The sequence below is a fragment of the Gopherus flavomarginatus genome, chromosome 15, assembly GCF_025201925.1.
Source record: "Gopherus flavomarginatus isolate rGopFla2 chromosome 15, rGopFla2.mat.asm, whole genome shotgun sequence".
Taxonomy (NCBI): domain Eukaryota; kingdom Metazoa; phylum Chordata; order Testudines; family Testudinidae; genus Gopherus; species Gopherus flavomarginatus.
In genome coordinates, this window is record NC_066631.1 from 7,803,619 (window position 1) to 7,875,707 (window position 72,089).

General features: G+C 45.5%; 1 long non-coding RNA gene across 1 annotated transcript; it reads right to left on the reverse strand.

Annotated features, from left to right (window-relative positions):
• Nucleotides 1–1,627: 1,627 nt before the first annotated feature.
• On the reverse strand, nucleotides 1,628–37,166 carry LOC127034912 (uncharacterized). Its single transcript, XR_007769520.1, has 3 exons — nucleotides 36,982–37,166; nucleotides 2,182–2,358; nucleotides 1,628–1,818 (listed from the first exon to the last, which is right to left on the reverse strand). It is a non-coding gene; the product is annotated as an uncharacterized LOC127034912 (long non-coding RNA).
• Between the last annotated feature and the right edge of the window lie 34,923 nt (nucleotides 37,167–72,089).

Genomic DNA, 72,089 nt, shown 5'->3' on the forward strand with positions numbered 1-72,089 from the left:
GAACAGGAAATAATGGAGCATCCGAAGAAATGTTTTCAATGTATTATTTATTCATATATTTGTAATAATCTTTGTTTGGAAAGCTAGCCTGATATCTGAAGTTTAAGACTCTTAACAGTGCTTGGTCCTGATGGGATCCTGAAGTAGAAAATGGGGGATGCAAAAAAAATTTGTGAATCTTGCCATGGATTGGGCAGGGGGAAAGAGACAAGGGGCAGGATAAATCACTGACAGCCTATCAGAGTTAAGGATGCCATAGACAGTGCAATGAAAAGACCTACATTAGCACAGCTTCAGGACCCAACTATAACCTCCATTCCTTCTCCCCGTCCCACAAGGGACCTACCCTTGTCCCGGCATTGAAAACCTGTTAAAACCTTTTTGATGTAGCCACAAGCGGAGTGTGAAAAACCTGCCACTGTGTCGGCTCTCCCCATCGTCTCAGAGCCCAGCTCCGCAGCCAGCCAATATCATGTGCATCTAGGTGCGATGGCAACATGGATCTGATTTGGGCATGAAGTGTTCGTGAATCCTCAAACTGTGTACAGACCGAGCGTCTGACTGTCATCTAATATGCTCCACTTATTGCTGCCTGGCTGGCCACAACTGCACACCAGAGGAAACCCAAAGGGAGGGACCTGAATATGCTCTTAGATATAGCTCTTACTAAGTTTTCTATTCTGCTACACCCACCAATCACAGCCGGAATGTAAGCTCCATTGGAGTGATGTGGGAAGGGGTGTAGGAAACTCTGGGATCACATGATCTGATAGGAGTCTACTTTATTTCTCTTCTAATTTCAGTGAAATGAACAGTTTAGATGATGGACGTGCACTCTGTGCGACTCTCTGGCAGGACGACGATTTCATAGGAAGACACAAAGGAGATTTTATGTTGAGGCTGCCGGATACAGAGATACCACTTGGTTTTTCTCTGGTGCTTTACATTTCAGGCTGACTAACGTGGCCTGTGCCTCTTTAAATCCTGGCCTGGAATCAGGGAGGGATGGCTGACTGCACTCTAAGGATATCTTCCAGTGTTGTAGTAGCCATGTCGGTCCCAGGATATTAGAGAGACAAGCTTTTGAGCTTACACACAGCCACTGGCTCAGCTGGTAGGGTACTCATGTGGGATATTGTAGATCCAGGTTCAAGTCTCTGCTCTGCCTTACCTAACCACCAGGCTAGAGAGTGAATCTCTCCTGTTGGAGCTCTCTCACTTTGTATAAACATACACTGGACCAGAGAGGCTGGGGACTTGTGTCTATGCTCTTTCCTTAGAGAAGTCATAGCTCTTTCACATATGGCAATGAACTCTGGGGGTGAGAGAGGTCTTGTCTGAAAGGTTATGGATGCTATATATGGAAAGCACGCCTGTGTCTGAGATTCCACACACTTGCAAAACACCTTTTAAGCTAAGATTTTATAGACATGGCTCCACCAAGACTACATGCGGCTACTGAGGTGTACGAATGTAAGAGTAGAACAAAGCTGTTAGTTTCGGCCAGTCCCTCATTTCACAGCTTCTGGCCATGGTGACAGGACAGAAGTGGAAGGGGTAAGAAAATCTTTCTTGACAAGCAGACAAGCTGATATTCAGCTGAGTTTACTTCACATAAGGTGGCTGTAGGAAGGAGGTACAACCACAAGGAAATCGATTGAGACTCACCCACACATTTCACACTAGGGCTCCAAGCAGGGATCTAATGCACCAGGAAAAGGCTGATGCCCCGAAGAATGCATTTCAAGTATGTCTTCCAGGGACGAATTTAATCCACATCCCAATAGTGATGGTCCAGTGCACTGATTGCTTCTTCACCTGTCAAAGGGATAGATTATGTTCAGAAAATAATCCAGATTGATAAACCAAACTCCATTTTTTATGTGCAGGGAATGTCCTAGTCCTGGACTCCTAACTCAGACAAAATTCCCAGTGAGTTCAGTGGAAGTTATGCCTGCATAAGAAGCCAAGCATCTGGCCCACTGATTTTAATGGATGCTCCATATACTAATCTGTACTGAGAACTCTATAGATCTAGAGTGCAGAACAGCAGAAAATTGGTGTGCCTCATGAATTTATGCAGCAGTGACTTTCAGTGTACGTGCCCATTGATGAGGGCAGGTCTCTCAGCCTTCCAAGAGCCCCCCAAAGTAGAGCACTTGCTTTATAAAAAACACTTACATTTACACAGGACCATGGACAGCAGTTCCTTGTTCCAAGACTGTGTGGAGTAGCCTAGGCCAAAGAAGTGGGTTCCCTCACATTCTGCCCATCTCAGTCCCTGGCTTTCAGAGTTCTCCACTGGAAAGCAGTATTGAAAGGTGTGAGTCTAGTGGGTCCCACCTTCTGTTTCTTGGGCTGAAACAAAATATCCAGAAGATTCTGACAAAGGATGTCCCATGCAGCTGGATTTTCTACATCGACATACCAACAAGATGGAAAGGAGAACTTTATTCCCATCAGGAGATCACTACACCCCTTTTTGTAGGAGGAAGAAAGACCACTTACTATGTTCAGTCCCAGCCAGGGTTCTGCAGCAAACTGTGATAAGTAGCTTTTGTTCATTTATCAAGGGTTGATACTATTGTTTTTCTCTACATGTCCATCTCTGGGCAACTTTTATTATACTGCTCCCACTTACACCATTCAAACAGCCCATCAGCCAACCTTCACTGGCCTCCAGGAGATGCTTTCACTGAAGAGGGTAGGAGCAGGACTTCGTGGGTGGAACTGTGGGAGTGTCCTATAAGACTTTTCTTTCTCTCAACACCTAAAGGTCAACAGGAAGGTCAAAGAAACAAGAGTGAAATGGCTATCGACACTTGGCATGGAAGAGTCACGGTTTTCAGGGCAGCTTCTGCACACAAGTGGCTGAAAACCTTAACCATAAATTGAAGGATGGAGGAAAGAAATGGGGGCAGGAGGAGAGAAAGAAAAGAAGGGAAGGTTGATGGACAGTCGGACTTGTTGAGGGTGAAATCAATTAAAGTGCATCAAATCCAGAATTCATGCTTTTTCAAAGTGACAAATCTGTGCTGGAAATTGAGAAAGACAAAGAGAGAATAATGTCTTTGACCTCCCGGAGACCGGCTGTTCCTTCCGTCAGAGGAGCCAGGACTGAAGTGAGATGCATTCATGATAAATTATAACAGCCAGTCAGCCACCTTAAAAAAGAACGAGGTGAAAAGGTTACAGAAGGGACCCAAAATGCATGGAATTCAACCAAACATCAAGATAAATCAACTCAGGCCCTGGTGTATGCGTGCCAGGCCTGCATGGCTAATCTCAATTTGTCAGTCTTGTTATCTAAAATGTAATAGACACACACACATCTTTACAAAGACATCAGAAAATGTTGTCACTGGGGAATGAGTCACTCCAGCCTTATAAGACTAATAGAGCTAGTGACAAAGAGCCTTGCCATCCTATTGGTGGATACTGCTGGAGGGTAAGAATACTTCTCTGGTGCACAGATATCCTTCCCCATCTTGTGTTTGTTTCATCTTATATATATGTATTTTAGGTTAAGATTTTCAAAGATCTGGACGCCCACTTCCCATGAAAACGAATGGGAAATGGATGTCCAACTCTCCTAGGTAGCTGTGAAAATCTTGACCTGGATGTCTGTTGTTTTCCTTTTATACTTATACAACGTCTTCCATCTGAGAGCATCAAAGCACAACACAAACATTTGTTAATTAGGATGGAATTCATGTTTCCCTACAGATGGGTAAACTGAGGCACAAGGCAGTTAACTGACTTGCCCAAGGACACAGAGTGAAATAGTGGCAGAGCCAGGGAGGAAACCCAGTCACCCTGACTATCAGTACTCAGCTGAAGGTGCTCACAGACTCTTCTTTTCCAAATATATTTTGGTTTTCATACTGAGACTTACCAGGAAATATTAACTGATCATCCCTCAACCCCTGATAATCTTTCATATAGATTCTGCTCTCAGGAATAACATGTGGTCAACCTGGCTGGGGAAGGCACAGAGAAGAGGTGCTAAGATCAGAGTACTAGAACAGTCTGGAAACTAGACTTTTCCTTTCCACATTTATTATTTGAATATATTCTGTACAATCTTTTGAGAAAACAAAATGAAAGGCAGATTTTAGAAGCCATGGATACAATCCCAGTTCTTTCTGAGACTGTAATATGCCAGGAGCCTCAGCTTCAGGAGCAAATGGGAAGCATCAAGGTCAGCATGTAGGTAAAAAGGAATTGTGCTGTATTTTTAGAGAAACTTCTCCCCTCAACACTAAGGAGGCACTATCCCCCTTAGCTTTGTGATGGGCAAGGAAGAAAATGCCCTGGGCATATTCTGGGAATCCCTTGGCCAATCTGAATTTGGTTTGCAGATATACCATCCTCAACCAATGAGTTTTTCATGGTTCTCCCCAAAACCATATGCTGGCCAATGTTCCTCCAAAACCCTGCTCAGACTCACCTCAAAACTGAATCAGGTTTGGCCCAGATTTGTCTGAAATTTAGCCCATGTTCATCCAAAATCTGGCTTCAGTTTGGCTTAAATTTACCCCAGCTTCATCCCAGCCTGGACACTTTTGTCCAATTTGGGAGTGGAGATTGTTATGCAGCCTGAAAAAACAAGAGAAACCTGATTTGAGGATGCACCACTCAAGCGTCTCATGCTTTAACTCTAATTTCAATGTTTGGAACAATTTTACAATTTGTGTGTTTATGTAGAGCCTACCTGAACTTCTTTGGACGCCAAATTTGAAATTTCACAAGGACAGGCTTTTCGCTGCACTTGGATCATATTGGGAATACTGGGAAAAAAGCATTTTTAATGGTGTTTTTTCATTTCCACAACAAACCAGGAATTGCGGCCACACTTGACCTTATTTTGAAATTAAACATTTTTGAACTTTAGAAACATTTTCACCCTTGCCAATCCTTTGACACAGCAACACCCCAAACAAAATGAAACCAAACTAAATTCAGAAAACGATACGTTCCTCCCAACAGTGGGTTCTATCATGAAAGGGCACATTTTATAGCCAGAGGAGTACTGTCCAGGGAAGATCTCCTCCTGGTTCCATATCCATAGTTTGGAAAAAATACCGTGACAGCCTTCCAAATAATCCATACCACATTTTACATGAAACCCAATGCAAGTCAGGACAGGACACTTATGCATCATCTAATTAGTTCTGCATATGCACCAGGCAAGATACACGCAAATACAACCATCAATTCTTTTACCTTAATACAGAGTCTGTCTTGAGAAAGGACTGAGTATGTGCTTCAGGTTTGAGTCTATATTTATTTATTTCACCCATCTATCCATAATGTTATGATGATTGTTTCTTTCATGAATCCCTTCACAGTTAGTTAGTGATGGACATTACCTTGAGGTCGAGGCCAAAACAGGGCATTGACAAAGGTTCAGTTGCGCAATGATCAACTGCACTTACATCACATGCTGCTCCCAGCTGGCACAGACCAGGGCACCCCTGCATGGAAGCTCACCCCATTAGCACCCCATCTAGTGTTGTGACCGGACTGGTTGCAAAAATTTTCATCCAACCTTTTTGCTGTCAAAACCAAAAAGTTTCATCGAAATGTGTCGCTCTCAATGAATTTTTTTGCTGGGAAGGTTTATCTAATCCAGGATGGTATTTCTAGACAAAACTAGAGAGAGAGAGAGGGACACCTCTCTCCACTCCCCAAGATATCTAGCCTGGCACTCACCTGGGAGACCACGTTTAAGTCCCTGCTTTGCCTAATTCAGGCAAGAGCTTGCACCGAGGTCTTCCCCATCCCAAGCAAATGCCCCAAGTCCCAGTCTAGCATGAGTCTCACACACTCTTGGGCCCAATGAATATTGAATTAGTTCTATAAAGTGGAACGTTTCCTATAGAGAGAAAATAATCTATATGCCCAGGTTTAAATCCCTGCTCCGAATTTTCTGGCCTGAGCTAGGAAACTACAAGCACTGCTGTGTGGAATCTCCCAGAACTGGAGTTCCAACTAGCGTTAATGTAGCTCTGCTTTGCAGATGCTGACACCAATGGGGCAAAGCTGACTTGGACATCACTGCTGGAGTCCCCTTTGGGATCCTCCCCAGCTCAGCCCTTGGAAAGCAGTGGCAGTCGACTGACCGACACCCCCAAAGCCAACACTGCTGTGTTCTCCTTCACGGCAACCTTTTCTGGACGGTCCCTTCCCCAAAACGGCATGCATCTCTCCTGGAGATGCGAGCTCACGTCAACAAATTGTTCCCGACACTGCCCTGCAGCACTTTCACTATGATAGGCTATTCAGAGTGATGGGACACACTAGTTAGATCTCTCTGTGTGTTTATCAATCCCTTCGCAACCATTTTCTTGTGTAAATCCATCAAAACTCTTTCTTCAAGCTCTGCGGGAGCAGTTAGGAGCCCTCTCCTCAGAGGATCCTGACATGCCAGTTGAATTTCTCCCTCCTCCTTGTAGAAGTTACTGTTATCAGCAAGCAAGAGAACTGGCCTGCGCAGCACAGAAACAGCAGCAGCCATGATACAGTAAGTGCTCTTGAAATATATGGGCCTTAAAAGACGGCTGCTGAGAGATCTCCTAAACCTGGGAAGGGGAGAGGAACGAGAGCCCTCCTAACCCTGGACAGCACAGGAGAGGATGGAATGAGTCCAGTGACGAAACAGTAAGAGGGTTGAAGTCAAAAGGAGTGGCAGGTGCTCTGTCATGCCTGATTAGAGAAACACCCAAAATGTGAATCCTTCTCTCCTGAGTGTACAGAACTGAACCAGGAAGCTCCCGAGAACAGCCTTTCCTGGCGTATTTTGCCATATTTGCTTTGTGCCAGCGTAGAGACAAACATGAACTATCCACATATCTATTCAGTTGTGATTACATGGGAATCACCTATCTTTAACCAAATGGAACATTTCAAAATCCAGAAGAGTGTCTCTGTCCCTACGATTGAATAACTTGTGCTCTAGCATCTGATGTCGCACGTCATAAGGCCAGATTAAAAAGGACTAAATGGTAAAATCAAAACAGCTTCAGTGGGAACAGTCTGGTAACTAACTCTTAACCCTAGAGCTCCACATCATAGACATCAGTGGGGGATAGGGGTGGGGGAGAAATTCTTAAGGGCCAGGCAGACATTCGTAAGGTTTAGGATTGAAATGTGCCCATTTGTACAAAAGACTTGCAGCCTCTTTGTTTTTCTTTCTGAATTGCGCCAAATTGTTTTCATTCACTGCATGAAATCCCCCATCTTCACCTTTGCAAAATGTCGAGGTCCCCCCCCGCATCTCTCTTCATTCCTTTTTCATTTCTGTGGGTTCCCAAATAACTAGAGGTGACAGAATTTTTTATTATTATTTAAGCCGGGAGATGAAATTTGTAAATTGGAAAAAAAATCAAAATCATTCTCATAACTCCATCATCCTGCCCATTTTTCTCGTCATTGGTTCTAATGACGACCATGGTCTTTTGATTGTTAGAAAAAAAAAAACCATCAAGGAGTGAGTGGAAACATCTCCTCTTCTGATCTCAGATACTGGGCTCCTCAGGGCTGGTGCCACGTATGGGGCTAGGGCATCATGTTGAGATCTATCCCATAGCAAGGGGCAGTGCAATGTTGGGCTGACCCTGGAGCAGTCTGGCAGGAAGACTGTTGACTCAGGGAGTCATAGTCACCCCCACAGTCTCCTCAGTTCAGGGAGGGAAATAAACGGTGACAGGTCTTGTTGCAGTATAATCTTCCCAATGAGTTGGCATAACTATGACAATGGGCAACCATGAGTGGGTGGAGGTAGTGACTCTGCCTGAGTGCAGAAAGCTGCATGCGAGAGAGCAAAGTGGCTTCCTTATGCTCCTTGTACTCCCTTGTGCCCATACACAGACCAAATCATGCTCTGGCCTATCAGGACTAAGAGTCTAGTCTTGCTCCCACTGGATGCCCAAGAAGAGAAGTTGGCCATTGCTTCCAGTGGGAGCACGGCCTTGGCTTATGAGCAAAATGGCCCCTGCAAGGCAGCGGCTTCCAAGATGCTGATTTGATTGAGGAATTTTATTTTCCATCAGGAAGTGCTTTGTCATGTGAATCATTGCAATCCACCACTAAGTCAAATGGGAGCTGCCATCTCTGATGCTCAGATCCCACATTAGCTGGGAAATTGAGGAGGAAGGATCCCGCTCGGAGCTGCACTTAGAATTCAGCTTGTGTAATTCACCATTTTCCAACTCCCAGAAGCCTTGACTTGTACAGATCTTGTAAAACTCCTGTAGCTCTAAGCAGCCTCCCTCTTCCTCCCCCATCACCTCCCCAGTCCAGCTTCCTATCCCACCCCTGTGGGATACTAAATCTTTCACTTGCCATTTTCCTCCAGTCCAAGAGGATATGAAATCTGTAGTTCCTCAGCCGAGCTGCCATCGAGAGCCATGAAATACAACAGGAAAAGGATGGAAAGGACCTGCATTCACTCCACACACAGTCACATAAGGGCAGGGATGGACAACCTATTAAACAGAGAAAGCAGCAGCTGCCAAGGACACCATGGTGTGAGGGAGGTGGGGGAAGGGGGACATGAGGAACTGCATCCTAGCACACAGTGAAATCAGAAGGAGAATTATCCACCTCAGGAAGCAGGATAGGGCCCTTGTCTCAGAGCTCTGTGTGGGAAACTGACGCTAGCTGGGAATATATTCTTCTCTTAAATTTCTTATACAGTTTAATGCTGGTGAAAAGTACCAGGCTGATAGCTTTGGGAAATGAAGATTTATTTATCGACACAGCAGTTTGAAGAGGAGGGTGGGGAAAGTTTCCCAATTCTGCCATGCAATGTGCCTCAGACATAATCAAGGAGGGAGGTGATGCTCCTTGGCAAACAAATATACACTCAACAGCCCTTAGCTGGTTACATTTTGGCTTCCCTCTTGAAAACTACACTGAAAGCACTGGGCTGCATTCTGTGGTGATTCCGGAACTGCAATAGCAAACCCCTTCTTGGTTGAGGGAAGAGGAGCTAGAAAAAGGGAAGGTTTGGCTAATTTGTTTGATTAACATCTGCAGACAGAATATCACTATATGATAATAATAATTCTATTGTTATTCGGCCTTTTTCATCAGCTTACTATGTGCAAATATAAAATAGAAAATTGTATTTCATACATACATATATAAAGACATGCATATTCATATAGATAAGTGCTCTGTAGGTCAGTTATAATATGAATGTAAAAGGAGATCACAACTATAAAACAGGTCATCACTTTGAGTTTAATGAAATTACTCAAGATTTACAATGATGTCAATGAGAGCAGCTTTTGGCCTATGGTGTTCATCTTCAAAGGTCCAACAAGAGCTAGCTTGCAACTGACTACAGTGGGGACATAACCAGCCTTTAGCTGTGCATATCCTGGCTTAGTAAAACCACACTGAGTGTGCTCAGTACAACAAAGTTTTCTAACTTTGGTAAATCAGAAGTATTTCCCACCCTCCCACCCCCTCCCCCAAAGCAACCCTACAAGTACAAGATGGTGCATCTAGAAACAAAGACCGTAAACTGCATTTACAGGATGGAGGTCTTTGAAAAGGACTGATGGGTCGTTGCTGATACACTGAACTTGAGTTTTATCTCTGTTTATGGCACTGTTGAGACCACTACTAGAGGACCATGCTGGAGAGGGTTACAGAAGAGGTGAAAGACCGATCTGAGTTTTGGAAAACATGCCGTACTATAGCAGATTTAAGGGTGTCAATCTATTCATCTTATTGAAGAGGAGGGAAAGGGGAGACAATCATGGTGCCTAAGTTCATGCATATGGAGAAGAGCTCTGATTTTAGACAGCTCTCCAGTTTAGCAGACAAAAGCATAACAAGATCCAAAGACTGAAAGTTGAAGCCAATCTCAATGTGAAAATAAGGGTGTATCTTTTTTAAAAGTGAGGGTACTTATCACTGGAACAACTCACCGAGGGATGTGGTGACTGGCCATCACTTAAAGACTTCAGTCAAGGTTGGATATCTTCCTAAAAGATCTGCTGCCATTCAACCACAGTTATTGAGCTTGATGTAAGAATCATTGGATGAAAATGTTGTGGCCTCTGCTATTCAGGAGGCCAGACTAGGTGATTGTAGTGACTCTCTCAGCCTGAATGTCTATGAATAATCTATGAACCTGTAGACCTTCCTCCTTCACACCAGCCAAAGGAGCAGTGCAGAGAGCAGATCGCACTGCACTCTCTCACTTTGTGTGGTAGTGGCCATTTTCCCCAATGTGGGCCTGTGTCTAACAGACACAATTGACCTTAACTGGGTCCTTAATGACAGCTTCAGAAGAGATACTTGAATATGTGCTGGCACAATTTGCATAGTGTGTGTCGGAGAGGTGGGGGCACGTACTGAAAGCCATTGAACAAAACCCTGTATATGATGGAAACCAGGATGTGGTTACATCCCCAACACCTATGGACACTTGTGAAATGGGGTGATCGTCATGTTGGTCCCACAGTCAGTGAAACACACTCACAGACATAGGACAAGAGAGACAAAAAGCGACTCCTTGCTAAGGAATACATTGGGATGCAGAGCAGTTAGCATCCCTTCCAGTCACCTACTGAAGGAACGAGATGAGCTCACTAGTAACCGGTAGTGTTCTGTGGGCTTCCATTCTGTTTCTTCCTTGAACATGACAATAGGCCATTTCATGGTGCTGAGAGCCCCCAATCCCCACTGCAATCACATGGCAGGGGTGATATCTGCTTGCTCTGGCTGTAGCAGGACATTCCCCTCCGTTCTCTCTCTCTCTTCACCTGCTGTTTGCATTTGCTTTTATTTCTTAGTCCCCAGCATTCTTGATTCCCAAGCACTTAAAGATACGAGTTAAGCTCTAAACTCCCTTGGGCACCAGGAATGGCCGTTCACATTATTCTCTTCCTCCACTGTGTCCCTGTCACAGGGTGCTCTACTACCGCTGGAGCGCCTCCTTCTGGCCACATTGGGGGTTTAGTTCTGCCACACAGATGCCCCTTCCTGCAGTGGCAAGCTGTCACTTTCTCTGCATCTTGCTCTCTCGGGATGCAATTGCTCTCGCTTCGTGGCTTGGCCATCTGGCCAGGTCACCATAGTCCACCCTTTCTGGGGTAGCAAAGTCTCCCACTGTCCCAGGCAGTCTTCCCACTCATTGCCCCTTAACGGTTCCACTTCCCCGGTGGCTGGAAGGGGAACTCAGGCCTGCCCTCTACATGGGTTCCAGCCCAGGGACCCTACAAGAAGCAGTACAGTCCCGAACATTACAGCTGTATCCCTGGGCTACTTCCTTCCTTGCCTTCACTCACCCTGAGAGTGACTGCAGCCTTTCTCTGCAGCCCTGAGCTTCTGGGCTTTATACAGACCTCTCCTGTTCCTGTCCAGCGGAGCCTCATCTCTAATTAGTCCTTGCTCCCTGGCTCCTCCAAGGCCACCTTAACCCCTCCAGGCCTTGTGTGTGGTGGATACCCTGTCACAGTCCCCCTTTCCTCTGTCCTTTCCTTCCGCTCACTCCTTATTGCCACCAGCTGCCTGCTGCCTCAGTCAGCCCTCATCCCCATCCTCCATTCCAAAGGGACGGTAGCACACCCCTCCCCTTCCTCAATTGTCTCCGCTGTGGATGTTTATCCACCCAGAGGGTGATAAATACATCGAGCCTGTCAGTGTCCTCCTGTAGCTTTGGCTGGACAGAGGTGCCCCCCTGCTGGGTGACATCACTTCCCAACCAAGATGGATGGCTTTCCCCTGACAGAGCAATCGGTGTCCAGCCGAGACAAGTGGATGGTGGATGTTAAATGGCACTTAGGCCTGCTGGGGGGCAGATGGGGGCGGGGGGAGGGAAGAAGGGGTTTAGTCCTGTTCAAATGTTGCTGCTCTCATTTGCTCTCATGTTGACAAAGGGACTGACTGGCTCTTCTCAGTCTTCTTGCCATAGATTTTCTAGGCAGAAGGCAGTGCAGAGAAACCAGAAATGTAATGTCCCCATGCTCGGCTCAGGATAAGCATCGTTATAGCTCCTATGCGAGAATGGTACCACAAAGTGCAGCTTTTGGGGCTTAAATGTATCGGTTGACATGAAGCCAAGAAAAGTGAGGGATGGGGAAGGGGAAGGGAAACGTTCCTGTCAACGTTCTTGAGGGTGAACACTTGAGTTCCCACTGGAGACCAATTTGCACAGAGTAGCTCTGCGCTGCCCTGCTTGATATGAACGAGTCTATGGAACTACACCTGGTCAGGGGATTGGTTCCATGTCCCATGCACATTTTTGAAGAAATTAATTTTTTTTGTCATGGATTTTTGGGGAGTTTTGTCAATATCTGAGACGTTGAAGTAAAGCATGATGTGATGTGTCTGATCTCGAGAACTTAGGCTTGTACCATCGCTCTGTTATCCTAGGACTGAAGCTACTGCCCTAGGGAATGTCTGCACTGGAGACATGGTGTAATTTCCATGCTAGCACCGATCGAGCTAGTGTGTTAAAAATAGTCATGTACCCATGGCTGCATGCGGAGCAGCACTGGCTAGGGGCTCTGAGAACATATCTAGGGTCTCTGGTGGGATTGTACTTGGGATGGATTGCCTGGCCCATCACCCATGCTACTATTTTTATCACACTAGCCTGATCAGAGCTAGCCCTTGTATGTCATTCTGATACTTTCACTAAAGAATAAATTAGTGAACTTACCACTGAGGTAGACCAAGCAATAAGGTAGATCATTTGAGGCTTCTCAATCTTTACTCTGGGATTTTCAAAGGAACTGTTGAAATCATTTTCATATACAGTACACACAGCATTGTTAAAACCCCCTGAAGTCTCTTTGGTCCATTGTTCTTGAGGCTGATCTGTGAACAATGCATTCATTTTCCATGCTGTCTAATAAAGATGTTTCTGTCCCTGAATATTATAGCTGCAGTGTATTTAATGGGGAAAAATAGCTATTATCATCATCAGTGGTCCAGATGAGTTTCTTGGCAATGAGAATGGTAGTTATTTGAGCATTCAAACAAGGCCATTATTACTTCCAATGTATTTTTGAGGAAATTATTGCTGTTTTAACTCTAATCAGCACTCAATCTCAGCAACACCTCATTTAAAAGCACAAAAGCTTTCACTCAACAGACCATCTCGCCTTTCCCCCCTTTTAAATAGCTGGACAATTAAATATATCTCATGACACTTCGCCACCAGTTTCCCCACCAGCCAGAAAATGCATTCTGGGTCTTTGCATTAGCGAGATTATGATATTAAAGAAAAAGTTGGAGGGAACATAAGCAAGTGAAAGGAGATCTATTAAGATTATATACTTGCCCCATGTTAAAATACTGTACCATTTTAGGGGTAGATTTTTCTACCCTAAGGCCACGTCCAGACTAGGAATTAAAATCGATTTTAGATACGCAACTTCAGCTACGGGAATAACGTAGCTGAAGTCGAATTTCTAAAATCGAGATACTCACCAGTCTGGACGGGGCGCCATCGATGTCCGCGGCTCTCCGCGTCGATTCCGGAACTCCGTTCGGATTGATGGAGTTCCGGAATCGATGTAAGCGCGCTCGGGGATCGATACACCGCGTCCAGACTAGACGCGATATATCGATCCCCGAGCAATCGATTTTAACCCGCCGATGCCGCGGGTTAGTCTGGACGAGGGCTTAGTCTCATCTACCTATATGGCCCCCAACATGTTAGCCCTTCATGATCCTCAGAACACTCCTAAGAGGAAGGGAATTATTATCCCCATTTTACAGAAGAGAAACTGAGGCACAGAGTAGAGTAAATGACTTGCCCAAAGCCATAGATTCATAGATTATAAAACCAGAAGGGACCATTGTGATAATCTAGTCTGCCCTCCTGTATAACAGGCCATAGGACCTTCCTGAATTGCTTTCTGCTTGAAACAGAAGATATCTTTTAGTAAAACCTCCAACTTTGATTTAAAAATTGCTAGTGATGGAGAATCCACCGCAGCCCCTGGGAAGCTGTTCCAGTGGCTAATCACTTTTGAATTTGACTTCTGGAGACTTAGTATTCAAGCCTGATTTAGGACAAAGCAAGTGCAAAGTTTGACAGTCTCATTCTAGAACCTGATCTTATTGCTTACACCACAAGAAAGATGGTGGCATCTTGTAAGACAGCACTGGAGCAAACGTGTTAAGGAACAATCCTGCATTAGCATGGTCATCATGTGTTCGCAGGCTAAAACCACCCAAAACACTTCCGGTCAACTCCCATGGGATGGACAGACAAGTTCTTCCATGACCCACTAAGAAAAAAGCCCCAGAGCAGCTGCAGCTGGCAAGGGGGCTAGGAACCCTGGGATATGACAGCATGCAGTTCACAGAAGCTGAAGTTCTGACTTGGGTAGGTGTAGAGCAGTATGGTTATGAAGCCAGGGTTTCCAATGCAGCGTGGACACTCAAAGGCAGGCTCAGAAGCTCAAAAAGTCTGCAGACAAGGCTCACAGAGACCTAGGCTTAGTGTGCTGTGTAGAAACACCCAGGAGTGGCAACAGGGTTTTTGGCGCCCTAGGCACAGGGCCGGCTCGCTGGTCCCGCGGCTCCGGTGGACCTCCCACAGGCGTCCCTTGGACCTGCCGCAGGCATGCCTGCAGATGCTACACCGGAGCTGCAGGACCAGCGGACCCTCCGCAGGCATGCCTGCGGGAGGTCCACCAGAGCAGTCTGCCACCCTCCCAAATCCTGGTGCCCTAGGCAACCGCCTAGGTTGCCTAAATGGAAGCGCCGGCTCTGGAAATGCCCCATCAGTTAATAGACTATAGATCTCTAATTCCAATGGTTCTATTCATCTGTTGGACTTCTGCATATGAGGCTCTGCTGTCTCTTGAACAGTGAGTAGTCTTCAAACACCATTATTCAGAGGCTACTATTAAATTAGCTGCTAAGCCCATGAGGTGCTGAGTACCTCCTGCAAGATGCCAAGGGCCCTCAACTAACATGGGCCGTCATGGGCATTTGAAAGATGGAGTCCTCAGACCTCACAGATAACAACAGTCTTAGTTGGTGAGGATGAAGCAAGACTGCAGGGCCCTAAACAGGTCTTTGAGTGTGACATATATGTACACACAAACACACACACACACACACACACACACACACACACACACACACAGCCTCCTTTCTACTATAATGTCCAGAAGATAGAGATGCCAGAAAATTTTTCAGAAATTATTCCTGAGCATCTACATCCCAAAAGATGAAGGGGTCCAAAAGAGGTTCCTTCCAGATCCCCATATCTTTAATTTTTCTAGAGGACCCCAGACATACTCAACAGAAAGGGAACTCCATTTTTATCTCCCTTCAGCCACACTCTCCCATGTCTAGCAGAAGAATTGCAATGACCGGCAATGATATTTGTGATGGGTTGTAAAGAGTTAAAATCCTGCTCTCCCCCTGCTCCTTATTGTTTTAATTGACTGGTCTGATGATCTGACCGCTTCTCTGATACACATCAAACGCCTGCCTGTGAAATACAGAGCATGTCAGCCCCTCGAACAAGGGTCAACCTGATTGTCAATAAGACCATCAATCAGCTTTGCCAGAGCGATGGGACCCATTCCAGGCTAAACGCATCAGATGCAAATGAAACAGCCCAACTGATAAAAGCCCAGTATGGGTGCAAGGGCCGGTGGCTCGTGGAAGGGTCATTGGCGCTGCAGCCAAGGAACGGCAAACTTCAAACTGGGAAGAGACTACAGTGAGCAAACAGGAAAAAAAAAAAGTAACTGTCACTCCAGAACAAACAAGCTAAGCAAAGGTGAGAGAGGTACGCACTGCAGGGAGTCAACAAGTGAGACTATGGGGAGGTGTCCTTAATGGGATAAACAACTAAGCCTACTGATCTAGCATGCATCCGTGTACAAAATTATTATCCCCATACCTAAGGAGGAACCTAAGGAGGAAATAACCTAAGGAGGAAACCTAAGGAGGAAATAACCACTAGAACACAAGGGCTTTCCAGAAGCAGCAGGAAAGAGAGACATAATGAACTCAGTCCTCTTATACCATGGAGGAAAGTCAAAGCCTCCAATGACAAACCACTGGGGTAAGCCTAGCAGGGAGCCCTTACCCTACTCATTCTGAAACGCCATAGGATTTGGGTTCCCCTAGCTCCATCATGGCATAGCCTACGGGAGGGGCTAGGTCTGTTCCAGGATCCTGATGTCGAGAATTCAGGGGGGAATGTCTAAGATGCACACACAATCCCATAGACTGCACATACACCATCATACAGACGTGCCGATGCTCATCACATATATACACAATCACACAGGGGTACACCCACACATAAATGTACACAAAACATACATACTAAATTGAAGATGGTGCTAGAGCATAGTATGGTGTTTGGACTGGGGGACCATCCTTGGGGATGGTTAGAAGTTTCTGGTATTTTGCTGTTTGGGGCTGTTCCTCTGCAAAAACAAACAAACAAAAACCCAACAACGTTGATCACACATGCACACAGAAACAGGCATGCATACATAATCACACAAGCACATATGTTGACCCTGACGTACATCTTATAGGTGCATAATCACACAAATACATATGCATAAGCTTGCCAACACATAATCACACCTGTACACATACACCTTCATGCACCTCTCCCACATTCCCCTGCTCAGTATTGAGAATTCCCATTTCTTCCCATGCCCCACAATCCCTTCAGCGAAGCTGTCTCTTGTTATGACTGTCAAGCCAATTGCAGTAATGGCTGTGTGCTAACTTCACACCCTCTGCTTCTCCAGCCCACCCTCACCTGCACCTCCTTGTGGTGCTGCTCACGTCCAGTGAGACAGAGGTTGGTGAGGCACAAATATTTGAACAATCGCTGGGGGTAACACATGGTGCACTGGCCTTCAGGGACATGCAGCCAGCCTGAAAGTTTACCCTGGAATAACAAACAGCATGGAGAGCAAAGAAAAGGAGAAAAAGGCAGATAAGATAAAAAGAGAGTCACCATGCCAAATGGAATAAAATCAACACAGGCAACAGAGAAAAGAAATCCCGAAAGATCATTGAATCCAGGGGCAGCCTAGTCCATCAGAAGAGCTCTTTTAAAAGGAGGGTTGGGGGGACTGGTCATCTCAGGAGACTGATAATGGTACACAGAGCTCTTCACCTCTTTATCTCCCCCGTGTCATGTCCATAGTGAAAAAAAATTAATGTCATCTGGTGACCTATCTAAAATGATGAGTTTGTGGCCTCAGCCAGGTTTCCTGCGAGTGGAAAGTTGCCCATATCATGAACCCACAGTCACAAATGGAACTTGCATCAGACAGTCCAGGACTGAATGGGCTGAAAGCCTGATTTTCCCATTCACTCCACATTGTGGGCCTTCCAGAGCGAGGCAGAGGCCCATGGGCATGGTTGAACAGGCTGTCCCATGAACATCGGAAGGGTTTCAAACGCTGCTGCTGGGAATTCACCTTGTGTTGTGGATTTGGAGATTGCTTCCTCAAGGGCAGAGACGGCCCAATTGTAAGGGTTTCTTCTGCCATTTGAGACATATCCCTCAAGCATATTCCACACTTGTCGAGCTTTTAATCCATTCATCTGACTGATTTATAAAGCATCCGTCCCGTGTATCAAGGCGCCCTGCTGAATGCAATGCACACAATGATGAATCCAAAAGGAGGAAAGGAAAGGAAGTCTGACCTTGAAAGTGCTAAGAGAACCACAGGTGTGAAGAGCGTATGGAAAGGTGTCTCACCAGCTTGGGACCAGATGGGAGAAAGCCCTGTCCCTGGATGTTGCCCAGAACACTGCTGATATAGCAAGTGATAAATCATATACCAAGTGTAAAGCATAAGAGAGAACATACCGCATTATATAGGGATGAAGGGCTTGCAGGGTGGAGAACTTTAAATTAAAAGTTCATATTGAAAGTTCAGATGTTCTCCTTATGTCAGTCTATTCTCATCTGTTATGGGAAGGGAGAGCCAGAGCAACTCCCTAAGCTAAGGAGTAAGAGGAGAGTCTGCATGCGTTAAAAAAATCCAGGGTGCAGTTCAGTTTGGAATAAGCTGTATTTGAACAGGGAGATGCCATGGACCAGAAGAAGTGGTGAACAATCGTGGGGCACCTCCGACTCTCTGTAAATGGGAAAAGGAGTCACAAAAAGTGAAGCGAAAAAAGAGGAAGGGTGGTCTAATGATTCAGGCACTGGCCCAATATTAAGGAGACATGGGCTTCGTCCCCAGCCATGCCACAGAGTTTTTGCACAAGTCATTTAGGGCCTGATCCAAAGCCTACTGAAGTCAATGGGAGTCTTTTCACTGACTGCAAAGGGCTTTGCATCAGGCCATTCATCTGTCTAGGCCTCGGTTTCCCCACCTGCAAAATGAGCATGATAATCCTTCCTCTCTCCTACTTTCTGTCTTGTCTATTCACATGGTAGGTTCTTTGTGGTAGGGCTGTCCCTTACCATGTGTCTGCACAATGCCTAGCACAATCTGGCCCCACTCTGACTGCAGTGCCTGTAAAACAAACGAACAGGAGACGAACAAGTGAACAAAACAGGCAGTTCCTGGGGCTAATGTTCAATACACTTTCTGCATCCAAAGGACACAGACACCTGCAATGTGGCGTCTTCCTCAAGCTGTATGGACCATTACGTTACCCCTCCATGAGAAGTGTAGGTTTTATGCTGATTGCTAGTTAAAGCTTTATATCTATGTGGACTTTCAAATCCAGTTTATGACCTGAAAGGTTATCCATGACCTTGACTCCTCTTATATTGTCCATCTTCTCATTTCTTACCTCTCCAGGAGTATCTCCCATCATGGGAGAAGGGAAATGAGACCACTGGAGAATTACGCTGTCGATAGCGTTCAGGTGCCCCATTCTGCGTGTAATCACCAAATTACTGCCCTGACAAATCTATTTGATCCACAGCAGAATTTGTATGTCTTCCTGTGCTGTGAATCTATGTAACAGAACCAAGAGAATGAGGAATTCTTACGAAAGGAGAGTGACACACAGACCAGAGTACAAGCATACGGGACCACCAAAGATGGCCTTAAAATTACACCATCCAGCTCCTTATTTGGCCCTGTTCTGAGGAACCAGAACCTCAAGGAGCATAAGCCTTTGCCTTCACCCGGGAATCTTGGCCTCTGTTTTATAATGTCCCATATCTCCACTGACTTCCTGCAAGTGACCTCTTCCAGTAAATCATGCTGGTCAGCCTCCCTCCCTCCTGGCAACATCCTGTTCTTCCCTTAAAGTAAACTCCCACTCACAATCCCAAGGTTTGATATTCATCTCAAACAACTTCCTCTGTGAACTCAGCTCCCTTCTCTGAGCCACCTTAGCTCCCATCTCTCCAGAATGGCTGCAGTTCAAGAAACACATGCAGAGGCCTCTGACTCCTTTCCCATATTAAGCCTGTCCTCTTGCTTCCCCCATTTTTCTTACAGGAAGAGATGCCCATCTTCAGAGAAACACATGCAGCTACTCACATGGGACTCAGGTGTGATTTCACAAAGGAAAACTACTAAAGCTACGTAAGAACATAAGAATTGCCATACTGGGTCAGACCAAAGGTCCATCTAGCTCAGGATCCTGTCTTCCGACAGTGGCCAATGCCAGGTGCCTTAGAGGGAATGAACAGGTAATCATCAAGTGATCAATTCCCTGTCACTCATTCCCAGCTTCTGGCAAACAGAGGCTAGGGACACCATTCCTGCCCATCCTGGCTAATAGCCATAGAAAGAAGGACAGAAAGACAGAACCACAGACAGAACAGACAGACAGACAGACAGAAAGATGCAATTTTATCTAACAACCACACTCTGAAGAGAAGTCCACACTAAACTTTTTTAACTCCCTTAAAAAGATTTCAAGTGATGGAGAATCCACAGGGGATGTTGTTTTCCATACCCCAAACCTTCAGTCCTCCCTCCCTTCCACACAGGGTGGGACGGGTGGTTCCATCAACACACTAAACCGTCAAAACTCCCTGGATCCCAAACAAGGGGGAGAGGAATCTATTATCACCATTTAACTTTCAGAAACACCCTCTATCACACATAGGAAGTGTTTTCTGTATGCCACTAAAATAGTGCTTGATCCAAGTCTCACAGAAGTCAAAGGAGAGATTCACAGTCTAGAGGGACCAAACTGGCCCCTGGTGTTACTCTACTGGCATCTCTCTATCTATTTCTTTGTGTATCTATTTAATTTTTTGTGCTACATGCTTCCCTGTGACAATAGGTTTGCAATAAACTTCCATGGGCTTAGACTAGGGATACATTTCCCCCCATATATTTTGTGATTTCCCTATCCATCTCTGAACTGCTACTAGGTAAGAGTGCTCCACCCTAGGGCGACAATGTGCCTAGAACTACACAAGTTAGAATCTCTCCAATCTCACCTGAGATCACCGACACTTGCATGCTTAACTTTCCAGTGTGCTTTGAATGTGTAGTACATCATCCCCCTTTCCTGCTCACCTGCTCTACGGTACATCTTCCTCCTGCTCTGTCTTCATCATCATCACCACCTCATTCCACCCTCAACCCAGCCCACCTGCAGCCCACTCATCATCTAATTGACTTGTCTAAATCTCTTTCAAGGACTGGTAACAGATGGTTCCTCATCTGTTCCTGACCCAAGAGGAACCTTGTGGATTGTCCTATGTTCACAGCTCCTTCTTTTCTAAATACACAGGTTACTGACTAATTCATTATTAGTTAATTAGATTGTGAGCCACTGATTATCCTTAAGAAAAGCAGCAGCAAACAAGCATATTTCCAAGTCAGGAAGGGAATCAGCAAATACAGATTTTAGTCACAAAAACAAAGTGGGTAAGTGAGAAGGCATAGCAGTCTCCTAAAATGCCCTCAGAGTTTACAAACTCATCTTATTCCATAATCCCCGCCTTCACCCCAGCTCCCTGCCCTTGTCCTCTATTTCCTTATCAGCCATGTCACTGACATATGTACTTAGCCACAGTTATCATCAGCGGCACATAAACAAATGGCAGGTATCAAAGAAACAAGGCCGTGGACTCATCAGAGACAAGTGACATGAGCAGCCCGAGCAGCCCAGTGTCTCCAATTTCTAACAGAAGGGAGGAAAAATACAAACCATCCTCACACAGGAGATTTGTTAGTTTGGCCATCACATGCATGTAGTTCATTTCAAGGCGAGCCCACATATGTTGCGAGACAATCTGTCACTTTTTCAAAATATATTAATATATATCATACAGCTCCTCCGTATAATGTGCAAACACTAAGCAGCTGGCAAGAGGGCAGTGGTGATTTAATGCAAGAAAACTGTGCTTTGCTGAAGGGGTTAGGGGACTGGATAACTAGGGCTGGAACAAGAAGCCTCTTTGACAAAGGTGCAGAGTGGCATCTTTTCACACAATTATATGTGGGTCACATTAACCTCTGCGTGGCAGGATTCCCCTGAGCTGCTTCGGTCTGCATGTCGCTGCAAAGAAATCAAAGCAGCAATCCTCCTTTTTAGCTTTTCCTTTTCTTTTTGCCAAAGCATAAGGGAAGATGACAAGAGTGGGGAAAAAGAGGAGGGTCTCCGCTCATCAAACAAAGACGCCGGCTGTTGGCAGGAATGCAGCCCAGATCGAGCCACAGCCCAGATCTGATTTTGTTGGTGAACTCAATGGCTAAGTCCATACTTCAGTATCCAAGTTATTTTCATTAATTAGACAGGTCAATAGAAGGGCTCATCTAAGTTTTCAAGCAGTTTTAATGGAATCTGCTGGTATTATTCAGACACATATTTACATCCCAGCAGACTTACTTAAGATTCACAACTTCAAAGCCTATTTGCAAAATATTTGCATTTATTTCTACAGCTAGCTAGCTAGTTTTCATAGGCTTTTCGATACAGTAATTTTTCTTTTTTTTAGGTACAGTGGAAATTCACAAATACAAATCTCATAGAAACCACCATACTCCATTAAACAAAAACAAATGCCTCCTTTACTAGCTCTTCCTTCAGGAGGGCCCAGTTGTTCTTAGAAACGTGCATTGCAAATGTATTAATCTGACAGCTCCATTATTTTTTTGAACAGCTTAACTTTCCATGACATTTTTTTCTCCCTGTGGTGCTCTGGAAGATTGTTCTTTTAATTGATTTATTCTCTCACCAGGCAGTGTATCATATTCCTCTCGGACACTTACAATGGATTCCTCTGGTGTACAGCTAGTGCATAGCCTTTTGTACTTCACAGCAAATAGGATTTAAATTCTGCGGCAAGATTTCCTAGATTGTGTGGCACTCGGGTGAGGCAGACTGGAAATTCGGTGTGGCTTCATTTACATTAAAATGTGGAAGTTCACAATGAATTAACTAGGGAAGTTAATAATATACTCAGAGTAGTAACCTCTGTGTTACTTCAAGTGACATTAAATTCCACTTATTGTAAGCCACTCCCACATTTTCACTTTTCAATCTGCTGCAGGTTTTTACATTGGCAATGCATGACTTCCTGGCACAAACTGGAGAGAGGTGGTTTGAAGTTTGGGATAAGCACGTTAGTTGGGCATTTCTGCTAAAACGATCAGAAGTGAGAATTAATGCCTAAATCTAAATGGCCATCTTTAGGTTTCAGAGTTAACATCCCCATTATGATGAACAGGGCAATTCTCACCTCTCAGTGTTATCGTTTAAGCAGACTAAGATGATAACATTGTACTGGTTTATACAGACGATAGATACTTTTTAAAAAGCTTAGATTCTGTAGCAAATTCTGCAGCCATAAAACTACAGACTACACAGGGACTAGAGCTGTATTTACTTATTTACTTATTTGCATTAACGTAGTGTCTAGAGGCCCCAGCCTAGAACTGGGGCCACATTGTGACAGGCATTGTACAGCATAAAATGAGAGACTCTCATGGTATGAAGAATGTACTGCGCATATCCTATAATGCAGCGAGGATCATGCAACCTGAATATGAGCATGAACTCCCTAAATTAATCCCTCCGGAAAATCCTTTAAGTTTTTCCTTTGTTCATCTTTTTGAGAGATTTGGGCATAGTGCTGACCCATACAGGGGGTGAGGATTCCTGCAATCCATTTCTGGATAAAGCTACTGACTTTCTACAGAGCGACAACTAATCGCTGGCAACACCCGAGGAATAATTATAAATAAACCAAGACATAGCGATCAGCTCACAGGGAATTCACACAAAAAGTGAAAGCGAAATGCACTGAATAAAGCGTTTGTGATGAATTATTTGCCCATGTCTATTTATAACCTTTGCTTGATCACCATTATCCATGGGAGAATTCTCATGTCAACCTAGCTGCCATCTCTCAGGGAGGTGGAGTACCCATGTGGACGGGAGAACCCTTCCCACTGGCACAGGTGGTGGCTTCACTGAAGCACTACAGCTGCATTGCAGTGTTTTAAGTATGGGCAAGCCCCAAGGCCCAGATTCAGCTAAATATGTGCTGAAGTTCTTTGCTAAAATAGGGATTTAGGGGCTGACTGTCTTCTCCTGTGCACTGGTGTAAAATAGGAGTAACTCAGGTGAAGACTTTGGGACATATCATCTGGCATAAATTGGCTTCGATGCAACTGTGTCATTTTACACCACCCGAGGATCTGGCCCACTGGAATGAAACATACATAAAATTAATATAGATGAGGGTAAGTCTTGTCTTGTGCTAGTGAATAACTGACCCTCAGAGGCCTATATTGTTTTCTTTTGCACCAAAAGCAAAAAGCCTTCTGATCTGGAGGGCTAAGTCAATCAAACTCAGTGCAAGAATGTTGCTTATTGGATCAGAACCAGAACATCCCCCCCCCCCCCGTTTTGCCACGTGCAGGCAGGAGCTGCCTGTCACTGAGACCAGCAGTGCACGGTAGGTTTTTCCACGTAAAGTGATCTGAAACCCACGGACTCACATGAACCCATCCAGATGTCTCAATGGGTCTGTGCTGACATAAGGAGCGAACACGCTCAGCAGAGATAATGAGGTGGGGGAGTGGGGTCAGCCTTGGGTTTTTCTCTGACTCCTAGTCAGTTTGGAAAATGCATTTTTCAGTTCATGTTCCGCTTTGTATTTTTCAGCGGGAAGTGCTCCTTTGGGTTTGGGAGGCATTAGCAAAAGCCAGTGATGCTGTCTGAACAAGCCTACGGCAAGCCTGCAAAAGCAGGCCTGCAACGTGTGCAAACATACTTCACCAATGCCACATGCGTGTAGGAAGACTGTACATCCAGAATCACACCTGCCATATGCACATGTCAGCCACATGCTGTCCCCATGTCTTATGCTTGCCAGCATGCTGCGCACACATGGAGACACATACACGTCACATTCCGACAAGTCACAGACATGCTGTACATGTCACATGCATGGAGACATCTTGTACAAACATATAGAACCCCCACCATGTGCGCATGTGTGCACATATACACGCAAAATTGACAAAATCCAGCGTGACCTTCCACATTCTACCTCTCCTCCTTGATCCCCAGCCCTGTCCTCTCCTCCTCCCTAGTGACTGATCCTGAAAGCATGTTGTCTTCTGTCTTTCTAGCCTCTCCTCCTGTGCTCCTGACCCTTTGTCCTCCCAACTATGTACCTTTCTTGCATGCTACAGGCATCCATCCATGGTTCCCTCCACTTAGACACATACAACGTCCCAAACGAAAGCTGTTTTCTAGGGCAGCATTATGAGTCTACCATAATCCAAAAGCCCCTCCGTGAAAGGGGAGATCTTCCCAAACTGATTAAATTAATTAGCTTGGCATAGCAATAAATGACACCTGTACAAAAAGCTCTAGTATTTAGACTTATAGTCACAACTGGTGATCACCTAGCAGCAAGACATGCTATCTACAAATCAGCCAACGAAATCAAGGCTGGAAAAGAGCCATTTTAGCCATCCCAGGAACACGAAAGGGTTCGGGGGGAAGACAAGTCAATGACTTTTTCAGCAGATGATCGTGTTTGGCCTATTTTGAACTGAGATTCTAGAGTCCCAAAACCTTCCCTGTGAATGTCCTGTTGGCAGCCCACCTCTCTCTTATAATGAGGGGTTCCCCCCAGCTCAAGTGCCTCCATTGCCTGCAGCTGGGGCAATATGGCATGAGGAGAGGTGGTCTCTAAGGTAGGCAGATCTGTCGCCATTGAAGGCTTTACAGCATATGACCTGTAACATGAGTATAACATAGTCAAAGAGCCTTGGAAATCAAGAGCTGAATTTGTTTCTGGTAAGACAAACTGACCCATGATGAGACAGCCCCCTCACCAGATGACGTAACCCAGATGAGGCTGACATTAACTGTCCAGCACACTAGAAAAGAGGAACAACACCCTCTTGATCATGCAACACCCAGGACTTCCCCTGCATCATGCAACACTCAAGACAACCCCATCACCCCAGTTGTCTCCCTTGGGGAAAACAAGATGTTGTCTCTGGGGCGTCATTCATCAAAGCAATGTCTTATAATTAATAGCGCTATTTGTTTGGGGATTCCAATGTGTCGTGAAATTCCAGGCATGAAAGCATGGTTATTGTCTCATCCCAGCCTGGAATAGATATAAATATGCCAAGAAGCCATGTGACTCAGGATTTGCTGAACACCTCAAAGAGGTTTTTATGGGGTGTCCAGATATCACCAGACAAGCTGAGGAATGCACAGTGGAGGGGTGGAGCATCAGGGGTTCTAAGGATCATCTTTGTGCTCCTCTGATCCCGGCCTGGCTGTGTGCTGGGCCAGTGCCCCAGCAGAAGTGAAAGCAGTTTAAGTTATACCAGTTACCAAAGACTCCAGGGGACTGGTAGACAGCAAGGCACAAGGAAGCTGTGAACATGCACCCTTTCTCCTGGTCGCATCTCCTTGAACAGCAGTGGGGAGGGTGGTTGGTGGAGGAAGGTTGCTGTCCCACCACCTCTGTGAGATGACACTCCCAGGTGATCTTCCTGTGCCAGACCCCAGGCTTGAGACCCCTTTTAGCTAGCGGCTCAGCACAGAGCAGCTGCCCACAACACAGGATCTAGCCCTGCTGCTGCTGCTTTGCGACTGGTGGGTGGCCATAATGCCAACAAGGAGGAATTTTAAAATTGTTCCTTAGTGTATTTGCTCCTCCAGTACTGCTGGGAAGGTTTTTACTTCTGATGAAGTCTCCCAGGCTTATTTTCTGAAAGACCTGAGGTCAGCTCCCATAGTCGCAAATGTGAGAATGATGTGAGTCACCTCTAAGGAGAAAGAACAAGGAATACTTGTGGCACCTTAGAGACTAACAAATTTATTTGGGCATAAACTTTCATGGGCTAAAGCCCACTTCATCAGATGCATGGAGTGGAAAATACAGTAGGAAGATATACACAGAGAACATGAAAAAATGGGTGTTGCCATACCAACTCTAACAAGACTAATTAATTAAGGTGGGCTATTATCAGCAGGAAGAAAAAAAACTTTTGTAGTGATAATCAGGATGGCCCATTTCAAGCAGCTGACAAGAAAGTGTGAACAGTAGGTGGAAAATTAGCATGGGGAAACAGTTTTTAGTTTGTGTAATGAGGCAACCACTCCCAGTCCTTATTCAAGCCTAATTTAATGGTGTCCAGTTTGCAAATTAGTTCCAGTTCTGCAGTTTCTTGTTGGAGTCTGTTTTTGAAGTTTTGTTGTTGAAGAATTGTCACTTTTAGGTCTGTAATTGAGTGTCCAGGGAGGTTGAAGTGTTCTCCGACTGGTTTTTGAACGTTATGATTCTTGACGTCCGATTTGTGTCCATCTATTCTTTGTCCAGTATGGCAGAGGGGCATTGCTCTAAGTAGCTGATAGATGGACTACGTCACAAGGCTAGGACAGAGTAGTGTCAGAGGTATTGTTCCCCATGCTTAACAGCCCCTAGCTGAGGGTAGAAAAACATATGCCTAGTGGCAGAGAGGAAGGATAGTCTTGGGACACCATGCTCCCCAGGGCTTTGGGTTCAATGTGCTGCTGCAGACTCTGTGTGTGACTTTGGACAAGTTGTTTAATCTCTGTGCCTCAGTTTTCCACCTATTGTCTGTTTAGATTGGAAGATCTTTGGGGCAGGGACTGCCTCTCGCTCTCTGTTCATACAGCACCTACCACAGTGGGACCCCATCTCAGTTCGATTTTCCTAATCGCTACGGTAACAGAAGCAGTAACAACATATAACTTTGTACGCTATAAGGGATTTTCCATTACTTCCTTTGAAATGTCCATAGGTCGGAAACTAGATGGACCACTGGTTTGTTGTAGTTTGGCAATTCCGATGTAGCTATGACAAATCTCCTTACAGTTAAGCTCCCGGACACGGCAAGACAGGAATTAAAGCATATTCATTAATTCCTGGTTTGTTAGGTATTAACACAAGTAGACACGAATGATTTGCACCAGCATAAATGCGGGCAGCCCGGCTGCCAGCTAACCTCAGAACACAGTGTCAGGGAGAAAAGCTCAAGCCCCCCACCTCCTAAAGCACAGACTTCTGTGCAGTGAGAGCAGGAGCACCTCCCTTTTGCTAATGATTTGATCCTGCAAAAGGGCTCTCGAGAAGTACTGAGTACCTAGAACTCTCAGTGAAGTCAGCGAGAGCTGAGGACCCTCTGCCCCTTCCAGGAGGCACTCAGTACTTCATGGGAACAAACCCTAATTGTAAGGTAAAGGGATGGATCACCCACCAGGATCCATATGTAGAGGGGACCCTTCCTCCAGGCATTGATCTCCCCACCCCACTGATAAAGAGTGATGGGGTTCAGTAGCCTCCGAATTCCCATCCCTGGACCTGCAGAGAGTGTCCTGTGGGCCCAGGGTGCCGTGCGGGCAAGTCAAGACTCGACAGCAGAGATGTGTGCTCTCCTAGCAAACAGTGAGGGATCCATCTGGTAATGAACCCAGAGGGTGCATTAACTCACCTGCAATCTCTCATCTCTACCACAGAACCCCCTTGAATGGGCTACTTACGGCAGGGTGATGCTGATGTCACTGCAGGATAACCCATATCCAGTGTGGAGTTGTAGGGGAGCTGTGTATTTGGGGTCAGTCCCCTCTGCTTCCCCACCCTGCCTGCACCCAACGGATGGAAGAACTTGGAGGGAATTCCATGAGGTTTCCCACCAACCTTGATTCCTTCCTGTGGGTTCTCCCCTGAGAATTCTTCATTTCCTCCCATCCCTTTGCTATGGATTTTCCCATGGAAAAATCCAAGACACTCCACTGAAAAAGCAACAATCAGCCTTGTAAATTCATAGCAAGGCAGGAGCCTGATTCTTGCAGGAAAGGGGGCGCATTCATCTACCCCATCTATTGCTACTACCGCCCACTAGAGAAAGGAGTGGCCTGAGGGGAACACTCAGCCTGTTTTGCCTTTCCCATTGCGCTACCGCTAGTCCTGAGTTCACCTAGGGGAAAAGGGTAGCTCGGCGCTGAACCTATCCCAGTTTGTGTTGGGTGAGAGGCACAAGGCAGAGCAGGGGAAAAGCAAAGAATTTCAGTGGGCAAACTGAGGCACAGAGCAGTCCAGGGCCTGATTTTCATACAGCGGTCTCCGTATGGGCATTGCAAATTTTGCCTGCAGAAGCTGCCCCCCTCATTTTTGTAACCACAATTAATTGCAGGGGCAAATCTTGCCATTTGGGAGCTCTGCACTTTGCTTTCACCTCCAGTTAAGTATTTAGCCATCTAAATACCAAGCTTGGTGCCAGCATTGAATCTGGGTTATAAAAATGCAAGGGCACAATATGCACCAATTGCAAAAGGGGGCTTTGAAATTCTGCCTCCCCCCTTGAGACTTGCCCAGTGTCACAGCAAATCAGTGGCAGATCTGGGCATGAAACCCAGGAGTCCTGCCTCCCAGTCCTGTGCTCTAACCACTAGACCATGATGCTTCCAATCAGAGTAATGTCAACGTGAGCTTTTTATTCGGCTGAGGAAACAAGCGTGACTGCAGCCCTTTGTCTCGACTGGCCCCAGATATTTCCCTAAAGAGCTATCTGCACTTGAGACAGTTCATCCTAAAGCATGTTTATAAAGTTAATTCAAGGATAGACCTCAGAATCAGTGAATTAATGCTGCAGACCCTTGAAGAGAAGCCCTGCTCATCAGCCAGCCAGCTCACTTGATTTGACCTGCTTGTTTTATGGCACGAGATTATTGAATTACTTATCTTGCAGTCATGCTTAGCGGGCCTAGCAGAGAGGGATCTCATTGTGTTCGGAGCTGTACAAACATGAAAAGAGGCAGTGCCCGCCCCCAGACGCTTGCAATCTAAACTGACAAGGCAAACGATGGGTGAGAGAAAATAAAGCAACGTCCCCTTTCTGTAGCTAGGGAAATGAACCACAGCGAGCTAGCTGATTTCCTGACGTCACTCAGGCACTCTGCAGCACAGATAGGATCTGAAACACACATCTTCAGCTACCCTCAACCACGAGATCGCTCTTCCTCTCCAAGCAGTGCATCACCTGGCTTGCGATGGCATGGTATTCTTCTAGCCTTGCAAACACTCTGCAGCGAATCTACTGCAGTGTTAACACAGCCAGAGAGGTCTCTCCACCCCAAGGCCATTCCAGCCCCTATCCTTTGGCAAAGGATCCTCCTATCCTAAGATAAACACCCAAATCTGGTGCCGTTTCCAATGCTCCCTTCACTGGCTCAGCGCTAACCTCCAAGTCCTTGCCTCCCTTTCGAGCCGGAATCCAATTTAAGAAGCCTTTAATTTTAAACTCTCTCATCATGGACTTAATAAAGCCAAATGACAGGTAATGGTCCCAGAAGCCAGGAACAATTGGTTCTCTCCCGACACTAATAAGGCCTGATCACATGCCCGCACGCTCCTTTTCCAGCTCACAAAAGCACAGCTCCCCAAGGACACCGCGGCAAGGGGGAGAAACGGGAAATAAACCCTGGTACAGGCAAGGGGAGGAAAAAAGACATCTATAGAAACATTTAAAACCAAAAATGGGTAGCGCAGGATCATGCTGGCTGCTGCCTGCTCTCTCCCGGAATTCATCCCGGGCCCACGTGCTCGCTCCATTTCCCCAACAGGGCACTGGGGGCTCTCGTTGGCGCTACAGGCGCCGTGGCTGCACATAGGCATGTAGCAAACCGGCTCTGATTTCTGCCCAACGGCATCAGTGTCATACTGGTCGGGATGTCAGCTCGGGAGAACATCAAGGCAGCAGTCAGGGTGCGCTGTCACAAAGAGAAATAGATATCATTTCAAACACACAGCTCCGGAGTAAGGGCGGGGGAGGAAGACAAGAGAATCCCACAATGCACTTTGGGGGGGCTTAACTCTGCTTTGGCTGCATTGGAGAAGGATCCGTGGTTTGCACGGCACACCGCAGGCCTGGGGAGTGTGGGAGGGAAATTGCAGGGGGCCTGATTCTCAGTTACACTGAGGCTGTTTGATGCTGCTCTGACAGCGTAAAGAGGCAGAAAATGCTTCTCCTCCAAATGCCCCCTGCACAAAGGACCTCATTAGCTGGCAGAAGCTGGTGTAAGGACAATATGCTAATTTTCCCAATGCCCTAGCATAGAAGGCAGATCGGGGGCGTACTTCTCTCCATCTCTTTTCTGCTTCCCGGGGCCCATGGAGGGGGCATGGTAAGCAGAGTATAAGTTAGAGCAGCCTTAAAACTGCTCTACCTTACACCATGCACTGAGCAGGTAGGGATTTTGCACCAGAGGCTGGGCAAACCTCCACCCCGCCAGAATAAGGTGATAAAAGGCATCTTAAAACCATTTTTCTTTCCTCCCCACCCCACTGACTTCCCAGCCCTAGCAGAGAAACTGAGTAACTGAGAATCAGGCCCAGGCTGTTTACATTGTTTTACTGGCTCATGTAATAATACGCTGGACCTTCCATCCAAGGGGAGCCAAGCACTGGAGTCAAAGATAGTCAAAGCCACCTTATGAGGAGAGACCGCACAAGCCCTATGTGCCAAATAAGCCCTATTTTGAGGGTGTCGGTGCTTCCCAGGAATCGGGTTGGCCCTTAGAATGGGGATGGATTTCACCCATTAAGGAATGAAGCCTCATGGTCCCCCTGTCAGGGAAGACACTGGTATTTCCCCCATTTTCAGAGAGGGAAACTGAGGCAAACAAAGGTGGAGTGATTTATCCCAGGTCATAGAAGGAATCTGTGGCAGTGCCAAGGCTAGAATGCTGTGCTCCAGATGCCCAGCCTCAGCTATGAGACCATCCCTAGGCAGCACCTTTTTTTTTCTGGTTGTAGTCTTTGGTTTCTCTTTTACTTCACTCCCATTCAGCACTGAGACAGCTCCGTCGCTGCCCCTCCTTCCGAGGGCGCTCTCTTACAAAGCTGGCGAGTCGCCTTCCCTGGCGGCACGTGCATTTGCCAGGCAGCAGGCAGATGGTTAAACCATTTTTACTCTTTGAGGGAGCAGTCAAAATGGGAAGCACTTAACTCCAGTCACCTTCCCGCTGAGAGCGGCTGTTAGTGAGCTGCCGACTGGAAAGGCAAAAGCGAAACACATGGGGCATTACAGCAGCTCCTGGAGAAGTGACAGGTCAGCATCACCCTGCTACAGTGACACCACTCAACAGGGGTATAAAATAAAGAGCACTAGACTGACGGTCTGCCAGAGCAGACAGCCCTGCAGTTACTGCCTGGAAAGAGCTTTCCCACTTGGCCCAGTGGTTAGATCCTGTCTAGAGACAAGTTTAGGCAGCAAGGTTCAGATCTGGGTCTAGATTAGGTTTAGGTTAGAGTTTGGGGCTTGATGCTAATCCAGGACTAAGGTTTGAGTCTGAGGTATGTTGAAATCTTGCACAACGGTCTCATGGATTTTAGCCCCAGATGGCAGGAATCTTGTGATGCCAGCTGCTGTCCAAGACATCTGCCAGCTTCATCTACTAAAATCTCACAAAATAACCCAACAGCATGAGATTTCTGCCATTCTGAATGTGGAAATCCCATGAGGACTTCTGATAGCACGAGATTTCTGTTATCTTTAATTGTGGAAAACTCATGAGGTCATCTGATGCCACAAGATTTCTGCCATCTCGGGTACAGTCACTGTATTCTCAAACCAAAAACTGGGATGCTTTTGGGCCAACATTTTTAGGGTCACAAAAGAGCCACCCAAACCACACTTTATTTTAACAGCAGCGTGCTAGAGTTGCAACTGCCAGCGTTTGATAGTCCAACAACCCGAGTGCATTTCTCAGACAGGATGATATTTTCCTCAGTATATCAGCTGTTCTAAACAAGTTCATCCCGAAACACTGAGCACTTGTCATTAATATGGACTCTAAGCAAATGTATAGATTCTGTTGGGGTCAGCACTCATTTGATTGTTCTCCTGACTCCAAACACACCTCATCCCACTGAATGCTTGTGCTACTGCCCTGTTTGTCCCTGGAAAACACCAAGCAAGACCATTACAAGATAATAAATGTTTTGACAGATGTAATGAGAAATTAGAACAATTCAGGTGTTCTGAAAGAAGTTCCTAGGATTTGGGGACATCAAATAAAAAAACTGGAACCATGACAGCAAAACCAGGACAGACGGTCACTTTAATCTTGGGCTGTATCTAAACCACTTCTGGAAAACAGGCTTGTTTGGACTGTGGATCTGACGCAGACCCAAAGCCATAGGGCTATGATTGGATTTGTCCATCTCTTAGGCAAAGCACCTTGAACCTTTCACCCAAAGCTTGAGTACTATGTAAAACAGATTGGAGGTTTCAAATAAACCACTTGACAATATTGTTAAGGCGCAAGGGCATTCTCGTCATATCTCTAGTATTGTTAGAAACAGTAGGCAGCAGAAATCCTGTAGGAAAGCCCTTTCTCATAAGATGTCTAGCAACATGCTCCGGTCACATATCTTCCTCTCAGGAATGCTCCCCATGACCCAAAGCCATCTGCTAGCCAAGCCCTATTAGAGTATAGCACAGCTCCAACCCTCAGGAATGCCCTTGGTGTGCCCTCTACCCCAGAGGCTGCAGGAGTGGGGTGGGATTGAAGCCAGCTATGCCAGCGGTACACTATCGGGGGGCTACCCCACACCAGAGGACAGTGTGCCAATCCTCAACAAAGCAAATCCGTCTGCTTTCTGTCCATTTGCACATGGGAGCAGCACATAGGCACAAGAGCAGGGCTCTCAGGGCCATCAAAACAGCTGTGTGGCATCAGCAGGTCTTGTGGACAACCTGTAAAGCTCACTCTGCCTTCTTACGTTTGCCATTTATTTTTGGGTAGCATCTTTGATCCATGAAGTACATCTCACAGAAAGCCTCGGCACCTGTTGCAATATAATCCATCTGATAGGAAATCTTGCACTGGAGAGAGGCCAGAATTTCCATCACACTCAACCTCTTTCGGTAACCACTGAACTCTCCCTTCCTCCTTTCATCGTCCACATTATTTGTCTCTTTTCTTTTTTCCAGATTCCTACGAAGAGCCTCTGAAAACCTATTGACACAATTGCTACCTTCGGTAACTTGTTACGCATATGACCGACAGGCTGTCTGGTGCAATCGTGCCTAAATTCCTTGCATGCTGTCTCCTCCCTTGCCTATATCAGGGATCTCTTATTCTTGCACATGACACTAACTCAAATAGCTGTATGGCCTCTCACTTCTCTAGTCCCTTCAAATAGTGTTATACTTTAAAATAGTTCCTTTTCTCCGCCTCCCATTTTGCTTTGCACATGTCATTCTTTCAGCCTTTTTTGAATAACTTGAAATTCCAGAAGACCCTGCCTCATTCTGTTCACCCTCTGCTTTGCCCTGGGCTCTGCATCTTTCTCCTATAATACAGCAACCAGAGCCGCACACTATATACAATACATAGGACCCTTTGCTTTCAGTTTTTATTTTATTTTATTTTTCCCAGGCATGTATCTGTGTTTATTACCACAACCACAAAAACAGGTGATAATCAGTGCAAAAACTATTAATAATTTTTCTGGATAAATATTGGGGTTTATTTTGGTGGACGGAAAGATGGTGCAAAAAAGTATTCCGTGGGTTAATGCTTTGAATTCCGTTCATCAGTGTGGTTTGCTGCAGAACTAAGAGAGAAAACTCAACACACGATGCCACCTCTGAGATTAAGAAAACAACACATCTCTAACCTCCAAATAAAACTTTGCATTTGAACAAACAATTTACTGTTGTTGACTTGGAACTATGACCCCATATTTACGTTTAATACTGGGCCACACCATTTGCAGCACATACAAACATGTTAATCCTTTTCTCCTGCTTTTGTTTTTGTTTTTTTAAACTTTCAAATACTTCCTTGAGTTCTGAAACATATTCTGGTACAATTGTTTGGTTTTTTCCCCATTTTAGTGCGTCAAATCTTTAAACGGTTCTCTGCTAACTGCTTGAAATGTCTACACGGTGGGTGTGAGATTAATCAGTATGTTCAGATGCACACGCACTTCAGAACCTGCGCGCAGGCCTCTTTGTTTATGATGTGTAACTTCTAGACTAATATTTAGCCTTACTTCAACAGGCAGCTTTGCATATACACACAGACTAATGTATTATTACAATACATATGGCTCTTTCAACATATTGTACTTTCCTAATAAAACAAGTTATTATATATATATTATATATATAAAAAGGACACAAAAGTAGGTTGAACATCAGACACAAAAAAATGAATAATCCTTTTTGTAAAACTGGGGAAATTTTCAGTAAAAATTGGTTTAAACTGAAAATGAAGGGGTTTAATAATATAGCAGCAGAAAGAAGGGCGATTTATGCAAGTGATCTCTTATAGGAGCAATATACCAATTTGGATCCTTTCCCAACATCTGCTCTGGGTCCGGACGAAAGGAAAGAAAGATGCCACGATTTCTGTAGCTTGTATGTGAAATAAAAAGCCATCTCACTGAGTAAATGGAGATTTACGGTAGAATACTTCTAACCCATGGGACATGGGTGTGGATAGCCTCCTAGAAAGATGTATGGCAGTGGTAAGATTGCCAAGACTTGCATCACTGGCTCTTTTATACAACCTTCTAAAAGTAAATAGCACTTATATAGCTCTTTACAGCACCAAAGTGCTGTACAGATATTAACTAATTCAGCCCTGTAAGAATAGATCGTATTAATATCACCATGCTACTGGCAGGGGAATTGGGGCTTAGTAAAGTGAAGTAGTGCTGAAGGTCAAAGAATGGAACGAGGAAGAGAACCCAGGTGTCCTGGTGCATAGTCTTGTGATCTAGCCACTTGGACACATTCCAACTTTGGGAAGAGGGCATTTTCTCCTGTTTCCATCTTCTAGTCAGTTCCCTGCTACACCCAATTGCCGAACCAAATCTAGGGTGACCAGACAGGAAGTGTGAAAAATCATGACAAAGGGTGTGGGCGGAGTAATAGGCGCCTATATAAGACACAGCCCCAAATATCAGGACTGTCCCTATAAAATCGGGAGATCTGGTCACCCTAACCAAATCAGAGCAGCAGGGGATCTAGTCAAATATTCTGTCTCTTCAGATGCTTCATTTCCTTGTGAAGCAATCCCTAGTGGACAATCATGGAATAATCACAACATAAAGCAAGTTTTTTCCTATTCCTCATCACACCCTGGATCATAAGGATTTATAACCCTTATAAAGAAACAAACGTGAGCATACAAGGGAAAGAGATGGGTAGGGTTCTAAAAAGAATTAGACTCTGCTCCCACTGAAGTCAATGGGCATTTTACCATTGATTTTACTGAGAGCAGAGTTAGGCCAAGACAGAATGCTTTGGAAGCTCCCACCTCTCAGAGCCTGAAATGCTGCCAATTTTGCACATCAGTAAACGGCTGCGCAAGTGACATGGCAATGGAGAAGTGGGGCTGCAGACCAACATTTTCGCTAAGCGGATAGTTAGCTAAGCTGGGCACCCATTTGCACTAAGCTGGGCTCCCAAACAGTGAGTCCTCCAGAGCCCATGAAAACATTGGCCTAAATGTCTACACTTCTCTTTGAACTCTACTGCATTCTGACACACAGCATTACATCGTGTGGCAGCAAGTTGCACAGACAGCAGAAAACAGTTCTTTTACAACTAGGGCTGATCCTTAGGAGGATCTCTTTCCAGCTCACATGCAGTCCAGCAGTTGAATTTCTCACAATGGACCTACAGGCCCACACGAGGAAGAGGACTCTTATGCTTAAAGCAGAAGATCTATGTTCAGTTCCCGGCCACAAGCTCCTTGCTGTACTGTGGGCAAATCGTTCTGTCTTCGTGCCTCAGTTCCGCATCTGTAAAAGGGGATAATAATACTCCCTTTCTCCTCCTCTTTGTCTACCCTATCTATTGAAATGGCAAGCTCTTCACAGAAAGGGACTGTCTCTTGCCATGTGTCCATACAGTGCCTATAGAGGGCCTCTGATCTCAGCTGGGATTCTCTAGGAGCTACAAAGAGTAAATTATAATGTGGAATCTGTTTGCCCCAAGGCTATAAAAATTAAGGGCCACATGCTGCAACTCTTACACCATTGTTCCTTTGATTTTAACGAGATGGCACAATGTCAGCACTGTTCAACACCATTCAGGGTTGCAAAATCTGGCCCTTGAGAAATAGAGACATAGAAACTATGAACAACAGAATCTCAGTTGTTGTTTCAAGCTGTGGCTTCTTCTTAAGCAATTAATGTATTAAGGGAAAGTACATCTCTTCAAAATCTTCCTCTCCTCCCCCCTCTGGAGAGTTTTCCTCTTGAGTTTTCTGGTACATTTAATAAGGTGCAGCTTTCAAATGAGCCAAGTCTGACCATATGGTCCAGCAAAACAGAGTTTGCAAAATACAACTCCTTTTTAGATGGGGAAGTTGGGGTGTACATGTGTCATTTTTTTTGGTTATTAAATGTAGATGTTAGACTGCTGCACCTAGAGAACAGCTGAGACCTGAGGTTTCTTTTCTGTTAATACCCACCCTGCTCCAGTTCAGTCTGTGATAGACACTTGTCCTGCTCACTGCCTGTTGTCTTTTCAGATCGCACAAACATACCATTGTTCAGACGGCAACATCACAGAGAGAGGTTCTCATCACACTCCTCTGTCAGAGTTGGACACCGTTCAGATTTCAAAGCCCAGAGGAAGGGTTTCAACTGAAGTTTTTCTGCTGGGAGCATGTTGACAAGCTGAGTGACTTGATCTCAGATGTGCCAGGCCATAATAAAATGACCAGTCACCCAGGATCCTCCATAGAGCCAGACAAAGGTACTGCAAGGGCAGAGAAAACAGATGCCCTGCAAATACCAGAAATCACGTGGTGTTTACTAGGAGTCTCAGCCTTGTTCCTGCCTCTCCACTGGATCAGTTCCAGATTTTCAGGGTTCGCACTGGACTGAATCCAGATTGAATGACAATGTAATAATTTGTGTCTCTCTCTCTCTGCTTTGATTTTAAAGCCAACAGTTAAAGCGACACAGGAGCATAGGAACATAGTAATTTCCATGCTTGAGCCGACCTTTGTCCATTTAGCCCAGTACCTTATTCAGTACCCTGGCGAGTGTAATAGTGACAACATAGATCTCTCTGTTCGGATGCTTGGGGTACTGTTACTTTAAGAGAGATGGAAGGAGGAGACCTGGCTGGTCAAGAGTAAATAAGAAGGAGGGCCTACTAAAAGGAGAACTTGGAAGCTGCTGCTTAAATGCTTTGTCGGGTCACTAAAACAGTGTGCAAGACACTTGTTAACCAGGTTGTGTTGCACATACAATAACATGACTGGGCTGGGGGGAGATGGGAAATTCTGTTTTGCGGAAGACTGCAACATTTCTTTTTTGTTCCGATTTGGCATGAAATCTGAATATCTGGACATTCTCCATGAAAGACACTTTTGTTTCAATTGATCAAAACATTTCAAATTTGAATTTTTTAAAAATTCTACATTGCATTTATACACACACACACACTATAAAATGTAAAATAATAGAAATATTATAAATATTCAAAATAAAATGTCATTTTGAAAGGAAACTCTAAGTGTTTTATTCTGCCAAGGGGAAATCATCTATCCCCCCTTTTTTTCCTCTGAAATCCTGGGTTCTATTCCTAGATCTGCTACTGGCCTTCAGGGTGATGCTGAGCAAGTTACTTCCCCTCTCTGTGCCTCAGTTTCCCCCATATTTAAAATGGGTATACTGCTAATTGGTATCATTTGTTAAGAGCTTTGAGGTCTACTAATGAGGAGTGCTATATAACAGCTGGGTATTATTCATATTAGTATTAAATAAGACCATGCCTAGAATATATTGGGGTCATTGTGTAACCCTTAGGGCAACCAATGTACCGTATTATAATATTGGGAAGGAACACTGTGATTGGATGTGGCACATCAGAGTGTGTGACTCTTACTGTTTTGTTTTCATCTTGAAATCAGCAATGGTCTTGTATCCTCAGCTCAGCTGTACCCTGTTATAGAGGAGACACACATGCAGAGCTCTCAGACATGGAGTCTTTTGTTCATTCTTGGCTTGCTGTTTTCCCTTAAAAAAGTCATTCAGACTGAAAATAAACGGTTGCTCTTTATGGACAGAAAACATATCAGTAGTTGACACCTGTGCCAGGACAATGTAACAGATTGGTGCTTACCCGGCCCATATCTGAACCATTTAAACCTCTCCGAGTCTACAAATTGCTCTGACCACCGTACAGGAACAAACTTTCTTGGTAGATTTTTGGGGCTTCTTGCTTTCGGCCACACCAGCAATACTGCGGATGTGTTTGTCCAGGACATTTTTATATTCCTGCTCCTAGCGCTGGCTGAAGGCAGGAAACTGAGGGTCAAAACAAACGAACCTTGCATGGGCTAGATGGAATTTAAATACAGACTGTGTAATGGGTGGTGTGTGAGTTGTACTGCCCCAGCAATAGCCCCCTGAGGCACAATCCTGCTCCTGTTACCGCCTGGCTCCTGGCTGGTAGTCATTTATTCCTGGCCTGTGCCAGCAGCAGATTACTACCTCCCCCTGCTCCCACCTTGTTCAGCTGTTCTGAGTAGTGAACATAGTTGCAGAGCCATAACTTGACCTTTCTTCAGCCTCTCCCCACCCACATGATCTTAACGAGCACTCCCACCAATTCCTATTTGCTCAGAGACAATGTCGGCATAGTGCCCATAGGGGTCTGATTGAGATTGTTACCTCTCTGCATGGGCATCGAGTCTGACTAGCAATCTAGCCCTAGATAGCTAATTTCTTCTGAAATTATCCAAACTTGTCCAAAGCTTTCAAAAAACTTGGATCAGGTTCTGTTCCCATTTTGGGTGAAGAGTCCAGCCAACTCAACCTCTCCCAACTCTGTCCATCTCTTTACCTAATCCCAGTAGAGGAACTCTGATTAAACCACATGCTCCTCTGGCCTGGGCAGAAATAACTGTTGCACAGGACAGAGCATTAGAAAGGTCCTTATCTTGACACTTTAAAGATCCCCCTTCCCCCTGGACAATTTGGTGTCACACTCTGGATGATTTGGAAATCTTATTCTGAAGGGCTTTGAGCCCTTTGATCTTCATAAAAACCAGTCACAGAATGTCTTATACTGTAATGCCTTGAGGAATGCCATAAACCCAGAACCATTGCTATATCCGGTCTTTGGTACATCTAATCTCACGGTATTTATGACCTCATATTTTCTTTAAAGGGACGCTATCTGCTTAAAAATCGAGTATTAAAAACACAAATGTCATTACCCACGTCTGCCTTTTAGATTATTAAAAGAGAAAGAATTTTAAAAACATAATAACTTTTTTTTACATGCTTTTCAAGTCCTTTGCCTCTACTGGCTGTCTGATAATGAAAACTGATTAGTCAGTTTCATACTTGTTTCTAGTCATTTTCATTTTTCCAGGTCTCAGAGGCCTTGCAATCTTTTGCGTTGCAAGGGAATGTTTACATCCAACCAAAAAGATGCTTGATTATTTTTCATTGCCAACATTTATTTTACTATTGTTTTTGTAATGCTGTTTAAAAAAAATGCAGGGCCTAAGCCAGCTAATGATGATTATTCAAGGTACTCCATAGGTCAGGGGTGGGCAAACTACGGCCTGCAGGCCGGATCTGTCCCACCAGTTGTCGTAATCCAGCCCTCGAGCTCCCACTGGGGAGTGGGGTCTGGGCTAGCCACGCTCCAGCACTCCAGCCACGCAGCAGGGTCGAGAGCCGCTCCATGAAGCTCCCGGAAGCAGTGGCATGGCCCCACTCTGGCTCCTATGCATAGAAGCAGCCAGGGGGCTCCACTCTGCACACTGCCCCCACCCCAAATGCCGCCCCCACAGCTCCCATTGGGCTTGAACCACAGCCAATGGGAGCTGAAGGGGTGGTGCCTGCAGATGGGGCGGTGCCTGCAGAGCCACCTTGCCGTGCCTCTGGGTAGGAGCCGGAGAAGAGATATGCTGCTGCTTCCGGGAGCCGCTTTGGGTAAGTGCCATCTGCAGCCCTGAGTCACCCCCACCCTGCACCCTAACCCCCTGCGCCCCAGCCCTGATCCCCCTTCTGCCCTCCAAACCCCTCGATCCCAGCCTGGAGCACCCTTCTGCCCGCCAAGCCCCTCATCCCCAGCCCCACTCCAGAGCCTGCACCCACAGCCAGAGCCCTGAACCCACTCCCCACAGCCCTGCCCCAGCCTGGAACCCCCTCCCGCACCCTGAACTCCTCATTTCTGGCCCCAGTCTGGAACCTGCACCCCCAACCAGAGCCCTCACCTCCTCCCGCACCCCAACCCCAATTTTGTGAGCATTCATGGCCCAGCCATACAATTTCTATTCCCAGATGTGGCCCTCAGGCCAAAAAGTTTGCCCACCCCTGCCATCGGTAAACAAGACAAAATATCAGGAAGTTGATTCTGCAAATCCTTATTCACTCAAGTATCTCTCTATCTGTGATATTTCTGAAAGGCTTATCACTTGTTATCTTAATGCCTGATCCTGCAAGGTACTGAGATCTTTCTGAAAGGTCCTCAGCTTTTCAGTGGGAGCGGAGGGTAGTAATCAGTAGTCAGGATCATGGAAGTCAATGGGACTAACTGGACAAGTAGGAGTCTGCAAGATCAGGGCCTAGCATGTGCAACATTATACTGCCCTTAACTGTCAAACGTTTGCATTTCCCAAAATAAGTCAAGATCTGGGGCTAACCGTCAGAGAGGAGCCGCCAGGGTATCCTGCTTCCCAGACTTTCCTGATCATGAAAGGTGCCTTGGTCCCAGAGCCAACATTTGCAAGCTCGAATGCAAGGACAGGGCCTGCCAGCAAGAAGGGTGTTCCACGCTACCGGACGGATTGGCCAGCGAGCACCCCTCCCTTTCCAGTCCTGTGAGTCAGGAAAGGGGCAAAAGCTGCATCCCCACCTAGTCCCATTGAAAAAGATACCTCCTATTCCGGACCGGCTGCCAGCATGGGAGATTGGACAGCAAGTGGACTCTCACTCCTGTCTATATGGTGGAAAGTGAAGATCCAGCTAGCTCAAGAGATCTGAGTTTTTATGCACCTCTCAGGAGGAGCCTCAGACAAGCATTTGCATTGCCTGTGCTTAGGGCAAGCACAGCAAGACTTCTCTTAAGTACAGAGTGCCAGTGATTTAGAAAGCGAGGCAGGGACATTATGGTTGATTAAGCTTATGGTGCTACTTAACCTTTCACCACATCTTCCCCATCCCTTATCAACAAGAGTGCCAATGAATAAGTATATCCCAGGTCTTCATTCAAGGAAAGAAATGACAAATGGAAACAGAACTCCATAGGAATTATGCTGTCATTACAGAAGTGAGGGAGGAAGGCGTCCAATGTCATTACATTTCTCATTTGTCCGGCATAGTGATCACAAGAATCAAGTCAGGAGGGGAAAAAAAAAAAGAAACAACAAATAAAGAAGTAACACTAGAAAGAATAGAACATAGCAAGAAAGAAAAGCAAGAAAGAAGCCCCCTGTAAAAGTAACAGTCCCCAAGACGACAATGTCTCTCTTTCCTTTCCCTTTGGAGGGTGGGCTAAACCAGGTCATAACATTTTGTGCACAGTGCTAAGGAAGAAAAGGGACTGGGGGAGGAGAATTAAAAAAAATTACAGGTCCCAGCGAGTGATTTGTAGAGAAGGAATAAAAAGGGCACCTCTGTAGGTCGGCAGAGCTTTGGAGGCACCTGGTACAGCTCCCATCGACAAAGGCTCGAATCTGTGTCATTAGCAGACAGTTCCACAGGTTTGAGGGCTAATTTATGATTTCTAGATTGCCAGCTGTGACATAATTCACCGGGCAGCAAGGCTGAGGTCAATATATGTTTAAGTAAAAAGGTTTTTCAAAAGCCTCTGGGGTCAATCAGGAAAAGCTGTAGTTATTGCATGGGAGGGAGGGTTGGGAGAAGCTGAGGGCTGGGGCCGGCGAGGCGGGGGGTGAATACAGCAGTCGATTCCTGTTAAGTAAATAAGGCTGTTTTATTGCTAAACTGCAGTCTAGCACCAATGCAAGTCCCGGAACTTCGGAGCCAATAGATCTACCCTTTGGAAAGGAAGAGTCTGCAAAACCGCCTCTCACTCGCTCCTCCTCATTCTCTAAGCACCGTCTCAGACTCAGAGCCTTTCTTCCTTCAGAGCAGAGGGAAGATCCACAGCTCAGGTCATCAGTAAACCTCATGGTCTGGGACAGATTAAAGCAATCCAGGGCCCTAGACATGCCTGCCCCCAGGGCTCTGGCCCTGTGGCTCACACTGCACCATGGCTTCATGCCACAGTCTTGAGTGCCAGTGAGATTCCTCTTCTCCTGCCCTTCCAGAGAGGCAGGGACCCACGCTGGGGCCATCTTCTTTCCCTCGCCAGGATTGGCCGTAGGGTCCCTCTCTACTGCTTGGGAGCAGATGTCACTGCATTAGTTCCACTCAGGTCCCATTTTCAAGTTTTTCTCTGTAACTGTGAAGGTTAGAAACTTACATTTTTTAAAGTGAAAGCTGAAATTCTCATGCTGTCCCATGACTCCAGGAGCTGGGGCCCTAGGAAAAGGCCTGGATTACCCGTGCCTTAATGTAGCCCTGTTCATGAGGGTGAAGCGATGGAGTTTCTGCTGGATAGAACTGGGCTCAGAACCATTTATCTAAATACTCCCTGGAACTCTGCCTAACATGGGATCCCATTCGAAACCTCCCACCTCTCCCCGACCCGAGCAACAAGCTCTTCAGAATCAAAACCATGCCCAGTTTTGCCTGTCTCCACCCCAGTGTCACTGTGCTGTACGTTTCATTAAGGCACGGAGAGCTCATGTTTAATGCTTCCATTATATCTGACTAGCAATCAGAGCCTGCTGGCAGCTGCAGCCTGCAGCACTCCATTCTGTCCATCTGAAGTCCCAAGATTCACCTTCCACAACAGAGGATAACTTTTGATCTTTGTGAGCAGCCCCTGCTTTCTTACGCAATGACAGCTGCTCCACAGACTCACATTGCTCACGATGGCCCTGGGCTCTCAGATCCAGATTCCAGGGGACAGATTCACTGCTATTCTCTGGCTGCTTTGCACCACTCCAAAGCAATTGGGAATCTAACTTAACTGGCCAGGTTAAGCTAGAGCCATGCAAAGCAGCCAGAGCAAACCAATGCAAAAGTGGGTGGAAAATGTTGCCCAAGTAGAGTGAGAAGTGCTTTGCACTCCCGGTCCACAGGTATCAATGGTGACAAGAAGTGCCAAGAAATGGCAGACCAGTCCCAAAGCATTCCTAGAACAATCACAAATCAAACTGTTTAGTTCCCATTCATGGACAGGAAAATGGGCTGTTTGTTGCTAACAGTTTGACAAGCTCTATTTAAGATCCAGCCTGCAGCCTGTACAACAGGCATGAAGAAGCTGCTCCTTCAGCCCGATGGGCCTGGAAGGCTGGATGATTGCTGAACGCTCTGTGCTGACTCTAGTCAAGAGGGGATTGGTGCTGCTGCTCATTTCAGGTCATCATGGAACGAGAACCTGGCTGCAAAACCACTCAGGCCCATCATTCAGCACCAGTGGCATAACTGGTGGAAGATGTTGTATTGACAGGTGGGCTGAGGCAGGGGTCTTGGTTTAAAGGCCTGAGCCCTGTCTACAGTACGACTTCCATCTGAAGGGTATGCTTATGTTCATTTTGGATAAAATGTGGTTTGCAGGGTGCTTATGCATAGGGAAGCCTGCTGTGGCTCACCATCCTAGGAACATTCTAGAGAAGGCCGGGGGAGGGGGGCGAGCGCAGCATGTGGAATGAAGAACTAGGACCATGTGATAAACAAATCCATTTATGAAAAGGTTAAATCTGATTGGTTAGAGGTTCGTGTTATGTAACTTGTTACGTAAGTGCCATGTGCTATAGAATAGCACGGGGAGGGGCTCCTTGCTGGAGGGACTCTGCCTGATTTTTTGTACCAGGTGCTCTCCTTTTGTACATATTAAATAAAGCCTTGTTGAATTGAATCGCATCAAATCGAAATCCCTTCATTCTATCCAGCATCAGACTCATTGGGAACCACAGAATCCCAACACATCATTGCCACAACTGCTGGAGCTGCAGCAGCAGGCACCAAGGATAATTTATAGGTTCCATTTTTGATGAGGTTAAGGAATAAGGACTCCTGGGTTCTATTCTTGGCTTTTCCACTATCTCACCCGGTGGGTGTGGGCAACCAATTTAGCCTTGCTTGCTTCAGTTTAGCCACCTTCCAGCCTGTTTGGCTCCAAAACCCCCTACCAACAGAAATCCTAACCCCAGCTGCAAATACAGTACCCCAGGGAACCCAAACCTAGGTCATGGAGCCCTACCCATGGGAACCCTAACCCTAGCACCAAGTACCCTACCCATGGGAACCCTAACCCTAACGTCAAGTACCCTACCCATAGGAACCCAAACCCTAGGGCAGGGAACCCTACCCATAGGAAACCTAACCCTAGTGCCAAGTGCCCTACCCAGAGGAACCCTAACCCTAGGGCAGGGAGCCCTACCCAGAGGAACCCTAACCCTAACGTCAAGTACCCTACCCATAGGAACCCAAACCCTAGCACCAAGTACCCTGCCCATGGGAACCCTAACCCTAGGGCAGGGAGCCCTACCCATAGGAACCCAAACCCTAGCACCAAGTACCCTACCCATAGGAATCCTAACCCTAGGGTGGGGAGCTCTACCCATAGGAACCCAAACTCTATCTCCAGCTACCCTACCCACAGGGCTCCCAGTGTTTTCTTTCCCTTCTTTGGCTGCTGCCTGGATGCCTTTCCCTTAGCTGCCCAAATAGACTGATAGTTTCCTTCCAAAGGTGCTCTGGTGCACATGGCACATCTGCAAGGCAAGTACCGACACCTGAAAACTTCGCCTAGGTGCCCACGTTTCATATGGCCTCTTTCACCACTGCTGGGCCTCTTTTCCTCTGCCCCAGATACCTGGCCATTTCTGTGTCACCAGCAAGAGCAAATGCAACATCTTAATCAAAATGCAACTGCTGCATGTCAGTACATTCACATTGTGCATGGGGGCCTGGCTATGAAACAGAACGCGTAGGTTCTGCTCCTGCCTCAGCAATTGGCTTGGGTGATTTAATCTCCAAGGAGCCTCAGGGAGTTAGGTCCTTTGATTTTCATTGGGATTTGGGCACCTCTGTGCTTCCCTTATCCATCGGTAAACAAGGGATCACACCTGTGATGCTTCATTCATGAACATTTGGACATGGCCTTCAGATCCTCAGTTGGAAGGTGCCACTTAAGCTACATGCATTCCCCTCATTATTACTGCAGAGGACGTAAATGGCAAGAGTGGCTCATGTTTTCTCCCGGCTCCTAACTTGCGGGAAAGCTCGTTTTCAGCAGGGCATCCTTGAAACAGCAACCAAGAGCATTAACTTTTAATATTTAATGTATTCCTCAGGCTCTGGGAGAGCAACGTGAGAAATATCCCGTAAAAATCTATTAGTGTTAATAAAATACCACCCAACAGGTTGGCCATTATCAGCAATTAAAGTTTTCAAAGTGCGTCGAATAACTCCCCACAATGATTTGTGTGGCCTTTAGATCCGTTCTTCTCCGGCTTCATTTTTTTTCTTTATTAAAGTTTCTGAACCCTTTCCCCCTCTTTCCCACAGTAGCTTCTGAGCTCTAACCAGTGAATTACAGCACTAATGAGGTGTTTATACTCTCTGCCCATCAATCACAGATGCGTGTGAGTGAAAGCACCAGCTGATAGCTGGGAAGCGCTCTGTTGCTGCATCTAGCAAAACATTTCATTCAATCTAGCTGAAGCCCCACCCAACCCTCCCCTCCCTTGTGACTTTTGCACTCCTAGCAAGTGAGCAGAAGTGGGGGGACCATCGTATCTGATTTTAAACCTGTGAGAGATTTAGGGCTCCCCCTTGTTCACTTCCACACCCTCCCTCTCCGCCCCACTTTTCATGCACTTTGCCACCTACCTAGAGAGCCATATCCCCTGTAACTGATGCCCTTGAAGTCTGGCAGATCAGGTAACATGGGATAGCAGTGCTCCCCCAGGCCCCACGCAGCACGGCACATCAGCCACACAAAGAATTCTCACCCTCCTGGCTCCAGGAGAAACACTCGATGCTTTTTTCATTTCCTTTTCCTTTTCAGTGTCTGGCCCTCTGTTCAACTAGTGGCACCACCGAAGGAGTGCTGTCAAGGGCATAACTAACAACCATGTAAAAACAAGTAAAAAGGACCTTTGGATTTTGAATATGAGGATCTCTTTAAATAAACTCACATCTAAATAAAAAACAGTTTTGATATGGAACCTACAATTGTTTCATGTACCGCAAGCTGGGTAATAACAGGAGAGGACTCCATATTTCTAAAACTAAACGTCTTCTTTATCAAGCAAACTATTTATAGAGGTGCAGCAACTCGAGATAGCATTCCAGCCATGTGCACGCAGACTGACTTCCTGGTGCTGCCTCCAAACTCTTCCTTCCTGCAACCTCTCCTCCTCCCTCCACGTTCCATGCAGGGTGCTACAACAATAGAAGAGTTATGTGCTCAGCTTCCCTTCCTGGCCCAGAGCAAATAACTAGAGTTGCCAATCCTCCAGGATTGCCCTGGAGTCTCCAGAAATTAAAGATTAATCTTTAATTAAAGAGTATGTCATGTGAGGAAACCTCCAGAAATACATCCAACCAAAACTGGCAGCCCTACAAATAACCGGCAAACAGTGGGCCAAATCCTGATGCAATATGTATGGTGCAGTAAGATACATCCCAGAAAGTGGTTTACTGCGGTCTCCATCTAGCCTACAGAAATAGAGCAGAGGATCTGGCCCAATGTTCCTACTAATTGTGTGTCAGAGGGGAGTGTCATGGCAAGTCTCTAAGGGGAGACTATGAATAGAAGGAGTTAAGCCCATCACATCTGTCCCTTTCTGACTTTCACCCCGAGCCATCTCCCTCTGTCTGGCTCTTGCTTTGTTTCTCTAAATCCAGGCCCTGGTTCAAATCTTTCTCCATATCTTGCTCTCACTCCATCTTCCCCTATCCAGCTGCCACTCTCAGGTTGCTTCCCTTGATCCAGTTCCTTTTCTCTTGGATCCTGCTATTCCTCCTGCTATCTAGCTGCTCCTCCCTCTGCACTGTTTCTGCAATGATGTTATCATTTACCACCAACACTGCCTTACTTTGGGTCTTTGCCTTTCAGGGGATTAATTTTCTAGACCTTCAATTTTAACACACTAATCGGCAAAGGAGTGAATTGCTTTATTAACTAAAGCCCCTAAACAGCCCCTCTGCAGCTTCATGCTACGGTCAGATTTCCACCAAGGAGAAGACTAACATCTTGGGAGAGAGAGAAGTTGGGTTCTGTGATGGAGAAAATGTTGGTAGCTCTTCTTAGCAAAGCAGGAAGCCTTAAGACCCAGAGAGGTTTGGGTAACCTCTGTGCTGACCTTTCTGATCCAGGCGCCACTGCTTTCCCATGGGGGGAGAGAAAACGAAACGAAAGAAAGACACAGACTGAATGTGGAACAAACCATCAGCTGCAGCACATGGGACATTATGCTAAGGCAAGTTGATAACGATCCCTAAAACAGAGAGGAATGGTACCATGAGTATACAAGGAAGAAGAGCCATTGCTCTGCTGTACTGTATGGGTCACATTTGCAAAAGTGCTCGGCTCCCATTTAGGCCCCGAAATAAGAGGTGGGATTTTCAGAATTGCTTAGCATGTTGGAAGCTGAGTCCCTTTGAAAATCTAGCCATGAGAAGCATGATGTGAGCTGCTGGGAGCTGAATTCCTTTGAAAACCTGGGCCCAGCTGTGGGGCACTGAACCCTCGACAATCCAGCCCTGAGCTGTCTTGAACATCTGGCACTTGTGATTTTGCAGAGTTATTGTCAGCACAGAGATCACTAACTATCCCCTGCTCCAGTTCTCCTGAATAGCGGGAACAGTTCTGAATACTGGACACTTTGTATAGCTTTTTTATTTCTTTGCTTGAATTGATCAATAAAGTTTTTTAAGCTCTGGAGCAGGCTTCCAAGGGAGACTGTGAAATCCCTTTCACTGGAGGTTTTGAAGAACAGCTTAGACAAACACCTGTCAGGGATGGTCTAGGTTTACTTGATCATGACACAGAGCAGAAGCCTGGACTAGATGACCTCTCAAAGTCTCTTCCAGCCCTACATTTCTATGACTAAACACCATTTGTCCCCGAAATGTGTTAGATAATTCCATTGCTGTGGAGTGATGCTTATCCCAAATCACTCCCACTCACCATTTAAATGCAACCACCTCTAGAGTGGAACATAGTAGCTGTTAAACAGGGCACAGTAACTCTGCAGAAGAGAGACTTAGATATCTGATTGCTGAGACCTTAGATTAAATTAAGAGAGAGATCGAGCACAGCACAATGGCTTGTGGACAGGATTTTCAAAAGATCGAAGAGACTTAGGAACACAAGTGTCACTGGAAATCAATTGAAAGTCAATAGGACCTAGGCAGTACTGACTCAGACGGCAAATATGTATGTGTGTTGGGGACTGACAGTTCATACATAGATGAGGACTTGTATGTAAGAATCAGTTGTTTCAAATTTAAAGCAAGGATCATTTTGAGTTAAGGACACTCCTAAATATTCCCTGCATGACCCTTGCGTTTTTACATTCTGCATCATTCATCCTTACACTTACACAAGCACATTGACGTATATGACCTCCAAGGTCAACAATCCCACTTTGGGCAGCACCCAAGGCCTGACCCAGCAGAGCTTATGAGACGTGACCAGATCACAACCGGAGCCCCAGGAATGGATGAACCAAGGAGACTGCCTGTGCAACGCGGGGCGTGGGCAGGAGAATACAGCAACAAAGCAGGTCTTCTTGCAAAAACACAGTGTCTGTGAGCACTCGTGAATTCTCAATGCCTGTGTGGCTGAACCGTGGTTTTGGAAATATGAGCCTAAGTATCTAGTCCAAGGTTGCACAAAGAGTCAGTGGAGCAGCCAGGATTAGAACGGAGGCTAGAACACACTCTCTCTTTGAGTGGGCTATTTAGGGTATGTCAACACAGCAAAGAAAAACCCATGGCTGGCCCACCCCAGCCGACTCAGGCTCGCAGGGTTCAGACTGCAGGGCTGGTTCATTGCTGTGTAGCCTTCTGGGCTTGGGCTGGAGCCTGGACTCTAGGACCCTGCAGGGTGAGGGTCCCATGTCTACTGCCCTGCAGCCCAAGCCCTGTGACCCCGAGTCAGCTGGCACCAGCTGCGGGTTTCTCTTTGCTGGGTAGACATACCCGTAGAGCCCAGCTGATCACTATCTGATCCCACAAGAAGTCCCACTGAAACCAACAAGACTCCCAAGGTGCTACTCAATGTGTGAACATGGCAGAATCAACTCTTAGGAATCAAGGGAGGGATTTGGAGGATAAAGGGGGGCAGCCCACACAGGTCTAACAGTCCATGGCAAATATAAGAGGTGGGGACAACTGCTCTTTCATTTGCCTATGCCCCCCATATTGACCACAACACATGTGTTTGTATGCCTGGCCCCCCATGCCATTTCTCTCATTACATTCTTGCTGGCCAGCCCTCTTCCTTTCCAACAATCTTACCCTTTCCTTCACTCTCTGCTCCCCCAACATACACACATCCCTGCTCCGGGAGGGTCAGCTGCTTTGCAACAGTGACAAGAGAAAGACATGCCGGCTGCAGGCAGATGTTGCCGGTGCCAATTCCTCAAGTGCACTGTAACCCTGGTGCCCGGTTACACCACCTCCGTCATGTGTGTCCTCCAGAGTCGCTTTCAACCCTCCAAACAGCCTTCGCAGAAGTCCATCGATATCATTAGCCCCCTTAATGCCTTTTCCTGCCACAGCCCGAGCCCAGGAACGAGATGAGCAGGTGAGAAAAATAAAACAGGTGCTTATACTGCCTGCAGTTTCTTTCTTTTTGCCTTTCCTCCCTTTTTTTCGCTCCTCTTTTCTTTCTTCCCTATTAAAAAAAAATTACAGACAAGAAAGCAAACAGAGGCAGCCAAAAGCTCATTAACATACTTGACCTTTCAGAAGAGAATTAATTCCAACTTCGCGCATACCGGCTGTGTTGCTCAGTTTTGTCAAACCGGTGGCATCATTAGAGAGGAGAAGAGATGGCTCAGGGGGACGGGGTGTCTGCCACCTCGATGGAACTTGCGTGAAGTTACTGAGCGCTGGCATAAATAAAGCAGTGACATGGGCCATTCTGTCAGCTTTTCACATGAAATTAATCTTCGTTTCGTTGGCTGTGTAAATTTTTATCACCACGGAGTGGGGGGTGATGAATATAGCACAGCATCCTGCCAGCCATGGCCTGAAAACTCGAGATTGTCTCTGCATCTTAACTGCTGTGGTGCTTTGAAAATACACAAAGAGGGAATGGTAGGATGGGGTGTGGGTCTGTCTGTGCGTGTGAGCGATTGCCTGACACTCTCTCTAGATACGAATGTGCCGTGGCTTTGGAACTTTGCCAAGCTTAGGTTTCCTGGCTCGAGGGCAGTGGCAAACGAATCATTGCTTCTCTCTTCTCTGCACCCCAATGCAAAAGTGAACTTGGATCCAGCATGCACTGGGGGCTGCCAATTTGCTAATTGCTCTTTAAAGGAGAATAGGAGCAGCTCCTCCTGTATCTCCACTGTTTGTTGTTGTTTTTAATCCTGGGAGGGGTGGGAGAACGTCATGGTACCTTCCAGGTTGGGAGGTGACATTATTTGCTGCTATCAGATATGTGTGAACAACAACACACACAGAAACCCACGTATCCGTACCATAAACACAAACACATCTGCCCCAGCACGATCACCCACATACCCCCGCACACACAGTCAACATATACGTGTGCATTCCTAAACACACTCGCAACTCGCAAGAAAGCACGGGTTCATACTTATTATAAACTCAGGCATGCACACCACAACCATACCGACACACACTTGCTGAAACAAGACACATATATTTGCAGACCCCCTTATGGCCACCATCTCCCCTGTGTTGCATGGATGTAATTGGTGGGATGGAGGCGGTAAGATGGCATCAAGAGCCTTAACCCTTTCGCTCACTCTGACAGCAGCAGTGCAGAATTCTCTACCGACTGCTCAAACATTGGCGAAGAGTGAAGCCTGCCTACACCAAACTGACTGACAACTAGTGGCCCTGAGAGCATGTGGACTGCTGGCTGAGAGAGACTGGGCCTCCAGCCAGCTCTCAAACATGCTGTGGTTGGCATCCCATGCTAGTCAGGGACACAGACTGCTCTTTTTCAGAGCAGCAGTGACATGGGCCAGCAGAGCATCTCTCCTGGCCTGAACGAGCTATCCTGCCCTACACCAGGGCAGATGCTCAAGGACAATATGTAAGGCTGGAACTGTGTTTCTTCCCCCTCACCCCGCCCCAGCTGCCAGCAGTAAAAGAAGGGGCTTGCCCCTGCACTCAAAATGCATGACTGGCTGTGGTACCCATTACAGTAGTATCAGAGACCTCACAATCTTTGATGCATTTACCTTCACAACACTCTTCTGAAATAGGGAAGTGCCAGTGTCTGGGAATTGATCCTACTTTGAGCAGGGGGTTGGACTAGATGACCTCCTGAGGTCCCTTCCAACCCTGATATTCTGTGATTCTATGATTATCCCCATTTTACAGAAGGGGAACTGAGGCACAGGGAGGCCAAATGACTTACCCCAGCCATCACAGTTCAGGGCAACTGAACCTGTATTCCCTGTGGATGGTCCCTCAAGGGCACTCACTCTAGATTCCCAGCTCCTCAGCAGTCAACTATCTCAGGTACAGACTTGGGTCTCTCTCCCTCCTTTCCAAGCTGCTCAGCTTCCTGCCTACACCATGATATTCCCAGCAAACCAGGTAGTCTAAGGAGGCCAGCTCTCTGAAGGCTATGAACAGCTATAACTGCCAGCAGCCACAGGTTACCACACAGCCAGCAATCACATTTATTCTTAAGGTGAAAGCATTAAAGAGAAAATGTATTTAAAATAATAAAAGAACCTCCAGGCATGCTAAAAGCTTGCCAGAGATCACCCCAACTCCATCCTCGGGCTCTGGTAGGTGTCAGCCCTTCAAAACCCACAATTGGGTTTTCTCCATGATTACAAGTTCATAATTGTCTCAGATTCAGAACCAGAATCACCAGGAATAGTTCAGTCTTTCCCTTATCCAACTGGGGCCTTTGCTCTTGGCCTCATGTAACTGGTGATCAGCAGACAAAAAACCCTCTCTTCAGGGCCAAGCATCAAAAGGCTGGGGTTTTGCATAACTGGAGGTGGGAAATTTGTATTCCCCCCTTCCCAGGCAAGCCACTTCACATGTATTGTTCCAAAAGTCTATTATTGTCTGGCATTTTCACTATAACCCTTTCAACCACCATGTCTCACATCTCCTCCCCCAAGAGGTTACTTACAATCCCAGCCTACAATAATACACAAACGATTCATCTAATATAATGGAAACTAAAGATACTTAAACTTAATTCAATAAGGTTTCCCAAGTCTCCAGGAAATGGCCATCTCTGTCACGCCAACATCAGGAAGTTTGCGAGGGAGCAGGAAATTGAACCCAAGTATCCCACGACATAGGCTAGTGCCCCCAGCCACTGTGCCATTCTTCTTCTCGCAAGGGACATAAAAAGGTAAGAAGAAGAGGTTCTTTAAATACATTAGGAGCAAGAGAAAGACAAAGGAAAGAGTAGGTCCTCTACTTGGTGGAGAAGGAGAGCTAATAACTGAGGACATCAAGAAAGCGGAGATGCTTAATGCTTATTTTGCTTCACTCTTCACTAATACGATGAATGGTGACCAAATACTCAACACAATATTAACAACAAGAGGGAAGAGATGCAAGCCAAAATAGGGAAAGATCAGGTTAAAGGATATTTAAATAAGTTGGATGTTTTCAAGTTGGCAGGCCCTGATGATATTCATCTGAGGGTACTTAAGGAACTAGCTGAAGCAATCTCAGAATCCCTAATTATCTTTGAGAACTCCTAGAGGACATGTGAGGTCCCAGAAGACTGGAGAAACACAAACCTAGTACCTATCTTTTAAAAGGGGAAGAAACAGGACCCAGGGAATAATAAACTAGTCAGCCTGACTTCGATACTTGGAAAGATACTGGAACAGACTACTCAACAACCAGTTTGTAAGTGTCTGGAGGATAATTGGGTTATAAGGAATATCCAGCATGGATTTGTCAAGAACAATTCATGCCTAAACAACCTAATTTCCTTCTTTAACAGGGTTACTGGTCTACTGGATGTGTGGGGAGCAGTAGATGTGACATATATTGATTTTAATAAGGCTTTGGACACAGTCCCACATGATATCCTCATAAACAAATGAGGGAAATGTGGTCTAGATGAAATTATACAAGGTGGATGCACAGCTGGTTGAAAGATAGTACTCAAAAGAGTAGTTATCAATGGGAGGGCATAACTAGTGGGGGCCCAAAGGGGTCAGTCCTGGGTCAGTCCAGTGACTCAGATAATAGAGTGGAGAGTGAGCTTATACAATTTGCAGATGACACCAAGCTGGGAGGGGTTGCAAACACTTTGGGGGACAGGATTAGAATTCAGAATGGTCTTACATTTGAGAGCTGGTCTGAATTCAACAATAAATAAAAACAAGTGCAAAGTAGGCAGGGAAAAATCAGATGCACAACTACAAAATGGAGAATAACTGGCTAGGTGGTTGCATTGCTGAAAAGGATCTGGGAGTTACAGTGGATCACAAACTGAATGAGTCAACAGCGCGATGCAGCTATGAAGAAAGCTAACACACCCCATAATATTAACAGGAGTGTGGTATATAAGACATAGAAGATAATTGTTCCTCTCTACTCAGCACTGGTGAGGCCTCAGGTGGAGTACTGTGTCTCATTCTGGACACCACACTTTAGGAAAGATGTGGACAAATTGGAGACACTTCAGAGGAGAGCAACAAAAGACGATCAAAGGTTTAGAAAACTTGACCTACGAGGAAAGGTTAAAAAAACTGGGCATGTTTAGTCTCGAGAAAAGAAGACTGTGCGGCGAGCTGATAACAGTTTTCAAATATGTTAAGGGCTGCTGTAAAGAGGACAGTGATCAATTGTTCTCCATGTCCACCGAAGGTAGGACAAGAGGCAATGGGGATTTAGGTTAGATATTGGGAACGTCATTCTAACTGGAAGGGCAGTTAAGCTCTGTAATAAGATTCCAAGGTGGGTGTGGAATCCCCACCAGTGGAGGTTTTTAAGAACAGGTTGGACAAACAACTGTCAAGGATGGTCTGGTTTTACTTGGGCCTGCCTGCCTCAGGGCAAGGTGCTGGACTTGATGATTTCTCCAGCTCTGCAGTTGTTTCCTTCCACCTCTACAGTTCTATGGCTCTCCTCTACTGTATTTCCCAAACAAAAATGCTGACCCAGACACACAAGCTTGTGTACACCCACATGAATGCCCATGTGGGCACAATGACACACCAACCCTTATGAATCTTAGAATCATATGCTCTTATCAGTCCCCAAAACACATATATATGGAACTCACCAAAACCTACCATTCAGGCACGCAGACAGGGACCTATGATACATGCACATATGCACACAGCAGGAACTCCCACCCAGATAAACTGGCATGGAGGTAGGCACGAAAAGGGGAAAAAAACATTTTTAATACAGATGAATGTCACTCAGACTTTTAAAGCCAGAAGGGACCACTGTGATCATCTCATCTGACCAGCACATGGCAGGCCACAGAACCTCACCCACCCACATCCGTAATAGGCCTACACGCACCTCAAAACACATGCATCTGCTAGGGAACATACATGAACACACATGTAGACAAGAATACCCGTTCATACATTTCCAAGCAGACACGCACATTGGAAGACCCAGCACACGAGTATGTTTCTAAGCACTTGAACACAAATGTGCACAAACACACAGAATAAGGGAGCAAATTCTGCTTCTGAGCTACAACCATGCAAATCTGAAGCAATTCCATTAAGCTCTATTCTGCATTGACACTGGTGTAATAGAGACCAGCGTCAAACCCCCTTTACGCTCAACCTCAAACAGCTCTAAGGAGCCAGATGCACATTGCACACATATGCACGCATACGCACATTGTCATATGCACTCTCACATCGCCCCTCCGAACCACAGGTACACTCTCAAATGCTCACATGCCCTGTGTGTGCCATTAATCAGTTATCACGCACATGAATGAGTGGATCTTGCACTCTGACAGGCAAACATCAAGGAAGCCCCATGGCATGCCGTGTGCATTGTCCCATCTCACAGTTGACTTGAGCTCTTAAGACCTTTCTTTGCTTGAGGTTGAAAAGTATATCAGCAGGGAGCATGGGGCTTCTTCTAATAGGGATCTGAAAGGAGGAGAAAGAAAAATTCCCTTTCCTCATTCAGCCACAAACCTTACAAAAATTTTACAGGATACCAGAGGGGTAGGAGCCTCTATAGAACAGAATTTGGCATTGGTCACACCCAGATTGTACCAGGCTTTCAAACCAGTGCAACCAGATCAATGCAACTGTCAAGTCAGGGTTGATTAGAAGCTGTTTTACTGAGAAATCGTAGCCAGGATACTGGTGTTATCTCTTCCGCCTTCCCAAAAGCACCATGGAGTCAGTCATGTCTCCTAGGGGCAAACCCACCAATCAGGCAGAAGGAATCTCACAGGTTAGCGCCTCACCTGAAGGGCAGGCCTCATAACACAGCAGCAATCCTTCTGCAGTGTCAGCCCTGGGTGTGAGCCCAAGTCCTAGGGCAGAGATCAGATAAAGTTGTGATGGGCACATAGGCGGCGTGTTATATGGGCCCGTGATGCCCATGGTCCACCAATATTTAGGAACATGGGTCCAGCTCCACCAATCTTTGGGCTTACTGCACTTTAGGGGGCCCCACACTAACACCCCAGGCTGCCCTGGACCCCGCATCCCTCTGAAGCACGGGGCCCAGGGCTGTTGCCCCGGTCCATCCTATGGACAGGACAGCTCTGCTTGGACTCGTTCTGGGGCACCACCAGAAATTATATAAACCTGGCACCCATGGATGGGCACTAATATTAGAACCTGGAGGGTGGGGGAGAGATGGAGAGATAGGACTGATCAGAAGGCCAGTTCCCCAAAGTGATGGGAAGGTAACATGTGCCTAGTCTCACAGATTTTAAGGCAGAAGGGACCATTATGATTATCTAGTCTGACCACCTGCTTAGCGCGCTGAACTTGCTGAGACCTGAGTCCCATCATGTCCCGGCTCACCCTGCTTGGAAGCAAAGCCACTGCCTCGTGCTTTCTTTTGTATTGTTCACCTATTCTGCTGTCAGTACAGGGATAGCCAGGAGAATAGGGGGAGCTGCAGCTGTCTGCCCTGATTGACAGGTGCATCCTGCTGGCTCGCTCTCTCTCCTCCCCCACCTAATTGGATAATTTCCCCTCTTCCCGTCCTTGCTGAGTCCTCTCTGTAGCTTGTTTATGTGTGTGTGTGTGTGTGTGTGTGTGTGTGTGTGTGTGTGTGTGTGTATGCGTGTCTTTGTTCATTTCCAGTGGCTTGGGTCTTTTTGAGAGGAGATTAAAAGGTGCCCGTTTCTCGTTCCAGCTGCGTGGGCTTGTTAGCAAGGATCTCAGTGGGAAGAGGCACCACTGGAGCATCTCTCTCTCTCTTGCCAGCCCTTTGTAGCTTGTGGAAGTAACACAGTCATCGAGGGAGAATGTCTTATGTCTTGAGACAAACCACATCCCTCCAGGGCGCGCATCCACCCTGGAACAGAGTGGAAGTGAGACAAGGGAACGGGCCAAGTCTCTCCGAGGCGTCAGTGCACACACGCTGAATGCAATGACTCAGCCCCAGTGGAAGCGAAAGGGTGAGAAGAGACAGAGCCAGCATCCCTGAAAGGACTTCAAAAGGTAGAACTAGAACAATCTGAATCTCTGTCCTCCTCACCGCAATCCCCATTGTCACTGGGGGAGACGCAATTTGATCTGACTGGAAAAGGTGATCAGAGCAGGGCCCAAACAGAAGGTGGCACAGTGTAAAAGTGCTGAGCCCAAATGCATGTTAAATATGGTACTCCTAGCTTGCACAGCTTCTAACATGCACAGCCTGCCATTCAGCCCTGACACACACACACACACACACACACACACACACACACACACACACACACACCTGCCATCAATCCTGGGCACACCCAGAGGCATGGCACACACTGACATTCTAAATTCCTGCACCGGGACATACCAATTAAAAGCAGTACAAATATCATGGAGCCAAATGTTTGAGTAACCGGGGGGATCTTGATATCCTTTGTAGAGGAAGTTGTGAAACACATTGCTAACAACTAAAAATACATACTATGGAAGAGAAGAGGAGAGGAACTTTCAGTCATTCACCCATGTACATTCTGTATGATCCAGTTGGAGTCAATAAGATTCAGTAACAGTAAAGACAGATCCAATACAATATGCCAGATTCAAGCCCCCCTGAATGCCAAGGGAGTTCAAATCCAAATCCAGACCTGAACCTGGTCTGTTACTGAAAAAGGTGGTGGCAAGTTACCGTTACAAGACTGGGAGTTCTTCAAAGGAGCTGAGCTGTTATAGTTCATTAGTTAGTTTGTAATCAGTGAGCCATGTATGCAAATCTGCAGAACATAGGTGAGAGGGCTATACACCATGATCATTATATCTGATAAGGCGGATGATGGGGAATGCATAAGTAGGCGACCAGAATAAATGATTTACCAGAGTAATAAAAGATCAAGGCAAATGTTCCTAATGCATCTCAGAGCATCTAAAGCCTGAAGTGGAGTGGTGTATACCCTGAGGCTGTCGGCCCCACTAAAACTTCTTGCAATAAACAAACATCTTGCATTACATTATCCAAAAGGTGGAAACTTTTTCAGAAGGTTCTTTTCTCTTTCATTCCCACCAGGAAACCAACACTGGGTAAAAATCTGCCCAGCCAGGGTCTGATTCTCCTTTTAAATAAGACTCTTTCCAGTGCTCTAGTAGTGTAAAGTGGTGTCGCTTCCAAAGCACATCAACATGTTGTGCCGTAAACCGTAACTTGCCCATGTAGACCCTGCTGGTAAAAACAAAAAGTTTCCCAGTGCACTTGGAACATTGTGCTGTTCCAAACAGTACCGAATTAAAGTGCATTAGGGAACTTTTAGTCTGTGTCAGCGGGGTCTACACAGGCCAGTTAACGCACAACATATTGGTGTGCTTTAGAAACCAAACCACTCTAGCATGTTTTGCCGCTGCTTGGAGACATGCCCTTGGAGCTCATCTACACGTGGAGTTAGTATGGAATAGCTATTCCTGATTGACTCCCGATTAGCTTCCTGTGTAGATTAGGCTAATTTGGAACGAGGTACTCTGATTTCAGAATAAGAGCATCCAGACATGGAGTTGATCAAGAACAGTTAGATTCACCCTCTATTCACCTTATTCCAGATTAACTTCCAAGTGTAGACAAGCCCTTGGTGTAACTATAAATCACATCTTTCAAAATTCAAACAAATCCTCACTCCAGTTCTCAAGTAACAAATGACATTTATGAATATTGGTTTAAATAGTGCCCTTTGCTCGACCCTCTCAAATCTAGGGTAGTTTGAACCTCAAAGTCCAGGTTCAATTTATAGACACAGACTTTGGGATTGAAAAAAGAAACGACAAGACTGGATCCATAAAGTTGCTGTATTAATTTAGGGCTGGACTTTGTCACCCTTACTCACAGTGAGTAGCCCCTTACTCTGCAAGTAGTCTCACTGACATTGTAACACGACGCCCCCGGGTGGACCCAGTGGCACTGGGGAATGAACTCAGGGCCTGTGATATAAAACCACCAGCCGCTACTGCCTGAGCTAAAAAAGCCACTTCTGTTGGCTCAAAGGCCATGGTGGGCTCATACACATCCATATGGTCCAGGCACTGGAGGGTGACATGAAGCAATACTGTGTAAACATGGGCTACAAAGTCAATGGGCTGGATTATGATACTCCTATTTATTTGGAGCAGTACTTTACCTCCATGGAGATCTGTGGGCCAGACTCTGGATGCACTAGTTCTGTGATATCCACTCCAGTGCCCTATCCACTAAACCTCCAGTTCAGTGAGACTTCCTTGAGTCTCTGACTTCAGTTGGAGCAGGATGGGGCCATTAGAAAGATGCACCACTGGCACTGCACTTCCTGTCCAACTGCCTGCTGCTGACCACAGCATGTACACAGAGGATGCGCAGGTCTGAGAACCTCATAGATTCATAACATAGGCACCAACTCTATGGGTGCTCAGTGGATGCTTAGCATCCACCAGCAGCCAAGCTTCCCCCTTCCCCCAGTGCTTCCCGCCAGCCGGCAGCCCGCAGATCAACTCCTCCCACACTACGGAACAGCTGGTCAGCAGCATGCAGGAGGTGCTGGGAGGGAGCGGGAGGAGTGGGGATGGGATGCACTTGGGGGAGGGGGGAGAGGAAGAGGCAGGGAAGGGGCAGAGCAGGGGCAGGAAGAGGTGGGGCAGGGCTGGGGGCTTGGAGGAAGGGGTAGAGGGGGGGCGAGTCTGGAGCAGACAAAGTCAGCGCCTATGATTCATAGATTATAAGGCCAGAAGGAGGCACTGTGATTATGTAGTCTGACCTCCTGTATAATACAGGGCCATTGCACTTCCCTGTGCCAGATGACCATTCTCCCCCTGGGACACAGACACAAGCAGCACTTTGGAGGAAAGGAGTGAAATCCTGCCTCCACTGAAGTCAATGGGAGTTTTGTCGCTGACCCGAGGGGAGCCAGGGTTTCATTCTAGGGGATATCTTGCCCTGCTCCTGTGCTGGGAGGGGTTCCCTGCACTCATTAAGGACAGGGCAGGGTTTATCCCTTAGTTTGCATAATTTCCATAATGCAACGCTGTGCCATAAAAAGGTTTGATTTAAGTTATGACATGCCACCAGTGATGAGAAAGTTGGGTAAGATTTGCTTTTCAGCTCTTTCCTCTGAAACTGTCGTTAAAAATGATTGATAGCTAAGACAAAGTCTAAGCAACAACATGATTAGAGCGGAGCCCCACCATAAATTTAAAGGCTTTTTTCCCTCTGTTGCACTGTATCGAGTTACTAGAACAGTATAACCGTATGAGTCCAGGGACGGCAAAGTCTGATGACTGAAACTCAACTGCTAAGTGTTTAAAAGGTGATATCTCATGAAACACATGTTGGTTGCTCAGGTTAAAACAATGATTCCTTGTAGAAAATAATAAACCACTACTTTAAAAAAAGAAGTTACATTGTAAAATGACATTCTCCATAAGCAGCAGACTAATAAGCCGCTGGACGTGGTGAACTGTGATGCATAGCACAGTGATAATGCTCTGCAAATGTTGAGAGGGGAGAGAGTGAAAAAATGGGCTGAGATTTTCAAAGCTGCATTAAAGGATTTGAATAGAGCTGATCAGAATTTCTTTTTCTCGTGGAAATTTTTTTCCATTGAAAATTTTCACTTTTCATAAAAAAACTTTAATTTTGGTATTTTTAACATAAACTTGAAATTTTCTGTGGGAAGAAGACAATTTGCATGCAAAAAAAAATCTTTAGTCAATATCCCAATTGGCTGTCAAAAACCAGTTTTGACAGAAGATTTTCAATCAGCCCTAGATTTGGATGGAACGGGGTGTCCAAAAACCTTAGGCAGCTATGGAAATCTCAGCCTGGGAGACAAGAAGGATTAACAAAAAATATTTTGCCACCATTTTTTGTTTTGTTTTTACTTAAATGAACCATTGCAACACAGTGACATGGCACCATTCAGATGCCACGTTTTACAACACACCACAGGCATGGAGAGATTATGCAGTATCAGATAGGTAGAGTGGAGGCAGTTCAGCTAAAATAAGAAATCTCCTGAAATTTTTGCCCATTTTTAAAAACAAAAACAAATTCAAGCCTTAAACATTTGAGGTTCTGAAATATTCAGTTTGAGAATCTTCAGTACTGATTTCAGGAACTGGAAGAGACAAAAATACCATAGGGAAAGGTTGGTCTTACAGTATTTTAACCAGAAGTAGCAAGAATCTCACCAGAAAATGTGCAAAGAGTCCTGTGGCACCTTATAGACTAACAGACGTATTGGCGCATGAGCTTTCGTGGGTGAATACTCACTTCGTCGGATGCAAGTGGGTATTCACCCACGAAAGCTCATGCTCCAGTACATCTGTTAGTCTATAAGGTGCTACAGGACTCTCTGCTGCTTTTACAGATCCAGACTAACACGGCTACCCCTCTGATACCAGAAAACTTGTTTGCAGAAAATTTATCATCATATTTTTGCATAGGTCTGGAAAGTTTGGATCCACCTCCTAATTTCTAGGGCTTAAGTTAAAATCCGGTTTAAGTGGGAACAAGTCCACTGAAATCAAAGGATTTGCATCTACTTACGCTAGGTCTGGATTTGGCCCATCACAGTTGACATTTTTGAGGTTTGTCCTGCTTAGTAGATGCAGTAGTGCTAATAGGATTATGGATTGTATTGTCTGCATTAGCCATCACAGCTGAATCAGTGCTGCGTTAGATACTGCTACAGTAACATTATAGTTTCCACAAAGACGCTTCAGCAATTTACCCTGGTGATTAAACTGCAGCCATATATTGTGCAGAATAAATAACAGGGTAACTGTGAATTATGGGGCTACGATTCCATCGACGAGTTCTGGTGACATCATAAACCACAAGAACCAAGCCTGAGTCATCAGAACTCCCGAGATGGAATTATAAGACCTAGCATTCAAATTGTGCTCTTTAAAGATATTTGATATAATATATAGATCTAACAGAATGAGAGAGAGAGGCAGAGACAGACCGCCAGACTCTAGGCCGACCACGCACTCTCCTGGCCACCACAAGTCTGCAGCCAGAGAGTGGTAACAGCTGCAGCTGCCACAGAGCACTGGAAACAGACTGCTGGGCATTCAGCTCAGCCAGGTACATGTCTTTAGTCAGCTGTGAAACATAAGATTGATCTCCCCTGTGGGACTGTAGGGAGCTCTTAGCCTTACAGCCAGCCTATGTAATCTGGATTCCCAGCAAAGGGTTCTAGGAGTGTCAGGAGCCATGAAGCACCAGGGGAAGCATAGTAGCTGAATTAGGAGCTCTGGTTCCTTGGTGAATTCATCTTTATTGGAGAGGGGTGAACCCCAAGAGTTATGAGTTCAGGTTAGAGCCACAAAGTTCAGCAAGCTGCATTCCACCCAGTGTTGCAACTTTATGATGCTAGACTTCATGTCCTGTTGGGGTCCATAGCACAAACTGAGGCTATTATATATATATATATATGACATGTGCAGGCTGCAAGTTTTCTCTTCCGTAAGAGGGATAATGGGCCAGCTTCTCTACTAGTGTAAATTGGTGGCATTGGTTTACACGAGCTGAGGATCTGGCCCAATGCCTGTGGAGTTGGGGCAATACATTCCTACCATTAATGACCATGGTCGTTGATAGCCATTGATTGCTTTGTACATTTTGGCCCATTAAATGTTATTTAAACATGCTGATGTATCAGAAGACTGAGTAACGCAGAAGACTGGTGATAGGAGATGGAACCTGTCACCTCTAAAGGTTGCCAGATCAAATCTAACATTCACCAGAATGTATCATTACCAGATAACAAAAATGAAGCTGTGTTTCTGTCCCTCTCTGGATCTTAGGATCATTTGAGTAGCCACCCTGTGGTTGTTCTATGAGCCATAGAAATGAGCTGGTAGTTCTGAGTTTTATTTCCCACAGGACAGGTGTTCACATCACAAAAGCCAGCACCATAATGAAAACCCTGGTTGCAAGAATCAGCAAAGAGGCCAAAACTGTCCTTGAACTGGACAAACAATATGGTGACCTCCCAAAAAGTGAAGTAAACACCTACCTTATCTCTTTCCTTCCCTTATACTCTGCCACTATATCTCAAGCAACAGCTTGAGTTCATGGATCCAGGTTCTTAGTTTGATCCTCTTCTAGGCGAAATATATATATATAGGGCATAATTTTTTTTAAGTATTCAGCCTAACTCTGATCCTGTTGAAGTCAATGATTAAGCTCCCATAGGGAACTGTTAGACCAATATTGGGCACTTTTGAAAATCCCACACGTATATTTTTTGATATAGTGTATAACGAGACGTGCATTGTAATGCACTTTATTAGACACAGAAACAAAACCACATTTTAATAGCTTCTTATATCGATTTTAGAGTGGTGGGTCACAGAATTGCAATAAAGAACATTTTTCAGAGTCTAAAAAACCCAACAAACTCTTGAGCTTGATTCTGACCTCAGTGTAAATCTGGAATGACTTGAATGAAGTCAGTTACTTCAGAGTTACACTGGTGTAAACGAGATCAGAATGTGGTACATTATGTTTTTGCTTGCAATTCACCTTATCTTGCCTCTTCTTGATAGGAAGAGGAGTCATATGGACGAAGAAATCATAAAATGCCCATGTCTTTTGTAACTGGAAAACAAGTGGCAGGGTTAAGCGTTGTTAAAAGTCCCTTGACCCAATGGAACTATATTTGCTTGCATCAGGTCTGAATTTATTCCTGTGTGTCTATCTTCCAGTTTATAAGGGTTCCCTCTACTCACCCACCATATTTTTGAGCTGTTGTCCACGCTGTATGGATTTCCACCATTTTTCCTCCTTTTCACGATCATGGCTTATGTTTGTCTTGATATTTCTTAGACCGTTGCAATTTTCATCAGATGCTTTATTGGGGTGGGGGAGATAATACTCCTGACCCATTTTGCAAATCCAGTTCCTGCATCTGCCCTGGGAAACAATCATCCTTGCAATACTCCACTGCAGCTATGCTACGAACAAGAGGCAGTGTTGTTTAGCGGACAGGGCTGTGATGCTAGGCTGGGGTCTACATGTGGCTCTGGCACTGACTTGCTCTATGACTCTGAGAAAGTCATTTTCTCTCTGTTGCCCTGAAAGCCCTTTGTCTTGTCCAAAGTGTAGGTTCTTTAGAGCAGGGACTGTCTCTCACTCATTGTTCGTACAGTGTCTAGCGCCGTGGGGCCCAGATCTGAGCCTCTAGATGGTATTGCAACATAAACAAATAACTGGGACAACAGAATTCATTTCACCAACGACCCAAAGACTCACAACCATTTCAAATGAATCTGCCAGTTCCTCCATTCCCAGTGCACTGAGGGTGGGAAAAGAACTCAGCTTCTTTGTCACATTCATTTTGCCCTCCTAACCATCGACCCAAAACATTGCCTCCTGTAACATGGCTGCGGGGGAAAGTTCCACCCATCACAAGCATAGCCCAGCACTCTCTCAGGGGTTGGAAAAACAAGCGTACCTGCTTTCCATTTGAGAGGAGCTTACATGTGAGATTCACTTGACTTGATTTGGGAAAACCCTGCATGATATAGTCCCCTTTGTCTCCCCACCCCCTCCTGAAAAAGGAGGAGGAAAAAAGCCTGAAACTGACTTTTTGTGGATTCATTTTACTTCTGTTAGAGCTTCACTTGGAATAAACCAAATAAATAAGAGACACTGAAAACAAAACAACAAACCCCGAAGCCTCTCTCTTAGTGTCACTGTTTCCACACAGAAGAGTAAAGCAAAGAGGTTTCCAAATCCAGACTTATTAAATTAAGCTATTTCCTCTCTACAAGAGGTTGGCAGGATGAGGAGCAAGGTTTGAAGTTTTATTTCTCATCAGATTTCACTTGCTGAGCACATGCCCCAAGTAAAATGGCCTGAAAAAAAGAAGAAAAATAAATAGAGGCAATCAAGAAAGGGAAATATCCCTTTGGTATGCGTGGCAGAGAATCCAGTACAGCCACTCAGGCAGACAAAGTGCTTCCAGGGGGTCCTTTCACCTCTCATCACATTTCTGATGGTCGAGCAGAAATAAGGTTACCAGATAGCAACTGTGAAAAAACGGGACAGGAGGTGGGGGGCAATAGGCACCTATACAAGGAAAAAGCCACAAAAAATGGGACTGTCCCTATAAAAAAGGGACATCTGGTCACCCTAAGCAGAAACCTAGTCTCAGCTACATGCATATTCGGGTTACATGAACGCAATTTACACTTCCTGACGCTGATCTGCTGCTTCTAAACTCTCCATCTTCCTCTCCTCCCTCAGGTCGGCCCATCCCATGTGTTTCCACGTCTGGTTGCTGAAAACGGTGTTGTGTTGTTCAAGATTCGCCTCCCCGGGATTGTTCTTGCATCTCACAGCTCAACGAGAGAGGACATCTCAGGTATGCTGGAAACGTCAGGAATCTGAACAGCCCACTTTCTGAGAGCTAATTGCTCCTTATAGTCTTATCCTGGGTGACAGAAGCCCTGATCCAACTGCACTTAAAGTGTAAGAGAGGACTACCAAAGACTTCCAGAGGAGCAGAATTAGGTCCACAGAGAATACTATAATCAGAACACTAGATTGAATCCATTCCGAGAGGGCACCAACATCCATTGCTGGATACTCTCTTTATTCCACTGCATGAAAAGGATGGGATTTCTCTGCTTGCCTCACAATGGAGCACAATTCCCTGGCTCTTTCTTTTCATTCGGAAGCTATCATGGACAAGTTCTAGATAGGGATTCAGCATGGTTCAGTCTCTATATTCATTCAGTACCAGGTTTCCACTGCCAGATCTCAACCACAATCTGGATGGGCAGTTGGGGTGAAAAGAGGATTCAATCGCCAGGCTCATTTAGTCAAAGTCAAGTGTATGATTGTTGTGACGATCCATTGCAGCACTTTGAGATGTGTGCATGGAAAGGGTTACCTAAGCCTTTAAAGAAGGAAAGAGAAGAATAAGTTATCTTATTGGAACTCCTGGGGCAATTTAAGGAAGAAGAATTAAATTAGCTAAACTGGAATTTAGCCAACATACTACAGTTAATCATCTTTCCTCAGCAAAAAGTGCAGCAACATTTAAATGACCACAAACGATCAAGGCCTTGGTTTTAAGTCTTCTCCAAAAGACGTGCATATTATCTAAATATTATGTATATTATCTACACCTTCAATATTAGGCCTGTCCTTGCTGATTTTAAAATGAAGAAACCACGCCACCTAGAATGACAGAACAAAACTCATCCACTATTTCCTTCCTACCATGGATTTTTTCCCTGGGCTCCACCCAATAGACCTCTGCCCCCATATGTCAGTCACTCCTTCCAAGAAGCAAATCAGTTCTTCTGTCTACTCATTTTGAGCTCAGGCCCAGCCACCTTTTGCTTTGCACTGAAGGTTGGGCTGAGACCAAGAGCATTCATCATGATTTCCAAATTAAAACATAGGCTCTCTGTAGGAACCTGTTACAGCAAAGCAAATGAGTGCACATATTCTCTTAGGGCATGTCTACACTCAGGGTCCCAGAGCCCAGGCTCCAGCCCAAGCCTGGATATCTACATTACAATTTTATAGCCCTCGCAGCCTGAACCCGGAGAGCGAATGTCAGCTGACCCAGGCCAGCCACAGGTGTTTTATTGCAGTGGAGATGTACCTTAAGAGCTACTAGACTGCTGGCTCATTTTTATGGAGCTTTTGTCTGTCTCTATTACGAAGCGGAGTACATTTTGGAAGGCTCTGCCATTTGGGAGTAATTATCACATTAGAACAATTCAGGCTTTGGACACATCAAACTGAAATAAACCAGGATCTTTTGTAGACCAAAATCACCTCTCATTTGTGAATAGCAAGGAATTCTCTCAACATTGAACAAGGTTCCTTCCCTCTCCCCTCCCCCGAAGCGTTAAGAATTTAAAAATATTAATACATAAAAAAGCCTGGAGACTACCCATGCCAGAATGATCCCTCTATGGGCTATAGTCTGGAATAGTTTATCAGTATAAATAACCTAGACTAGTCACTAGTGCTGGCTGAATAGCAAAATAAAACCGATTCACTAATATTTTCACAAATAAAACTCCCATGTCCTCTTGACAGTGATTAGGGAAATTATAATGGGGGGGGGCGCAGACTGTTAACCCTTTACTGTCATTTGTAAGCAATTACTCACTTGAGTAATCCCATTGAGACTGATCGTCTAAGTAGCTGCTCACTATTGCAAGGCCATTGTTAGAGACGCAGCTGTCTGGCAAATGTCAAAAATATTGACATTTCAATGAAAAATAAACATTTTCAATGGAGTTTTCCACAGACGTTTTTCCTCCTTGTTTTTCCACTATCTTCATTAGGTAATCTCTGAGTGTCATGGTATATTTCCCCAATCTGAACCTTAGAGTCCAAAAGTTGGGCTACCAGCATGAATTCCTGTAAGCTTAATTACCAGCTTAGATCTGATAAGCTGCCACCAATCAGGAATTTCAGTGCCTGATACACTCTGGTCCCCCCAAAACCTTCCCTGGGGACCCCCAAGACCCAGACCCCCTGGATCTTAACACAAGGAAAGTAAACCCCTTTCCTCACCATTGCCTTTCCCAGCCTTCCCCTCCCTGGGCTACCCTGGAAGATTACTGTGATTCAAACTCCTTGAATCACAACACAGAGAAATTAGGTCTCCTGGAGAGACAGACAGATTCACGCTCTGTGAATCTAAAACAAAGGGATTCCACCCTTCCCCTCCCTTCTCCTTCCCTGTTAAGTACAGACTCAATTCCCTTGAGCCTCAACAAGGCGGAAAAATCAGACAGGTCTTAAAAGCAAAACTTTTAATAAAAAGAAAGAAAAAGTAAAAGGTGTCTCTGTACTTTAGATGGTAAAAGTTACAGGGTCTGTCAGCTTATAGAAACTGGAGAAAAAGCCTCCTCCAGCAGAAATACAATTTAAAATACTTTCAGCCAAATACACATTAAAACTCTACCAGCCAGATACACATTTGCAAATAAAGAAAAAACAATCAAAAGGACTAAACCGCCTTTCTACCTTTGTACTTACTAAATTTGAACAGAAGATTAGAGAGCCTGTAGGTACGTGTGGTTACTCTCAGAACCCAGAGAGAATAAAACCAAACCCAAAAAACACAAACCAAGGCTTCCCTCCACCGAGATTTGAAAGTATCTTGTCTCCTGATTGGTCCTCTGGTCAGGTGTTTGGTTCCCTGTTTGTTAACCCTTTACAGGTAAGAGAGACATTAACCCTTAACTATCTGTTTATGACACTGAGTATCTGTAAAGATACTATGAATCCCCCAATTAGGGTGACCAGATACCCCAATTTTATAGGGACAGTCCCAATATTTGAGGCTTTGTCTTATATAGGCACCTATTACCCCCCCGCCCCATGTCCCAATTTTTCACACTTGCTGTCTGGTCACCCAACCCCCAATATTTCACTAATTTTAGCACAAACAATCTGAAAGTTCCTACAGGAAAGCGGTCTCTCCACTATTATACTTTTCAGTTAAAAACACTTCAGTCACCCAATCAGGAAGCAGAAACAGTACCAAGTGATTTAGATGACCAACCACACAATAGGAATCGTCGATAGATGAAGATAACATTTGGCGAATCATGTAAAAGTTATCTGTCCAATCTATTCGACTAATACTCATGCATAACACATCCATTTTTTGGAAATCAAGATCAGCGCACAGACAAATAGATAACCAAAATGGGACTGAATTCATAATGTATATTATTGATAATGAATAGTTTGACTATTTCTACCAGCCTTTGTATACAGATATTCAGAGCAAAGTGAATTAGTTTACTGAGATTGTCCAGATGACACTATGGATAATTTTCATCCAATATAATGAACCCAATGGTGGCTGATTACCTCTTATTCTCACTATGGTACAGTTTGGAACATGAATGGAAGAACACCTGTAGAAAAAAGAGTCTAGATCTGACCTGAAGAGTAGGTCACAGTTTGTCAACATTTCCCATTTTTAACAGGTAGGATCCTTTATCAAGTTCTGATCTAGAACACAGCACAGGTTTGTCAGAATTTTTGTACTAGGAAGTTACCCAGTTGCAGAGAATGGTTCAATTGCTTGAACTAGTGTTGAAAGTAAGGTGACCAGATGTCCCAATTTTATAGGGACAGTCCTGATATTTGGGGTTTTGTCTTATACAGGCAACTCTTAACCTGCCATCTCCTGTCCTGATATTTCACACTTGCTGTCTGGTTGCCTTAGCTGAAAGTTTAGGGTATTATTATTTATTCATTTGCACTATGGTAGTGCCTATCTGGGACCTAAGACCCACTGTTCAAAGCACTGTATATACACTGATTCCAAAGACTATCCCTGCCCCAAAACATTTACAATCACGGCTACAAGAGGTGGACAAAACAAACAAAAGGAGGGGGATCAGAGTGAGAGGTGGAGAATGAAGTAATAGACATGTGACATATATGGCACAGTCATGGCTCACTACCTCCCTAGCCATTGTCAGCTAGCACTGTCTTGTAGGCATCATGGGAGAGCTGAGTTTTAAGGAGGGTTTTGAAGGCAGATAAGGTGGTAATTAAACAGATTTGTCAGAAAGCTTTTCCCCATGCATATTGATCATCATGAGATGAAGTCTGTAGCTGAGACAAAGCTGTAGCATCAATGAAGCCATACCACAGTCTGCACCATTACAGAAGGCATGGCTGAGAAAAAATTTCTAAAGAAACAAAATACAGATATTTTTTTTTTAAAAAGAAGTCATTTTTAGAAACTCTAAATATTTCCATTCTTTCCCCATAAATAAAGACCAGGACAAAAAAACCCTCACTAAATAAAGTATCAGAACAAGATTTTATTTATTTATTTACTTATTTATTTTGCATGTACCTTATTAGGAAGTAGTAATAAAAAGAAATTAGGAAAGCTTTGTATCAGTGGTTATGACTGTACCCTAACCTGTGTGCAAAAGGGATCTTTCACTCACAGATCTCTGTTGCAGCACTGCATTCCCCTGACTAGGACCAGTAATGACTAAGAAACAGAGTCACACCCACCAATATATTTGCCATAGGCCTCTGAGCAGCCCTCTGATATTAATGGCTTTCAGTCACTACTGACATGGGTTGGAGTCGAACCAATGAGCTAGAGATGAAAGGCTCTGCACCCCATTACCAAACCTCTGAGTTATACCAACCATGTTCCTTTTTAGAGCCCTCTCCTCCTCTTTCTCACAACTTCTGTGCTGCAGGCTTTCCATTAACATCCCATCGACATGACAGAGAAATTCAGACGAGCATTGTATGTCTAAAGCTGTACTTGAGATGGCCACAAGGGGGTGGAAGAGAGATGCCCTTTTATAGGCAGGGTGAGTTCTGATGAAGGTGACAAAGGCATTCCCATGATCCCATGAAAAGGGAAAAAAAGTTTTTAATGGACTGAAATGTTCTGGGGCTGGACTGAGGCTAATTTTCTCCTTTCTGTCTGGTTGGTTGGATCAACCAAATGCAAGAAGACCTGGAGCTGGCTTTTTTATTTTGGGCGGAAGGGTGGTGGGAGGTTGGGCTCTCCCTTTGAACATGGGGCCCAGATTGTCTGATCTGAACCCTCCTGCCTTAATCAGCCACTGGCCTCATTTCCCCTCTGGAGCAGAACCCTATACAGTTGCAGAGTACTTGGCAGGCCCTACCACCGAGGAAGCACTCGCATGAGAGAGAAAACAAAATACAATTTCTTCTCATCTGTGTGCAAAGGTGCAGGGGAGGAGAGTGGAGACTGGGGATATCACCCGCTGATTGTCTGGTGTATTTAAAAAAAAATGTTGTTCACAAAGACAGTGAAATGAAAAAATGTGCCTCTAATTATTACCCCTTTGTGCTTCCTAAAAGCCCCTCTCTGAACTTTTAAGTCTGCTCAAGTTTCAGGTCCTCTCTCTCCATTTTTTTTATTTAAACTAATCTAAAAAAGCTATAAAAAGCCTCTGACACTATAAATTCCCTTGTAAAGCCTGGTTTTATAGGTTTAATTGCCTCATTTTACTGCCTTGCATGCTTTGTTCCTTGAGCATTTTGAAGAGCAGCCCCGGTACTTCAGTGCAAGCAGCAGGCTTAGGAGAAAGAGGTTGTCAGTGAGCCGGCTGCTGGGGTTGGACTCCATCAGGGTCTTGGCATGATCAGTGTCCTACGGACACTGAGCCTTGAAACACTTCCAAGCAGACTTGCCATATGCGGTAAGTTGACCCAGACAAAAATAGGAAGCACTTGGAAATTCAAGTGTCACGTGATATGGGAAGCATTGAATCTCCCAAAGCTTAAAGGAAGGGAAGAAGATCAGCCTTAAAGGCATTCTCATCAGGGTTGGTTAATAACAATAATATTACCTAGCTTACAACCAAAGTCAATATCTATTTTCTAGATGGGGAAACTGAGGCACAGGGAGGGGAGTCACTTGCCCAAGTTCAGGTTGCAGGCAAGTAGCAGAGTTGGAAATAGAGCCCAGGTCTTCTGAGTCCAAGTCCAGTGCCCTATCCACTAGGTTATATCGCCTCCCCATCTTTGGAGCTCATCCTTATTTATTATTTTCATTATGCTGGCCCCTAGGACTCCCAGCCAAGGATCAGAGCCCCATTGTGCTAGGCACTCACCAGGCAAGGAACACAGAAGATGGCCTCTGTCCTAGAAGGCTCACAGTCTAGGTTGGTTAGGAGTACGTGAGAGAAGAGGCAGCGGGTCCCAGAGAGACTTTCCCTTTGTTCTCTATAGTTTTGAGATAGCTGACTCC